The sequence below is a fragment of the Miniopterus schreibersii genome (assembly GCF_964146895.1).
Source record: "Miniopterus schreibersii genome assembly, chromosome: 2".
Taxonomy (NCBI): Eukaryota; Metazoa; Chordata; class Mammalia; order Chiroptera; family Miniopteridae; genus Miniopterus; species Miniopterus schreibersii.
Genome location: NC_138102.1, coordinates 66,380,094 through 66,452,182, shown reverse-complemented (window position 1 = coordinate 66,452,182; position 72,089 = coordinate 66,380,094).

Genomic DNA, 72,089 nt, shown 5'->3' with positions numbered 1-72,089 from the left:
ATACAAGTATTCACATTCATGAATATCATGTAGAAAAATCTAAAACCCATCAAATTCTTCAAGAATTCTCAAATATGCTGTCTGACTTTAACCAAAAAAGAAACTGACCACCTGCCTCTCCTATAATAAAGCAGCTGGGTTCTGCCACCTTCAGACAAACAGCTTACCCTTTAAAGGTATAGTTCTGCATCTTGCCTTTAGATCTAATACTCAAGTAACATCACAAAAGATAAAACTCACCTTAAAGGTGTTTTGCAGTAGTTTATAAAAATAAAGTAATATTTAATGATTCCTGGATAGAAAAGAATATGCACAGTTGAGTGCTTATTTCTTCTTCTCATACTTTTAATGAGTCATAAAATATAATACTGCCTGGGTTATATGAGCCAAGGAGCCCATCCCCCACACCCCTCATTAATGGCTTCTGCATTTCAGTTTCCACAGGCAGTATGGCAAACTTCACCAGGTTCACAAAGGTTGCCAAAAAGGAAAAGCCCTTAGCATTTTATGTCTATAAAACATACTTTACGAATAGGTTCAAAGTGCTTTAATAATCCATCTTGAGGAGTTTGTTCCTGCCCTTAAGTGATTACACCATATCATACCAGACATCACCGTAAGACTATGCATTATTTACACGGCAGAACTGTAAAGCCAAGGAAAGGCAAATATATTTCAACTCTATTACACTCTAAAAAAACTGGAATTCTGTATATATATCTTCCCTTCTTTTCTGCTTTAAAAATACCACCTTTTTCATGAATGCAGCAACCTCTCCTAATTCACTTTCTCTTGACACATGTTTTATGTATTCTCAATTTCATGAATAATGTAGACTCTAATGTTTAACATACTATTTCATTTCAAAATCAAGTTTATATTCTTGGGTTTGTTCTCATACCTCAGTTAAGTGGAAAGTTAATTATTACATTCAAATTTTTAAAAATGTTGCCTCATAGTGAAGGCTTCTTATTACTAAATTGAAATTTTCTTAAATATACCTTTCCCCTAGTTAATACAACATTTCTCTTTGAAACATTTTCTGTCATTTACATCATAATTAGTGTTAATAATGATGGTGTCAGTGGTGATGGTGTTATTGCCAATAGTAAGAATTATAAAGGCGATGCCTGAAGTAGTTTGCAGACATTGACAAACAACCCTAAAAGGTTTGCATCATTATTCCTACTTTCCCATCACACCACCACTCCAATTCCTGATTTCTGTTTTCTAAATTTCTCAATTAAAATTTTTTGTTTCTAATTTTTAAATACCTCTACTAATTGTACTTTGTATGCTATAATAGTTTTTCAAATCTAAAATGTGTGAGCAATATGCAATCTAGCAAACTTCATTTGACAACCCACATGTATTTCTTCCTAGGATCACATAAGTTAACTGTATGTTTCAGTTATTGACTGCGTGACTACAAATATATTATGTATCTTGAAAGCAAAAGAGCAAAATTAAGAAATTATGAAAATTTAAAAATGTAAGCAAAAACATAATTAAAAGAGATTGAGACATATTTATTTATTTATTGAAGAATGTTAATATAGTTCTAATTTTTCTTCTTTTATCCATCCAGAATAATAAAGTTAAATAGCTGATTTAAAGAACATATTTTCAAAATAAATTTTTAATTTAAATATTTACAATAAAGTTGAATAAAAAGTGGAAATATAGCAAACTTATTTTTAAAATTTTAGGTTCTTGCCCCATGGGCATGACTCAGTGGCTGAGCATCAACCTAGGATCCAGGAGATCCTGGTTCGATTCCTGGTCAGGGCACCGGCCCGGGGTTGTGGGCTCGATCCCCAGTTGGGAGCCTGCAGGAGGCAGCCGATCAATGACTCTCTCATCAGTGATGTTTCTCTCTCTCTCTCCCTCTCCCTTCCTCTCTCTGATATCAATAAAGACATATTTTTTAAAAATTAGGTTCTTGATAGAATAAAAAATATCATTGTCCTATTGATAACATTTAAACATTCTATTAGATTTAGGTAACAAAATGGGACTTATGTCTCACTATTTTAAAAAATAGCTCCAATTCCATACTATTAAATTGCTTTGCAAATCGTTTTTCCATTGGCAATGCAAGTAGAAAACCTGAGCCAAATGTGTATATTACTCTATCAATTAATGATGTTTTATTGGCCCTCTTATACCTGGATACAGTTTAAAGCAAAGTCTAATCAAGATAATTCCTGAAAATGCAATAATTTGCTACTGATTGTGATGCCAACTGCATTACAACAGCAACCTTCCCCCTCCTTCCTCTCTATGGGCTTGTATACATGACAACTGACAGATGTTTAGGGAAAGAATTAAATAGTTTATATTGGCATGAGCATTAACTTACAACATAAAGAACTGTTTCTATTCTAGAAATAAAGTAGCTATATAAATTTCCTAATTCTGTGGAGACATTTTTAAAACCTCATATTTGATGTCAGCTCATAGATTGCTTTACCTTTAACTCCATGCCTATCCTGTTAAGAATAAGAGAAAAATAAATGGTTGTTGGATTAAAAAAATGAAATAAAGGTATTTAAGAATACATGTATTAGGTTCATAAATTTGGAAATCCTGATACCTGAACAAATAAAATGCCCCATTCTGCTCTAAAAACTTTGGAGACTTCACAAATGTAAAGGGAAAAATACCCTGAAATCATATAAAATGGTCAAAAATTATTAATACTGTGATTTTTAAAATATGCATAAATAAATGGGTCATGTTAAAAAATAATTATTGTAGATAATATATAATTGGAGATACATTCCAACTTTGGGAACATCAGTAGAAACTACCTTAGCTCCACTATGTGTTAAGCACTTTACTGAGTAAAAGACACAAAGAATAGATATTTTAGAAAATTAGAAGTTAAGTCAGATACAGATTCTGTAGCTAAGTCTTTAAAATATATCGGGTTTTAACTTTTAGACTAAAGAGATAAACACATCTATAATATAGATAACTACACCAGGTAGAATAATATAAGTACCTTTTTTAAAATCACAGTAACAATAAGAACTACAAATTATATAGTCCTTACTATGTGTCAATCTTTGTTTCATAAACTTTATACCTATTTTGTTATTTAATCTTCATTACAACCTTGTGTCAGTTCTGGAAGGCTAAGCTACAATAGCAAATGAACTCCCAATATTAAGTGACTTAAAAGTATAAGAAGCTAATTTCTTTTTCAGGTAAATTTTCAGGTCAATCAAGGCTCTACTTCACACAATTACTCAGGGACTTATGCTGATGAAGACTCTACAATCTTCAACTGATGGTTTGTGATAATTGTTATTTTCATTCCATTCAGACAGAAGGCAGAATGAAATGAAGAAGCATTGGGAAGTGTTACTGGATAGGCCTAGAAATGGCAAAAATCACTTTCACTTACATCCCAATGAGGAAAGAACGCAACTAGAAAGTGAGGAACTGAAGAAGAGGGAAGCAGGGTCATGGTGTGCAGAAAGGTGTGAGTGGTTCAACAGGTTGCACAGAGTGATCAGAACTATATTATTCAGGGTGTTTTTAACCATATAGAAGATATTGCAAATCATATTAATGGACTTTTGATTTTAAACATAGTAACAGGAAGGATTAAGAATGATATCAAACTTTTTACATTTTAAAATATTGCTCTTTCTTTAAAAGAAATGCTTTATGTTAGAAGTTTTAGATTTACAGAAAAAAATGAAAATATGAGAGTTCCCATATTTCTCACACTCAATCTTCCTTATTATTAATGTATTACATTAGGATAGTATATTTGTCACAATTAATAAAGTCCAATTTATCAATTTTTTCATGGATAGTGCTTTTGGTGTTTAAACACTCATTAAAAAAACCTGTGGTTACATAGATTTTCTCCTATGTTTTCCTTTTAGATATAGGATTGCAAGGGTGAAAGGGATATTGCAGGTTGGATGAATATTATGATGGTTTGCAATAGCTCTGTAATATTAAAAAAGAGAAAAGGGGACATATATTCATTTTCTGATTAACTGTTATTATGTATCTGTTCATTACCCAGGATAATTAAGTGCCAATATAAGCAGGCATTTAATTACTTATGAACACAGAACTAAGAGTGACTGAAGATGAATATATGAAACTTATCAGAGCTTCCCAAATTACACTGTTAATGTTGCCTTTCATTGGATAAAATGCAGGCTCCTTGAGGGGTAAAAGCAAAACAATTGTATCTTGGAGAACAGGGAATTCATACTCCCAGAACAGATGGAAGAATCCAGCTGATCATTTTTAATTACCTGTAAAAAAAATTTTATTTTACTTGAGGAATTACTAGAACTGTAGTTCTTTTTTTTTTTTTTTTAAATCCTTTTATTAATTTCAGAGAGAGGAAGAGAAAGGGAAAGAGAGAGACAGAAACATCAATGATGAGAGAGTCCTCATTGATCAGCTGCCTCCTGCACGCCCCCGACTGGCCTGTGCCCTGACCGGGAATCGAACCCAGATCTCCTGGATCCTAGGTTGATGCTCAACCGCTGAGCCACCCCTGGCCGGGCAGTAGTTATTTTATTATCCCTTTATAGAATTGCTCCCTTGTTAATGTCCTTACTACTAACAAACATGTTACATTTGTGACTTTCACATTGTAAAGATCGGAAACCAGGAAGATAAAACCAGAGTGGAAAGATGAGAAAAAATAGTAGGACAGTAGGAGAGTGAAAATTCAAAATTACTAGATATACGTGCACGGTTCACATTCCAGTTGAACATATTACAAGATAAGTATCTAAAGTACTCAAATTTGACATTTTTATGTCTATTGGACAGATATTTATCATTTCTTCAGTTGCTATTCATTAAGTATATGGTGCCCATTGGTTTAACAAGTATACACTGAGAAATAATATTGAGCATTCAATTATAAATACTGACGTGAAAATAAGCACAAATATGATGATATCAAAATTACTCAGGAGGAAAATTAATATGGCTAACTACTGAAGGGGATAAGTTATGGGCAGGGAGATGATTAAGCATCAGCTTGAATATTTATTACAGAGAAATGTCCTCCAATTTTCTATAGCAAGAGATTGTCAGGAAATTTATCTAAGTGAGGGAGGTGTTATTATCTATTGCTTGTGTTAATTCCACTCCCACAATACCTTGCTCTCTTTCTCTCACCCCACTCTGCCTACACACACACATACACACATACATGTAGAAAATAATATTTGATATTTATTTAGAATAAACAGAAACAATTAAAAAATAAAATTACACTAATTTACCCTCATAAGTAGTGAATTAAAATATTTTCTCACCCCCATTTACATTGAGCAGTGTTTATTTCCAACAATTTTCAACTAGACAGGAAAAACGTTTAAAGTTTTCTCCCTGAGCTTTCATTCAAAGTGTTCATGATCAAGGATTTAATTTCAAATCTTAATAGCAAAGTATCTTTCTGTTCTTATTTCCACAAACCTATACGTAAAAATGAAAGTAAAGTGTTTAGTATGGGGTATGACTTTGATTAAACATAAAATAAATGGTACTTTTCCAGGAAATATATATATATATTCTTATAGGAACATAAAATACATCCTTATATTTTTCCACTCACTACAGGATGTTGAGTATAAAAGTAGAAGTAGGTAAGAGGAAACTTATACACAGATATATGTATTTATATCTTGTTTATAAATTGAGAAAACTAATGTTTTATTTTTATTTTTGTCTCTAATATTTGCATAAATTTTTATTTTGTAAAATTTATCATCAATTTCCTATCTGTTTTTTCCATTGGTTTCATGCTTAGAAATTCTTCACTTAATTATAGGTAAATGTTTACTATTATTTTCCTCTAGTAGATTGTTCTTAATATTAACATTTTATTTTGTTATTTTTTATATTGTGTATGATGAAATTATTTTAAATTCTAGTTAATTTCCCTAATATTAGCATTAAAGTATCCCTTCATCATTTGCTTTTTGGTGTTTTTTTGTTTGTTTTTAATTTATCTTTATTGTTGAAAGTATTACAGATGTTCCCATTTCCCCCCCATTGACACCCTCCACCCCAAACCCCCCACCCATGCCTACCACACTGTTTGTGTCTATGGGTTATGCATATATGCATATAAATTCTCTGGTTAATCTCTTTATCATTCATTTGCGATATTGTCTCTATTACTTATTAAATGATTGTTATTTCTTAGATCAAGTTTTTAAGAGACTGTTTTGTACCATTCAGTCAACCCCTGGACTAGTGCTATTGCCATCTGTATTTATATACTTGTTCTGCCATCTCCATAAATGTTATCTTCTCAGATCTTTAATCTTGGTTTTGTCCCTTGATGATTTTTATTGATTGATTCATCCAATCATTTTTAAGCACCTACTTTATATCACTCCCTGTGTTAGGCAGTAGGAAAGACAGATGAAGACTTCAAGTACTAGGTTTATAAAATGTACAACTAGAGGAAGAATTTGTATGGCTTCCCAGGAGTTTTTTTATATTGCTGATATGTGTCAGTTTTTATTGTGACCTTTCCTTTTCCAAGCATATTTCTTACTACTTATTAATATCTCATTATATTAGTTAACTATCATTTTTACAAGTAAAATAACATTAACATGTTTTTTAAAAGCATATAAAATAAATGGTCATATATTGTCTTAAACTTAACTGAATATACATTTGCCAGCTCCATCTTAAGTAATAGCTTCATTACTCACTTGGTTAACCAAATATGATATCTGAAACATTAATGAGCACTGTATTTTGGCCTAATCCTTTTATTATATCAATTATCAGTTTTTACTAATTCCTAAAATAAAAATATTCCCTGTTTTTCCCCATCACCATTGTTACCCACTGCAGTTTCCTGTTGCTTCTTAGCTGGACAAATGAATGATATCATACTGAAAACTCTGGAACTCCCCTCTCTCTGACCCTGTCCATTCTTCATGTAAAAATCTATTAAATTAATAAAATACAAATATGGTAAATTTATTATATTCAGCAAGAATTTAAAAACATACATATACCATTTCTTGCACATATTTGGAATTTGTTAATTGAATCTATTGGGGTAGATATTTCAAGTGTACAACTCAATAAAACATCATTGGCACCCTGTGCCCATGGCCTCAAGCAAAGTCTCTTTTCATCCTGATTTCCCCCCACTTGCCCATTTCCTGCCCACCTCCAAAGACCCCTAAACACCTTTTCCTCTGGCTATGACCTTATCACTACACTGTTGTCTGTGTGTATGTGTGTCACATATATATATGACACACATATATATACGCATATATGTGTGTGTGTGTGTATTGCTAAATCAACTTTGACTTTTTCTTTATTTCTCACTACTTTTGACTGAAGTTCTCAATGTTTTCCAAAAATGCTGGAGACCCACAGGACACTTTTAAGGCACCTGTGAGGTCAAAAATATCATTATAATAATATTAAAAGTTATCCTCCCTTTTCACTGCATTGACATTTGCACTACTGGTGCAAAAATAATGTTGGGTAAAATTGCATGCATCTTGGCATGAATCAAGACAATAGCACCGACGTGTTCTAGAAATCATTATATTCTTCACTGCTACGCACTGTGATTTGGTTTTTAAAGTGACTGCTGCATAGATTCATTTAAGAATGTTCTTCAAAAAGCAGTACAAAGTATTAATAATATTAAATCTTGACCTTGAACACTATCTTTCATTATACTGTGTGAAAAAAATGGAAGTAAACATAAAGAATTTCTGCTGCATACCATACAACGGTTGTCTTGAGAAAAGCACATGAGTGATTATTTCCTGTTTGAACTGAACTACTTGCATTTTTATTGAACAGAACTTTTCTTTAAAAGAACAACAGAAAGCTAAGCTATGCAGGCTTTGGGATTTGGTAGACGTTCTCTCACTGCTGGAGAACAAATCTCAGGATCCGATATCGATGTTAAAATGCATGTTTTTAAATGAAAATTAGAGTTTTGGAAAACTTGTATCTGTCACAGCTTCTAAATACTTAAACTTTACAAAAATGATTGGTAATGATATAAATGAATGTTATTTCTTGCTCTAAACTGAAATGTGTTAAGATCTGCAGGACTCAAATAATATTAAATATGTATTTTAAACATTTTACAGTTTTAATTTCTACTATGGAGACTGTCCACCTAAATTATCCAACTAGACTAAAGCTGTTTGGAGTTATTATTTATTTTAAGAATGTAAACAGTTCTTGAGGTCAAAAGTTCCAGGATTACTTGTCTACAGGATAAAACCCAAACTCTTTAGATAGTCATATATCAATCCCAGCCCAGGTTCCCTTCCCAGAAGTGTCATGTGTGACTCCTTCATGAACCACACACACTAAATAAAACAAGCTATTGAAATGCCTATCCCTGCACACCTCTGCGCAATCTTTCACAATATTCCTCCATTATGCAATACTCTCTCCCTTTCTTCACTTGACATATTTTCATTTACATTACAAAAAAATGTATTTAAATGTCACTTGTTCATATTATTTCCTCTACCCACTCAGATACAGAATAACTCACTACCTCACCTTTGTTGCTGCAATAACACATATACTACACTTACTATTATATATTTTAAGTTGCACCATAGTTTTCAGTGCCTTTCTGTCTTGATAAATATTAGTAGATTGTGAGACATTTGAAAATCAAAGTTGCTGTATTTTACTCAGGTTTGCTTTTTTTATCTAACGTTAGGGTGGCTGATGCATAATGACTAAAAAATAAACTACTGCCCGGCCAGTGTGGCTCAGTGGTTGAGTGTCAACCTATGAACCAAAAGGTCAGGGTTCGATTCCTGGTCAGGGCACATGCTCGAGGTTGCCAGCTTGATCCCCAGTAGGGGGCGTGCATGAGGCAGCTGATCAATTAGTCTCTCATCACTGATGTTTCTCTCTCCCTCTCCCTTCCTCTCTCTGAAATCAATAAAAACATATTTTTTTAATTAAAAAATAAATAAAATAAACTACTGGGTTTTATTAGTAAATCCCTCCTTAAGCTTAGATTGAGCATCAATATTTATTTAAAAAATAAAAATATTATTTTTAAATTAGGATATAAGAATATAATTGAAAGTTGATTAATAAGAGTAGATGTTAAGTTGTAACATTGCTTTACATTTAAAAATGCTGGCACCTTTTTTCCTGCCTTTCAAAGATTATAGTAGCCATAACTGTTGTTGTGATAGGTAATAATAGCATCAGTTATTTTGTAGCTGAAGAACAGCCTCTGTATGTTGATTTCTTAAAAAGTATGCTGCTGAGTGTTCATGTGCAATATGCTGACTTCCTCATTATTTGATGCACTATTAATCCTAGCGTGTTTTTGATCTTTATTTCCATTTATTATAGAAATCAAAATATTATACAAATCTTTAACATGGACGGCCTCTAGTCTACCTGCAACACAGAGAATTCAAATAGCTGACTCCAGCTACACAGAATGCTTCTTTTCTATGATGCAAATATAGCTCACATTGTGCCTGAGATATATTTCTGTAGAAAAGCACATTGCTTATAAAAGTTACTTTTCAATGAGTCTGTGTACAACTTAACTTACAATGTCACCAGTGTCTAGTGGCTAATGTACATTACAGAGGCTGTTCTTCAGCTGCAAAATAATTGATGCTATTATTAACTTATGTGGACATGACTGTTTTTAGGCTGTTTAACAATTATCCACCTTTCTTCTAGTGTGCTTTCCATGATATTCCTCTGGTGAATGTTCCTTCTTCGCTCTCAGTTGATGGGTACTCTGAAGATTAGACTCACATCCTAATTCCTAGAGCACATGATGCAGGCCCGGTTCATCAAAGCAACAAGTGACTGTCTACAGTGACTAATTCAGGGATAAGCATGACTCGACCAAGCCAAAGAGAACCTTATATTACATGAAATATTTGGAAAGAAGTTAACTTTTCGCAATTAAGTTGACAAAATATCAAGATGGAATTTGGAAGCTGCTGATGACTATATTTAACAAGAATATTTGAAAAGTGTCTGCTTGGGAATCATGCCACAGATAGGTAAGCAGAGACATGAGATGTAGAAAGATTGATTTCTAATGAAATTATCTCAGTTCATGGATCCAACTGTTCCTGAAGCCAAAGCAACCCTGGACTCTGTGGTTGTACAAGACAATAAATGATTTTACTTCTTAAAAGCAAGTTGAATTGGGTTTCTATGATTTAGCATTGAAAAGTCATAACTGATAGAATAAAATTAACTGTGCTTTCAGGCCAGTCTTGACAGAAATGTATCACAAAACAGACAGGTAAGTTCACAGTATGCATAATGACCTTGCTAAGAATATCACTGAATTCACACCATGGCAGAGGGAAATGTAGCCAGTTCCTAAAACATAGAACATGCTAAATTTCTTAACTTACCTTCCCCAATAACCTAATGTGCAATTCAGGGACAAAAATAAATGTCAATTAAGTTGAAATACATATTACAACTAAATTACAATGTGATGCTAATTATTTGTACTGTGTCCATTTATGAGGAAAAGAGGAAAGCAATTCTAGTATAATGTATCATTAGTTTCTAAGCCTTTTAAATAATTAATTAAAAAATAATCTTTAAAAGAAATGATACAATAGCCATATACTGTATATCTTGATTATCTCCTTTGCCAAACTCTAAAGTTTAGCAATAATAGCGATTCTAGAATTTATCTTAACTTAAACTGAAATATGCAGTAAATGAATGGAACTCTAAGTGGTTTTTTACTATTCTACATTAACTTTATGTATAAAATTTAATATTCTTTTATTAAATATGTTTTATTATTAAATATATTTTATGGTAATAATTATTAAAATGTTATTTTAATCACTAACACCATGCTTGAGTAACATTCATGTCACACAAAATATATTGAAACATTGTATGACATTTTGCAAGGCAATGCATAGTGTTTTATTTATAATTGATTCTTACTAGTTTAGTATTTTACATATGTACTATAATTTGTTTAGTGAAGGTTGTCCCCTTCTTCATAAATTAATAAAATAACATCCCACACTGAAAAACTTAGCTACATTATATCATTAATGACTAAAATGCTAGATGCTTCAATTCTGAAAAAGAAAAATTATATGAAAGGTAAAACAGAAATATTATACTCTGGATTGGAAAACATAATAAACTTTTGGAAATTTAAGCATGTTTTACAGTTATTTATCACACTGACAAAGAAAAATATGATAATTACACATTTCTTAAAGTTGAGGCAATCCTCAAATAGTTTACAATTAATCATTTTAAAGTATACAATTCATTGGTATTTAGTGTATTCACAATGTTGTGCAACCACTAGCCCTCTCTAGTTTCAAAAGTCTTTCATTACACCATAAAAATACTATATATTCTTTAGATAATCATTTGCATCCCTACCCTTTCCCCTCTGTATTCTGGTAACCTTTAATCTGCTTTCCCATCTCTATGGATTTTCCTTATGGACATATAATATATATCGTACAATATGCAACTTTTTGTGTCTGGCTTCTCTCTCACACATTGGTAGTTTGCAAGGTTCATCCAAGTTGTATCTTACATCAGTACTCTGTTCCTTTTAAAGCTAAATTATATATACATGTATATGCAATATATGTAATATATGTATAATATAAATTTACATAATATATATTATGTACAATATCTCTAATATGTTATGACCATTTGTTTATCCGTTAATCCATTAGAGGACATTTGGGGTGCTTCTACTTTTTGGCTATTATAAATAACGCTGCTATAAACATTCATGTACAAGTTCTTGTGTGAACATGATTTCATTTCTCTTGGGTAAATTCTTAATAAGAGGATTATATGGTAATTCCATGCTTAACTTTTTGAGAAACCACTGAAATATTTTCCACGGTGGTTATATTATTTTATACTGTTACTAGCATCTATTTCTCTGTTTTTCTGTCATCATTATTTTCTATTTTCTTGATTAAAGTCATCCTAATGTGCATTATAAATTTCCAAGAGAGGCTAAGTATGCAATAATTCCATGCTTATTTTATTAAAATGTTTTTTACCTGAATCTTTATGGAATTCCATAGGAACACTCTTTATCTTATGGAATTCCACAGGAACACTCCATAGGAACAGAAAAAACTGTCCTAGAATATTCTCTTTATTCCTTTAAAGAATTGAGAACACTTCTTTTTTTCTCATGATTCAGTACAGATATAAAATATAAATATAATACATACATAAAATAAATAAAATCAAGATAGTTTAAATTTAAATCTTAGTTTTATTTGTTTTAAACATTTGGCCCAAATTGTCAAACAAAATATATTCACTCTTTATGTGCACTATTTTCAAAATATACAAAAATAAATACAAATATTGAGCAGAATGAGCTAGCCATATTTAATGCTTAAAATTTTAAGCATTAACATTATTTCTATGAACAGACCAACAAATATTTACTCAGTATTTCCATCTAATATTATTTTTATTCTTGTTTATGTTGTATTTAGATTTTTTTCCATCTGTGCAGTTCAAAGGCCATTTCATGGAATAATCAGTATGATTGTCAACAAAGGCTCCATATAATTAAGCTGAATATTGTGTTTTTACAGTTCCCTGATATATCATTTAAGTTCAAGAGAAGAAAGGTTCAGACATAAATAATTTAATTCCTTAATAAAATTGAAGTATTCTGGTATCTTCCATATTTCCACCATGTTTTAATAGCTAAATAAATAAAATTAGAACAAGCTTTTTTGACGTAACTCGGAAGTTTTTTTCCTCTATAGAACTAACGAAAATAACACATGTAATTATAGTGATCATTTAGGAACAAAAAAAAATCACAAGTTCAGAAAATGGTTTCAGACACATGGGTTTCCATCTGCTACCTGCTCTACTTTTAAAGTGCAAAACCCGTATCATGGTCGACTCAGTAAGCTGCATTCAGAACCTGAAAACCCGTTACTGCCAGCTCTGCAGCACGTACAAAGATTCCTCTATAGCACGGGATCATTTGTCTTAACCACTTTCCCCTTCCACGCCCACACTAAAATCTGCTTTTTTTTTCTTTTTTGCCACAATCTTAAAAATTATACTTACGGTATACTCATTACCTGAAATATTCACTTCAAACCTCATCTGTCACCACTCAGTGTTTCAGGCTGTCTAGCATGCTGAATCTCAAGTTTTTGGCCTCCTGCCTTTGTACTCTTATTATGATTGCCCCACAGCCACAACCATCAGGACACTTTGAAAAAACAAGGTTTATTAAGGGCACATGATATGCCCAGGCCACACAGCGAGAAGGCCGCAGGTAGACAGAGAGATCTGCCTTTACCGGGGTAAGGGATAGGGGCCTAGGGTTTCACTGGTTCACCTCTTATGGTGAATTTAAAACATGAGTGAGAATTAAAGCTCAGGAAGAGAAAAGCAGGGTCACTCAACTGGTCAGTTTTCTAGGTTATCCCAGGTTTCGTAAAAGGAAAAGTTCATGGATGGGGACTACTAGCTCGGTATCTAGTTGTGTAGCTAGAAATTTGCTTATCAGAGAGAGGATATCTTAGAAATAGATGCCCCCTGGGCAACCATAACCTTAATGTAAGTCACTTACATTACAATAAAAAAAGCTAACTGCAAGGCATCGGCACTATAAACCTATATTTTCCAAAACAAAAATATAATGAGAAGAGTGTCATTTTTTACATTTTTGTAAAGTTCTTTAATGTCTGGATTAATGAAAGACAACAGGATTATCATATCATCACTGCGTTCAACCTATTGTAATAATATGTCATGTATCCTTTGGAAAACTCCACCAATCTGAGTCTTGTAAAATAGTTTTGATTTGATATACACCCTGAAAGTATTGTCTGAAAGTGACTCTAGTATCTCCTACACAATTCCAGCATCCACATCAAGTCAAAACTCTGATCTAGCAGACATCGCCATTCCTGAAAAACAACAAGGGAAATAGAGTGCTGTAAATCCTGGGAAGCAGGGTCTGAAGATGTGAGTGGACAGCTAGGAAGATGTATTAGAGTAATGGAGGTTATGGGGAGCCCCCAAACCAAGCTTCATTAACTTGACAAATTTTCCCTGAGCTAGCTCTGTCACATATATTATTAATTATTGAGATAAAATGCTTTCCATGACTGTTTTATTTAGTTTTATTTTCTTATGTTGAAGTTAGTTACTATACTCAAATCATTGAGATACACTTTGATCAGTCTTTCCTACATTACAATATTGGTGCAAGAAAACAATACTGACTGCAAAAGGACTGCCATGACTTATGATTTATTTCCCTTTTTATTCAATTATGTACTGCCGGAGCCTGCCGGCAGAGTCGAACGGTCCTAAGGAAGGGGTGAGGATGGAGAAAAGACAGACACAAAAAAGATGGGATCGGGAGGACGGCAGCTCATTCCTGTTGCCAGCTGCCAGCCCCGAGTTTATTTCTCCAGCTCCATATATACAGGCACTGTTGATTTTGCTGAATAGCACCCCTCCCCACATTCCTACAAGGCCGTTTGGATGCTCTTTCAGAGTAAACACCCTGCCTCCTGCAGGAGCTCAGACCTTGGTAACTATCTTTATCTCGGCTTCTAATGGGAACTTTTGGGGAGGATTGAGTCCTTGGCTTGGTATGTAGCTTAACTATCCTTTAACCCTTCAGGCTGGGGCCAGCTTCCTAATTAGCCTTTCTAGAATTTAGTATTGCTTTGGTGCCTCAAGGTCTGGGTCAGGGAGCAGGAGAGCACCTCTGCAGCTCACCCAGGCAGCTCCTCCGTGCCTGGGGCCACAGCAGCTCACCCACATCTCCCTGGGAGCAGGGGAGCACATCTGCAGCTCACCCAGGCAGCTCCTCCGTGCCTGGGGCCACAGCAGCTCACCCACATCTCCCTGGGAGCAGGGGAGCACTTCTGCAGCTCACCCAGGCAGCTCCTCCGTGCCTGGGGCCACAGCAGCTCACCCACATCTCCTTGGGAGCAGGGGAGCACATCAGCAGCTCACCCAGGCAGCTCCTCCGTGCCTGGGGCCACAGCAGCTCATCCACATCTCCCCGGGAGCAGGGGAGCACATCTGCAGCTCACCCAGGCAGCTCCTCTGTGCCTGGGGCCACAGCAGCTCCCCACATCTCCCTGGGAGCAGGGGAGCACTTCTGCAGCTCACCCAGGCAGCTCCTCCGTGCCTAGGGCCACAGCGGCTCCCCACAATGTACCGGTCCTGAACCCTACAAACAAAGTAGTGCTATAAAGGTACTGAGTCAACCATGAGTAACTGTTTTCCTCCAAGTTAAAAATAATCCACTCCTAACTTCGGAGTATAAAGGCTGACACTAAATAATCCAGCCACTAAAATCCAGAGATCATATACTTCAACATTGTTATCAGTTGCCTTTATATTTACTTAAATTACCAGTTGTTCATATGAAAATAAAACATAAATTTAATAATATACTTTGTTAGGATACACAAAAGATACAATATAAACAACAACCTGAATTCTATATTGAAACATTCTTTGTTTTTTGCACACAATTGTCTTTGGTTCTATCAAAAGTTATTATTATAAACAGGACTCCTAAAAGGGACATCTGTAATATTTTAAACAATAATAAAATTTTTTTAAAAAATAAAAAAATAAAAAATAAATAAATAAACAGGACTCCTGATTTTTGAAATAAAAAATCTGAAAACTAGACTAATATTTTCATCATACAAAAAAATATATAATAGTGACATCATAAGTTCACAAATGTAAACAAAATCATAAACATATCGTGGCACTAAAGCAGGAGTTAGATATAATATTGTGAAATAACTTCAAGTCTTATACACAAACCATAGACTTTTTCTTAAGAAAGGGAATATTTCTAACTGTGATATGTCAGAGTGAGAAGTAGTTTTTAGGTCTGGAATTCACATGCAACTTAAATTGTCCTATTGGCATATACAATTTAATATGAAAAGCATAAGACGACTTTCACATAAAAATGCTAAGAACATATAATATATTAAAATGTATAAAATCAGGAAAGGTTTTTTATGGAGATGGCTAGCTATTGAATTCAGAATTTCTTCAATGGAAGCAACTGAAAGAATTGCTTTATGGTCAAATATGCCATAAAGTTATTGCACAAAGTTACTAAGAGAAATAGGACTTAAGAGGGTACTCAGAGCTCATTGCTGAATTTGCTCTTCCAAGATAAATGTAGCCTCTGTCTTGTATCTATCACCCACTCTGTGTAGTCTCTGAGGTCAGGAAGGACCAGAAGAGAGACATTGTTTCCATCTATTGTAGGACCCTTGAAAAGAAGCCACAACTTCAGAGAAAGGTGTGTACTTTTGGAAGAGAAAATATGATTTTATAGGTCTCCATCATCAAAGAATGTATATATATAGTACAGTTGGGTGGGTCATTGCAAAGCAAGCTTCTGGAGGATCAGTGCTCTCTGGCTGACAGCCCATGCGTTCGACAGGCTCACTGAACCTGCAGCAGCAGATTAGGTGCATGATGTTATCTGAACTTTACAATGAGGTAAGACAACATTTAATAAGGACATCAAAATTTGGGTTTTGATTGAGAATAGGAGGAGATTCTTTATTTTTTTTAAAAAAATTTTTTGGTAAAAACTCACCATGAATCAAAACTGAAGGTAAAGCAATAACTCAAAAAAAATGTATGTTTGTAAGAAAATACTAAACATTTAAGAAATGGATTTTAGTGCTGACTTTCAATATAATTTTTTACTGTTCTCAGTTTAACTCAGAAGGGTAATCATTTCTACTGCCCCTACATTATGTTCGCACTACGATTTGGGGCCACACATGGTTTGGTGTATTATCAAAACTGAATATCTTTTTCCTTCCTAAGCTGGAAAATTTAGAAGAAACTGCAGGGGAAAATACCACCATTTTGATGTTCCCATTTGTTCTCCAATCTTTTATTCCTTCCCATATACTTCACATACGGCATTCTATATTTTTAGCAGCAACAGTGCAGGTAACATATATTAACAACAGGTGTTCTTGAATAAAATGAAATAAAAAGCATCAGATCTTAGATTTTGTAGCAGAACGGTTCCCACTGCTGAGTTTTTGAAGCAGCCACGTAGTTTGCTCCCCACAGTAATTACACAGCACAAACACAGGTAACCCAAATAACAAGGGAAAGCATAGCTGCCCATCAGGCTCTGGATATTCTCAGCAATGTATTCACTAATATACATTCAATAATCATATTATTTAATCCTCATATTTAATATAGTGACACTAATTATTGTCCCTGTTTCCATAAGAAATGAAACTGTCAGAAGTGAAAAATCTGATAAAAATATTGCTGACAAAAGTCTTTTAACTGGCACTATTAAAAAAGTTTATTCACCTAATTTTCTGACTAGGTTTGTGTTAATTATTAAAGAATTATGTTGCAACTTGTAAACACAAGATATTCCTCATTAGAAAGAGTTTCTGATTTTCAAAAGAGCTGTAAATAGCAGTAAAAAAAAGACATTATCAATTTTTTTCTTCCCAAAATATTTACTTTGATTTTATGTTTTCATTGTTTTTTAAAAGTGACATATAATCTATAGCACATGACTAACTTCATAATTCAACATACTGTTTTTTACACTGATTCATGTTTATGGGCCATGCATATCCAATAAAGTGTTAAGTTCCTAGAGGGTATATGTTTTTCATTATTTCCCCAAAGCCCTTTGCTTATTGTTACATATGTAGGAGCACCTTGATAAAGATTTCTTTCTATCCAAATAATTCAAAATTTAAAGAATAAACTGAAAAATGGCATGTTCACTGTAATTTATTAAAATGTTAGTGTTTCATCACTAGGGCAAGATTAATAAATGAGAGTATTTGGCAAAACTCTTTCACATTGATTTATAAGAACCATTGTTATTCTTTCCTAAAAAACAAAACAAAACAAACAACAACAAAAACTGACTAGTTTAGTTCAATCTAACCTTGAGCAGAAGTTATAAGGAGGTATTGCTATCTTAGCGCATTAAAACAACAATTGGATTTTCATTAAATATAATGGATTCAGCAAATGTGAATAAAAACTCCTTGAATTATGCTGAATATATGACCTAAAAGAAATCCTAATAAGAAACTTTCAGGATCATAAACAATATTAATTGAAAGTCTGCACACTACATATCTCAAAACTAAATGTTAAAGTGACTTAGCTAAATAATTTAACATTCTCCAGCTAGAAATCAATTATCTCACAAGCTTGTAAGAGGAAATATATATATATATATATATATATATATATATATATATATATATAACATATTTCTTAATTTTTCTTTTAAATAATCAACATGTAGATTCCTTTGATCATTTTTCTTTACCTGAAATTATTTTCATATTTTTTTAATGCAAATTATTCTCCAACCCTGTTTTCAAGGGCTTTCCTCCCCTCTCAGACTTCCTATTATACTCTGAGAGATTGTATTTATATGATTAACACGCTTTCTCTCTCCTACACTCCATTTTTTGACAGTCTTATGACTTTATTGACAATCAGTTGTTGGCTTTCATTCACATTAATGTCTATTTTTTTAAATGATGACATATACATAGGTAAAGAATGTATACACCTTGGTTAGTGAATCTTCATGTTAATGTCTGGAGAACCACACACAGATACAGCAGGAGACATTCCCTTGGCCCAGGCAGCTCTGCTGAGCCCGGTGTCAGTGTGCATCTCCTTTTTTGGATTTTTTTTGAGTGTCCAAGGGCCATGCTTCTTAAATGCACTCAACAAATGTACTTGTGAATATCAATGGCACATTTTCTGGTCACTATCTCGTTGATGGCAGAAAGACCCTTCTTGCCACATTTTTTGCAAGAGCCATTTTGCCAGGCCCAGGTTGGAAAAAACTCTCTGCTGTACTCAAACGTTTTATTAAAACTTACCTTCACCCTTTGAACTTAATTGAAACCTGTCACTTTCTATGGAATCTCTCCTTTCTCCATCAACTCATCATAATTATGTGTGAAGTGTTAACATTAGACCTTTTTGATACTAAAATTACTACAACGTATGTTTACAAAAATACATACAAAAAACACACCTCTGCTTTTTACGCTACGCTGCAAGATCCAGCTCCTATCTTTGGTAGTTTCTGTTGATTTTCAACTGACTAGTTAGCTCCTCCACTTCATTCCTTGAAGAATTGTCATCAGGCTCAGTCTTCCTTTGCACATCAAGAAAAGTTTTACCATCTCTTTAATATTCTGGTCCCCCTACTTCATAATCCTTACATCTCTCTCCCTGCCCCATACTCTGTTCAGCACTCTTTTCCACCCACTTTGCTATGATCTGAAAATTTTCTATCTTTGAAATCACTCAATCAGATAATCTGATCTTTTCCACTTTAATCACTCAGGTGCTTTTACCATACCTCTCATATCATTAAAATCTCCATCTGAGAAACCTCTCTCTCAGCCAGCCCTCCACTTCCTTACCTTGGTCCTTAAATTCAGCATCTTGTCAATGTCTTCAAGTTCCTTGTTCATTTTCCATCTATCCTAGTCATCAGGATACCCTCTACCTGATTGATCTGGATCAGTCAGTAGTCTCCTAAGGGTGTCCTCCTGCCTTCAAACTCTCTTCTAACTCAGACTATGTTCTGCATTCATTACTATGAAATGCAAATCTAATCCCATTCTTTCCTAGTTAGAACTCACCTAGTTTATCACTTTTAGCATAAAGTTAGAATTCTATGTGGTCTTAAATACCTTTGTGACCTGAACTCCATCAAATTTACAGATTCATCTTTGCCACTGACTTTTGTTCATTCCTTTCTTTCTCTTCAAGGTCTTTTTGTCTCCTCCTCCCCATACCTATTACTCTATTTTGATTTCTCTTTCCTTCCCTAGATCAGAATTGCCATTCAGATCTTGGCTTAAACATCAAATCCTGTTACCCCAGACATCATTCCATAGTTACCTCTGCTATATAACTACATAACACCAAGTATGTCGCCTCTCACGGCACAACAAATGTTCTTGTCAAATGTTTCTTCTCCCCACTGGAGGGTAAGTTCCTTGAAGACAAAGTCCTGTTCATCTTGATCACCACGGTATCTTTATCACACAGAACCATTTGGAAAGAATTACTATCAATATATTTTAGCACATTTATCTGTTTATCAATTCATTTTTAAGTTTATAACATATACAGGGTATAGCAAAAGTAGGTTTACAGTTGTAAGTATGTGAAACAGAGTTTATTCTGGTATTATTTATTAATTATAGTAATATTTTCCATACAAACTGTAAACCTACTTTTGCTCCATCCTATGGTTCTTAATTATTGATAAATATTAGATTCTCTCAGTACTATAATGTTAGGCCCTTTAAAGGAAAGTACCATGGCTCATTTCTCCCTGATACTATGGTAGATCTTAAAATGATTCCATGTGAACCTTCCTAAAACCTGCCTGTTATCCCCAAAGTAGCAGAAATATAGGTACCTTCCAAAATCCTCCATCCCTTCTTTCTTGGAAACAGAATATTGATTTTATTCAGTAAAGCTTTGTTCCTGGTCAAAATAATGCATTTCCTCCTTTGCAGCTACATAAGGTCATGTGGCTAAACTGTGGTCAGTGAGATTAAAAGCGAGGTATTTGGTAGAGGGCTGCTTAGTCAATTAGGTAGTGTACATTTCAGCTATTTCCTGCTTTCCCCTTTCTTTCCCTTTTATAAATGATCACATGTTGATGGTGGCTCTACCTACCATCCTGGATTATGAATTGAGATTGAGGATAGAAATAATATTTTACAAACAGAAAGCAGATGATAGAAGTTTAAATCCCTTCAAATTGGGCTAGCTTGCAAGGTTAAAAAGGAATACCATTATTATGTTGAATATTATTGTCATTTGCAATTAATTGCCACCTCCTCAGAATTTTTTTTTTTTCTATTGCAAAGCTTGGAAACTGATAACTGTATTTCCCAGATATCATTACAGGCAGAATTATGTATTAAAATGTAAGTTTCAAAGTTAAGTGTATTTGTGCGAGATCTGGAAAATGCTAACCATGAATCCATCAAATTTCTTAACATAAAACTGGCTATGCTCTGACATTACTGCTTCCTTAGTACCTGTTTGTTTGTAAATTCCAAATTAGTATCACTAGGCTTAGTATGGTTGGGTTTCTCATTGGTACTTCAAGATATTCTCGCATACAGTCCTCTAAAAGTCCCAGCTTTGATAGTCATTTAGTTCAGGTGTTATAACCCTGTTTACTCCCCAACTCATAACAATTCATTCCATTTCTGGAATGGTGATACTAATTTAGACAGCCAAAGCAATCTTTCTAATCCTTTGGCTTTTCCATTCTATCCACAGTTCTCCTATGATGGTGTCAAACCTATCCCAAACACTCACAAACCCATGGTCATATAAGAAAGCAGACCTTGGCGTTACTAGTAAGAGCAATATTGTCTTACTCTGTTACACAATTTCCTCTTTCCATTTCTTACCTTGCAATAGGTATCACTCTAAAACGTAAGCCAAATGACTTCTTTGTCCACACTTTCCCAGTCACATTGACTGCTACGCTATTTTCCAAATACGCTAGGATCATTCTGCTTTAGGGCATTTATAGCTGTGTTGTGTGTGTGTGTGTGTGTGTGTGTGTGTGTGTGTGTGTGTATAGCTGTGTTGTGTGTGTGTGTGTGTGTGTGTGTGTGTGTTGCCCATCCTCCAGATATTCACTTAAATCACTCACCTCTTCATTTCTTCAATTTTTTGCTCATCTCAATCTTTTTTTTATTAGATTTACTTAACCAAACTATTTAATAAATCTTTCTGCCTGTATTCCAATTCCACCTTATCCTACTCTTTTTTCCATTCCACTTTTTCTTTTTCATATTGATTCTACAAACATAATGGCTGAAAATAACAGGAATTGATCACCTTACAATTCTATAGATAGGATTTCAACACAGGTCTTCTTAGGCAAAATCAAAGTGTTGGCAGGTCTATTTTCCTTTCTGGAGGCTCTAGAGTGGAATTTATTGCCTCGCCTTTTCCAGCTTCTATGGATCACCCACATTTCTTGGTTCGTGACCACTTTCATTCATCCTCAAAGCCAGCAACGGTGCAGCATCACTCTGATTTTCTTCCATTGTCACATTTCCCTCTGAAGTTCTTCTGTTTCCTTCTTCCATTTTTAAAGCCTGGTGAATACATTGAACCCATCCTGATAACCCAGGATAATCTCCTACTGAAATATCATTTGATTAACAATCTCAATTCTACCTGCAACCTAAATTTCCCTTTGGCACATACCATGATATTTTCACAGGTTTGGGAATTAGAATGTGGACATCTTTTGGGAGGGCATTATTCAACATACCATATAATGTATATGTAAATCTATTTCTTAACTATTTTGTTGGACTGATCTATTTACTTATTTTCACACCATTACTGCAGTCTCAGTACCTGAAGTTAAAAATAAACTTTGACATCAGGTAGATGAGTCCTTAACACAGACAGTTTCATAAGATTTTTTTTGGTCTATTCTAGGTCTAATATTTTTTCCATATAAAGTAGAGAATTTCATTGACTCTATAAATCAATATGAAGAGAATTAAAAATGAATAAGAATAAAAATAACTTAAAAAGACAAAAACTAAGTTTTTAAATAAATTTACATAATACATTTCTTCATTTATATAGGTACTGTTCAGTTTCTCTTGGCAATATTTTATATATCTGTGTAACAATGTTAAATATCATTCATTAGATTTGTTCCTAAGTATTTTATTTTTTTATACTAATGCAAATTGCACATTTTTAAAATATTTCTTTTCAATTATGATTCTACTAGTATATAAAGACAATTGATTTTTTTATATGGGACCTATATCCTGCAAGAAAGGTAAGTTTACTTATTGCTTTAATCGTTTTATGCTAAATTTCTTAGGATTTTCTACATAAACATGTATGTCATCTGTGAGTAGTGATATTACTTATTGCCTTTTTTCTTTACACAGTTTAAGACTTCTGGTGTTATGTTGAATAGAAGATGTAAGAATGAAAAACTTACTATTTACTAATCTCACAGTAAAAGCATTCAATATTTCACAATTAATTTAAGGATACTACAGGAGCTTCATTGCACCATTTGTCAGATGCAGGAAGCTTTCACCATTTCCTAGTTGTCTGAATGATTTTTATATCAAACGGTCATTTCTCTTGTAATAAATCTGAGAAGAAGGAAAATATTATATTGTATATTTATCCCACCTTTTAGTATTTTGTGACATTAATTTATTATACATCTGATGTTTCATTTTATGTAATTTCCCATCATACTGAAGACATTTTAACATTTCTTATAGTGTAAGTCTGATGGTAAAGAATTCTTTAAGCCTTCATTTATTTTATAGTATCAAAATTTTTTTAAAAAGAAAATGGAAAATTTTTGGAAAAAATAAAGAAATGATGCTTATAGGCTATTGTCCAGTTTAAGCACATAGTATGGCAATGTAAAAAATATTTTTAATTAAAATAATAAGTTTGCACGCTCAAACCAACTTTTAAAAATCAGAGATAAAAATAAAATTAAAATTAAAAGAAATCATCATAAACACATGCTGTTGAAAATATCTTTCTTTTTCTATCCCTGACATAAACAGCAGTCCCTGTTTTATTGTTTTACCCCAGGGTTCAAATAAAACACCACAATGTGCCATACATACACATACATATGTACATACATACATACATAGTGTGTGTGTGTGTCCTTATGATTTAAAACATATTGGTACATGCAGAATTCTGAACTGATGGATTTTTTTAAAAGAATGTTAAGATTGTTATAACATTATAACATTTTCTTGTCCCCATTGTTTTGCTGAGAAATCAGTCCTCTTTCATATCATTGTTCTCCTGTGTATAATGTGTCTTATACGTATCCAACTTGCATTGAAACACTGGAAGCAAATAAAAGCTGAACTCATTATTGGCCATTCTTCTCCATCGTTTCCTATTTTTAAACATATTTACCTCAATTTACCCAGTCACCCAGGTCAATGGTTTGGTGATCCTTCTAAATATATTTTCTTTCTCATTACTAGACCACTAATCATTTACCAAGACCTGCCAATTCTAACCCCTATTCTTATTCCTCATTGTTGTGAGGGCCAAAATACGAATTGAATATCCTCCCTCCGCATTTTAAACCATTAAATATTCCTCCATAATCTACAAGATACTATCTAAGGTCTTCGGTCTGGAGAGCTTGCTCAGATGTGCTTTCTAACAGGCCCCTGCACATCTCTCCACTTCCAGCTCTTAATGCTCTTAGCATCACCCGAACATGCTCCACTATTCTTTCCCGTCTGCCTAGAATCGGTTTTTTGAGTGGTTTACCCAGCGGCCTCCCAGCCCTTCTCCTCCAAAGGACTATCGCAGGTCACCTACCCCATGAAGCCTCTTTGAACAAAGTTATCCACTCTCTTTCCTATTTTGTTTCACATTTGTACGGAACAGCTTATTTGCATTTACCAACCTGATAACAGTAGTTAATATCTGTCTCCTTTTCTATATTTTCTTTCTTTCATATTGTGTCAAGCCCTCGGTATATAATGAAAACTTAAATTGCTTTTTCTTTCTTTGAGCATTTAGTCCTTTCCTTTTTTACTTTTCCTTGCTCTTCTCTTTTAAAAAAAAAAAAAATTTTTTTTCTATGCTTTGCTTCCCCTTGCATAATAATAACCTGATGGCAATAAATAATAAATAATAAATAAATAAATAAATAAAGATGTATTTACCTATATATGAAAGTTACACATTGGAACTAAGTGTTGATTTTTTTTCTTATTTCTTAAAATAGTAATTTGGTCTATTTCGTTCATTAGATTCCACATATGAGTGAGACCATGTGATAACTTGTCTTTATCTGTCTGGCTTATTTCGCTTAGCATAGTAGATCCAGAGAGAGAGAAGCATGGAACAGACTTACGAGTCTGAGGGAAGGCGGGTGGGAGAGGGGGTGGGAGACATTAATCAAAGAATTTATGTGCATATATGCATAATCCCTGGGCACAGGGAAGGCCTGAGGGTGGGGTGCATGTGGGTAGAGGAGATCAATGGGGGAAAAAAAAGGGACATCTTTAATACTTTCAATAATAAAGATAATTTTTTTTAAAAATAGTAATTTGTCCAAGTTAAAATACCTATGATTGATGGACTAAATATTTCTAAACAAAGACATTATTAGATATATGATATCATTTAATGCACTGTGATTCAAGTGTCATCTAATTTAATCTTGAGAATTTAATAAGAATGATATTTTTTTATTTTTACTCATTTTCAAAAGTATTTTTTAAAAATTATGTTGAAAAACTGTCCATTTTAAAGCTTATTGGTTTTAGGTTATTCAACATTGTAAAAAAGTATCCAAGATTGTAAAAAATATCTAAGACAACCAAAACTCAGTGATTTTTGACAATATCACAAAATTATTCAGTTCTAAATATATTAATTTAGTGCTCCTTATAAAATTGAAGAAAGGAATTAAAATCTGATTGTGAACATCTTTTCTCCATTGCCATCATTCAATATAAAGAATGGCTGAAATTCTATTTATTTAGATGATGTTGAGTTTAAAAAGATATACCAAGATTAACAGAAACACCTATATCTTTGCACATTAATTAAGGGTCAAGTTCTCACAAAGAAAACTAATTTTTCCTTTGAAATGGAACTATACATTTTCCTCTATATTTTTGCTACTAAAATATTTAAGCTTTATATTTATAATGTGAAATAATATATTCAAATGTGAATAATATGAAATAAAATATTGTGGTGTTTTTTTTCATATCCACTTCCATAAATAAAGACATAAATACAAGGGTGAGCAAAGATAGGTTTACAGTTGTGACTACACAAAACAGAGTTTATTCATGTATTATTATTTATTATTGTATTATTTATTTGTATTATAACTGTAAATCTACTGCCCACACCGGTACAGTCAATAAAATTTCAAAAATACCATGTACACTTTCTCTGGTTAATAATTTTCCTTTCTATGACATTTGCATAAAAATATAGTTTTTTACAAAGTCCCTTCAAATAATAAAAGTCTTATAGTGATGATACATTTTTTTGGCCTGTTTCAGGGCGTTGTTATTGAGATTTTCCTCCTTTGGACATATACCTGAGTTAGTGACAAATATTTGTTTAATGAAGTAAAATATTTCAGATGGAAAAATGTAACAAAATATATTTTTTAAAAATGAATAAAAAAATCCTTGTCAAAAAATACTGCAACATATAAGGTTTACGGTTTCCTCCAATGTTTATTTCAGATAGATGATTTATAATTAAGAAGTTTACTATTAATATTGTTTCAAACTCAATGACTAGGAAAGATAAATTACAAACCTACATATGCATTTCACTTGAAATTTACTGTCAGGTTTGCAATAGAAATTTCTGAAAAGTAAACACTTAAAACTTCTCTCTAAATTTCCTGACAGGTAACTTCTCTCCCTAAAACTGTCTTCCAATGTTCTGTGCTTCAGACCAAATTGAGGGAAGAATGCAAGTATTTATTTGCATCTTTCCTGATATAAAGTTGACTTTTATCTGTCCTATAGTGAAAAAGAATAACCGCTCTTTAACCAAATTCTAATTCTCGGTGTGTATTAGAAAAGTTAAAAGTGAAATCAATAGGTAATTATATTCCCAATAATTCTCTCTAAATAGAGAAAGGTATGTTTAATTTGGGGGTTTGTTTGTTTGTTTCACCTATTAAGGTCCTCTGTTTTATATTGCATCCCATCATTTTTCCAGATAAAGTGCTTAGATAACATGCTGCAAAAAGCCTGACTGTGTTGCATTAAATGCACGTTGAATCTTTGTAAGTACTTTTACAAATGGTAATAATCCCAAAAATGTCTCCTTAAAATGAAAAGAACAAAATCCACAATGAGAAATGATATAATCAACTGTATAGTATACACTAGCACATAAATCACCTATTCACACAGGATAGAATGGCCACCACATGGTTTATGGGTGACTTTTCAAAATCCCCTTTATGCAGTGTTGCTGAAATTACTGTAGCACCCAGATTCTCACCAGCTCTTTTCCTGGCTTTCTGCGTCTGTCATCTGTGTGCCTCTATTCTAAACTTGCCCAAGCCCTGTGTGCACTGGTGAGTCTTCAATCATTCTGTCCATAATTTTTAAAATTCACAGGCTGTTTTCCAAGTTCCTAACGCTATTGTTCATTCTATTTTCCATCTCTTCTTAGTCTATTTGGGCTGCCATAACAAAATACCACAAGACTGGGTGGCTTATAAACAACAGAAATTTATTTCTCACAGTTCTGGGAGCTGGAAGTCTGACATCAGGGTGCCAGGAGAGTAGGTGAGGACCCTCCTCTAGGTTACCTACTTCTCTTTGTATTCTCACTGGTGGAAAGGCTAGAGTGCTCTGTGGGGTCTCTTTTATTAGAGTATTGATCCAATTTTCAAGGGTTCCAGTCTTATTACCTAAGTACCTCCCAAAGACCCCCACTTACTAATATTATCAACTATAGGGGTTAAGATTTCAACATAAGAATTTGGGGCAATGGGACTCAAACATTCAGACCATAGCAAATAAAATAGGATAATTTTTGCAGGTTTCCTGTTTAATGGTGTAATAAGAACACTGGTTGAAGTCTTGTTTTCAGTATCTACTAGTTATACAAACTTGAACACTTTCATAACCTCTCTAGTTCAATACTTTCCTCTCTAATATGGGCTTAGAGATACCAAACTAATGGAGTGGTAAACAATACATTTGAACCCTTTAAAAAGCTCTCTGTAAATAAAGACTCTATTAATATATTCAGTATTTTTATTTATCTGGTATAGTGATCTTTGAGATGCCAACCTATTTCAATTCACTTTTTTCAATTTCTTTTTTTCTTTACCTCGTAAAACATCCCCAATCTTTAGCAGTTAGTCCTAAAAACTGTCTATTTGCAACAAAATTCTATTTCATTTGGATTTTACTGCTTGCTATGTTATGCATACTATATAATTACATGAGCCTAAGGTATATGTGCATTTTTACAAAAATTGCTGAGATTTTTTGTGAAATGGATTTTTATAAAGCCTATCATTTTCTATATTATTACAGTAAAAAGAAAACACGCTAATTTATATGTATATTATTTGTATTTTAAAATCATTTTCCCAGATCTCCATTAATTCTGTTTGTGCTAATTATCAAGTTTTGTCAGCCAAGCAACAGAGATTTGCAGAGGATAACAAACAATAAAGAGTCCAGTCCATTTACGTCGGTAATATTTATGGATGTCTATAACCTGTGGGTTTGAGGAAATTTCGGTCATTTAAGGCTTGCTGTGAGGCAAAAACTGGTGAAATCTGCAGGGCCCAGGCTGCTGGGGTCCTGCGCAGAGCCGGTCACTCTGTACTGCAGGAGGGAAGCAGGGCTGACACTGAGAGCCCAGCCACCCTCCTTGTTCCTACCTGCCTCTCTATATATCTCAGCTTTGCTAGTCTCTGGGTGGCGTGAAACCAAAGCAGGACTTTTGTGTGATAGCACCCCAAAAGGCTAAGGAGGCTTGTGACTCACACCACCCCCCTTTATCCCTGTAAGGGGAACTCTTTCTAACTGGATAGTTAGTTCCCTCTTGGTGCTGAGCAATGCTGCCTTAACGGATGGGGTGATGCAGGCCCAGTGAAGCTGTTCTTCCTTTCCCTGTGCATGTATTCTCAAGGTTTTTTGTTTGTGTGGCTCAAGTTTCTTATGTGGACCCCAGGGCTCTCCCACAGTTGTTTTTGTTCATGAATCACTGTCTAATTATTGACATTTTTGAGGGGGCAAATGCTAGGATCTCCCACTTCGTGATCTTGTTGACATCACTCTGAAAATCTCAAATGCATATTTATTTAGACAAAAAGGCATATGTTTTTGGTGGTATTGTCTACAGATTTAAATTGTGTAGTTAGCATTCATACCTGATTGAATCTTAATGTAAACCTGCTGTCCAGTGAGTTCAAGCTAATTTTAACATATGTGACCATGTAAATAACTCTTCTAATGCCATGTCTGTGGAGAAAGCATTCAATCTTGACCTGCAGAGACAAACTGAGGGCCCCCAAGATAAAACTCTCATAAATTTAATGCATATAATTTGAAGGCTCTACTGAATATTAGACAATTATATAAAGACTAAAATGTTGCCTCTTTCAGATATTTCAAATCAGCTTTTTTCTCCTGCATAGCAAAATAAAAAAAATATTGTCTGGACTATAGGCAAAATTACACACAAATGTAATTTTCCCACCATAGAAATTTTTACAAGTTAAATAAATTAAATGATCTTAATTTGCTAGTGGTCTCATTTTTAAGATATTTTTTACTGCTTGGTATCTACTTACAATCAACATAAGTGTCTTGAAAATTGTTCATCTGTCCCCTTCCCATGGTTATGATAACAAAATAGCTTTTGATCTAAAATAACAGTGAGTTCATATATCTTAACAGCTCCTAAACTAAACCGATTGACTCAATTACTCAGTAATTAGCAATTTTCCACCTGATTTTTCCCTTTTGCCATATTCAGGACCAAAAATAAAAAATGAAAACATAACTTACCTACAGGTACAGAGCAAAACCTGTTGTGCATATCTCCTTTCTTAGGAAGCATTAGCCTGGGCTGAGGGTTGCTAGTCCACTAAAAAATTTATATCAATTGTATAGTGTATTTTTGAAGACTGAATAAAATAGCATATGTGAAAATATTTAGCACATGACCAAGAATGAATTACATTCATGAACTCTTATCTCTTTATTTCCCATTTTTTCATCTCTACATCATCTATTCTCATTTCTTATTGGCAAAGAGAGTTTTCTTACTGACACGCCTATTTCACACTTTTCTTCATACATTTGCTATTCTGTTTAGATTATTTCCATCAAATTAGAAAATTGGTGAATTCTGCTGAGATAATTTGCTATGTTATAATATACAGTGTAATTTTATAACAATTTTTACTTTTGTTAAAGAAACAACTGTGTTAAATAATGCACTTTTTCCAGCCTGGTGTATTCACTCTCCATAATTTGTTATTGCAGTCAATTGCCAAGGAAACAAAGACAGTGAACTGACATATGTCACCTGCTTGAGTTTCCACTGCGTACTGGTGACAGAGAGATTAAAATTCACAACCTCAAAAATTCAGTGTGGAGTTTAGCACATTTTGTTACAATTGCACCAGAAAATAGGACCAAAAATATCTCTGTTGGTTGTTGGCCGAGATCTAAATCATAGCATTGCAGGCTTCTGGGGTAAGCTGCCCGCTGTCAATCAGGGTGATGGAAGTGACCCTCTCAGAGCGGTTGCTCAGCCTCTTGGGAGAGCCTCTTCCTTATTCAATCAGTGAGCTCTACAGATGCCAAGGAAACATATTCCAGGGGCATATCCTCACCCTGAGAGGCAATTGAGCCTTTTTTACTTTAACTCAAAACCTACTCTGATACTGCCTCTGGGTGGGTTTCTGCCTTGTGGCAGAAGACTTGTAGAAAACAAACAACAAAAAAATAGCTTCTCAGTTACTTGCCCACTGCCCAGAAGACTGTATGGTTAACATTAAGAAAACCTAAGCAGTGCATTAAAGAAAAACTGAGGGAAGGGAAAAATAAACCAAAGAGAAATCAGAAAACATTAGTAGTAATTTTCTATAGTTTAGATGGAAGGGACATTTTAATTAACATATTAGTAAAGTAATAATATCACTAATATTAACAATAGCTGCTCTGTGCTAGCAAGAAAATAGGTGTCTCAAATTATCATTAAAATGTAACTGTTTGTTTATAAAGTGTAAATTTTACAATTGAAAAGACAAAGAAGAGGGTGTGAAAAATTATCATGAGTTGTGAGGTATATTGTACGTTCTTAGAAAATATTGACATATTACCAATCATAAGAAAAATAGCTCAAAATAGAATTCAATTAACAAAAGCAAACAAACAAAGTCTTCTACAAGAACCAGCATATGTTAATATAAACATTCAAACTCTTTTCAGGTAGGCTGAAGTTGTCACAATGTTTCCTAGGAAACAGATAAGGAAAGGGGAAGGAAAATATTAAGTTTTTGAGAAATGGTAAGTTTCAGGATGGAAGCACCAGAGAGAAGTCTAAAAGATATTCATGTGAAGGTATTTCTTTGTGACCAAAGAAATCTAATTAGAAGTTAGGAAGAATTCTCACTCGATTACTCAGCTGGAGTCAACACGACTCATATCATGAGCCTCCAAGATATTAACTGAAAAGCAATAACCAGTAAAAACAAGTGGTATGTCCTTTAAGAGCTACAAAGCCACTGTTAGCTTCTCTGTGATGGAGAAATTATTTTAACTTGGATCCAAAGAAAATCACTGTTCAAATCCATACTGTAGGACAGGAACAAACACAGAAGCCAAAAATTAAAAGTTCTCAAAGAGAATGGAAGTAAAAATCCCTTTACAGAAATGCGATTTTAAGTAACTATAAAGAGGCATTTGAAAAATAACATGAGTGGAAAACAATCTGCTGTAGGAACTGGTTAATTACATACTCGGTCGGTTATATCTGAGTGAGGGCACGTGAGTATCGAGATAATCCTGGCAAGAAGCTCCTAACACAGGGCACTGACAACGTTTCCATAGACCCTGCAATGCAAGAATCGTTTGGAACCCAGGCTAGAGTATCAGAGGAAAAGAAAGCAAAATCTAAGTGCAATCTAGACCCAAACTGCAACAATTTCCTAAGATAAATTTGGCCAAAAGTGATGAGGTCTTGTTAGTCCCTAACAGAAACCTACCTGTGAGTTTTTATTGTTTGTTTGATATATCTTTCCATAACTTTGTCTCTTATTTATTTTTATTATTTTTAATATAATCCCCCCATTATCTTAAAATCTTCAGTCAATCGCTCAGAGAATGAATGAATGAATGAATGAGTGCATAAGCAAATAGCTGTTTCTCAGCCAGTGCTACACTGACACTCTTCCTATTAATTCAGTAGGACCTGGTGGCGCAGCAGACACCCGGGAGCTGACAGCATTTGACCCAGACACTGGCACATGTAGAGCTTTGTGCTTTTCCTCCCTTTGGATATGGAACAGGTTTTTTTTTCATCAAGAAAAACTTTTTCTTAACACCTCAAAAGAGAATAAGCGATCCCTTTCTTTCCATCACACCACATACTCAATCTATCACAGTATCCAAAAGTTTCTCCTTCATTCTCAAACGATTCATTTTCTATTTTTAGTATTACCACTAGTCTCAAGTTAATCAAAGTCCTTGTCTTTTTACTTCTAACCAATTCTAATGGTCACCAAAATGATATCTTTATGTGCAAACAGTTTTGCCTTTCTAAGTTCTGCTTTCCCACCTCTTCACTGTCCCAAAGCCTGATTTAATCAGCCCATTTCTTATAGAGTGAAGGAAAAATGCATTGGAGCATCACTTAAGGTTTCATTGCCTTATCTCCAAAATTATTTTACAAATGTCCCCTTTATTTAAGATAAAAATTCACATTTGGTAATTAACATATGCTATGTGGAATTGTTTCCTCTCTCAGTAATTTAACCAGTTTTTACATTTCATTTTTAGAGATCATTCTAACTGCAATCTGGGAAATATGATAGACAAATAATATTAAATTAGGAAAACTATTAGAATTCAACAGCAGGGAAGAGAGATGAACTAAGCAGTGATGGTAGTGAAAGTAAGAGCTAAAGTAATACAATATACAGATGATGTCTTATAGGATGGTACACCTGAAACCTATATAGTTTTATTAACCAATATCACCCCAATAAACTCAATAAAAATTAAAAGGAACTAAGGTAATAAGGCTTGTAAGCCCCAAATGTAACATTATCTTTATTGTTCAACATTTTTTCTTCTGAACCTGTTTGCTGTTGCTGTTGTTTTAATTTGCTTGATTTTCTAGTTGCTAATTGGTATTTTTCATTAAATTCTTCAAAGAAATTGTAAAACCCTGGTTAGACACAGAGGCACACGCATGACGTAACAGATTGTATCTTTTGTTTTTTGTGGTGGGAGTAGGGAGACCTACCTCCTCCGAAGCCCCATTATCTAGCTCCAAGCTGTACTGACTGATGTCCAGGTTCATTACACTGGAGATTTTCTACCATTTATAGAGTATATTGTTTCTTCTTGTTTTATCTGTTTGTTTGCTTTTAGTGCTGCATAACTCCAGTAGCATTTTTAAAAAGAGAGCAGAAGCAGCAACATTTTTCAGAGCTGCACTTATGAAAATGCTTTATTCTATGCTCATACTTGATGGATAATATTAAAAGTTTGTAAGCTATTATGTTGGGAATAAATGTCCTTTATATTTTAAAAAATTTTCTTTACCTTTCAACTTTCAGGGCTGCTTTGATAAATTAACACCGTTATTTATTTAATATAATTATCTTGGCATGAACTGTCTCCCTCCCTCCTCCCCCCCCCCTTCTCAGTCTCTCTTAGCTTTTGGGATCATTAATTTTCCCAGATGTTTCAAAATTTTGTGTCAATTATAACTAAATATGGGTAATTTTGAAATTCTTTGTCCAGGTAGCGAGCTCTTAGAACTGGCCATTCCATGTTCCTCAATTCTGGGAAGTTTTTGGAGTCATTTCTCTTATAATTTCCTCCCCAGTGAGTTTTCAATTTCCCTGGAATGCTTATTAGTAGGATTTTTAGATTCCCAATATTGATCCTCAAGTTTCTTACAATTTCTTATTTTTACCTCACCATCTACTTAATTCTGCTTTCTCACTAGTGTCCCCAAATGTCTCTTCCACTATTTACATTTATACAATTTATATTTCAGCTAATGAATTTCAAATTTCAAAAACACACTTTCTCATGCCAATTTATCACGACTCTTGTTTTAAGACATAAAGAGATTTCTTCTGTTCTCTGTATTATCTCAGTTCCTTTTGGGTGCATTTTGTTTGATGTAGATTTCCTCAGATATGCAGCCATTCTTGGCTATAATTTCATAATATACTATGCGGCAATAAGCTATCTGGAAGCTCCGTGAGCCCGCATGGGCAGTAAGAGTGAGTGGGGTTCAGTGCAGAAGGACTGGGTGGGCACCTCTCAATGTCAGTGTTTATCAGTCTTTCTCTCGGCCTGTCATCACCTCCAGAGAAGAAACCAGCATTCTCCTGACCAGAGATACAAGCCTGCATATACTTGTGTCCTGGGAGTTGAATATGTAACAACTGCCTGCCCACATTTTTAATATATACAATTTGACTTAACCTCACTGCCTTTTCTGCATCCACCCTACGGTGCGTTCAGTGGGTCCCGCGGGCTCCGATGTCTCTCAGATGTAATGTCTCAAGGGTATAAGGTCTCCTTCCTGCAGGGTGACTGAGGCAGGACGGGTTGGTTTTCCAGATTCTTTCTCTTGGGGCGCCTCTGCTCGCTCCCACTCTGAAGTCCTTTGCGTCTCATTCTGTGCACACGTGCAGGCTCTGAGCCAGACACAGACTGTCCTCATGGGCACCCTCCCTGCCAAAACTCAGGGTTCAGTTTAATTGGCTCCAATGCATCGGTTTCCAACTCTCTCTGTTTTCCTTTTTTCATAATTTATTAACATGTGTGTTTTAACATGTCTTCAGTTCTTCCTGCTCTTCTTTATCCTCGTGTATTTACACTATTTTAAAATCGAGTTCAGTCATTTTAGTGTTTTTATTTGTTTGTATGTAGGAAACTGAGCTTAATCTCCTACGTTTATCCAAAAATCCTGGTGATGTATTTTAAATGGAAGAATGTTCCAAGAAAATAAGATGTAAAAGGTTGTGAAGGAGATCAGCAATGAATGGGAAGATGGAACACAAAGCAGTGTGGCAATGATGGTGAGAAGGACACTTAAAGAGCTTTTTTGGTGTCTTAGATAAAAGACATGATTGAACCAAATACCTCATAAGTACAGGTCATCTCGAGAATTCCCACTATCAAAAGACTGGTGCTAATGGTAGAGTTCAAGCTTTGAGCAGTATTCAAATACTACCCTATTGAGAACATTTTTTGATGCTTTTTATGATAACACTCCCCAGACACATCAAGGTGACTAGAATGCTCAGGCCTGGTATGGTGTAATTCAAAAACCCTGGAATGGTGTCGGAAAAGTAAATTTGGGGGTTTATGGCCTCATTGTTGCAAAGCAATACACTAGGGCTTAGGTATCGACCTTTTAAAATCCAAGTCTTCATCAGAGCTAATGAGATAATTACCAACCTGGATGAACGTGACAGCCTCGGAACTGGTCTTTGTATTCAATCTTTCTCATTTTAAATTATCCTATCCTCCATGGTCAGAGCATCGCATAGAGCAATAGTCTTCAAATATTTAGAAAAATATGTGAACAAGCATTCTCAATAAATGTATACACTATTTTTTGTAAAATGAGGGGATAATTATAGGCCTTATAGCTTCATGTGCATATGACTTAAGCAGTTACACAGGGACCTGCACTTAGAGGATCTTAATTCAATGTTCATCTTTTGCCATCTTGAAATTATTAAGAGTTTTTGGATTAAAGAAACCCACATTTTCATTTTATATTTAGCCTTGCAAATTATATAACTGGTCCTGTCCTTACCACATATGCAGGAAATAAATGAAGCAGCACAGTGCCCCGTCCATAGTAATCCTTCAGTAATGCCAAATGCCAGCCTTATTTGAATAATTGTTAGTGTGAGGAGGAGGAGTAATAGTAGTACTAGCAACAGCACTAGATTCAGAATAGTACTTTATTCAGTAGCACTCAATTGCACATTGCTCCTTACTTGTTCATTCTTTAACATAGCTGCATTTATTATTTATGTGTTAGACACTGTGCTGGAAAATATGTTAAAATCACCTCTTTACCCATTTTCTCAATTTGACCATAACATCCTTTTAAAATAGAGCTTATTGTGTTCATTTTAATAGCCCTGTGCCTACCAAATATAGTTGGTCCACAATTATTTGTTGGAACATAAATGACTAAATATTTTGAAAGCACATTATATTCTATGAAAGCATAGATTAAAATTATTTTTTATCCACTCATTTTAACAATTATGTATCGGGTACCTTTGCATTTAACTTATAATTTCAGTCTTCCCACCCTCTCACTCCCTTTTCAAATATTGCTAAAAGCATGGTCCCCTTTTAAATATTATAAGGCATCATAAACACTATGTCCATTAGGAACAAGACAAAATTACTGAATATGGCACACTTAAAATTCACAGATTTTAATGGAATACATCACTGATGCGACTGCATTATCTTCCAAAATTGAAATCCCTTAATTGTCATACTACAAACATATCACTTCTACTAATAGCAAGATGGTATGATATCCAATGTTACATAGAAGTTAAGTTATTATAAAACTTTAGATTTCTTTTGCTACAATGTACAAATATCAAATCATAATTGTGTTCAGTCTTTTAAGAAGCTATTTCCTGTCACAGCAAACAAACTGTAGTGGGTTGTATTACTTAAAGGCATTTTATATTCACAAGTTCAACATTTAACTCCAAATGTCTCCACTTAAAAAAAAAGTGTCCAATTAAATAAGAGTTGTTTAAAAAATCAGACTATTACAGGTATTGGAAGATTATTGTTAAGAAAGCAGATTTTTTACCTCCAGTTTTTATAGACTCCATAGGCTCAATAAGTTGGTTATACATTGCTCACATGTTTATACGGTGTTCAAATTCTCTGAATTGTGTAAAATATTGTAGCTTAACTGTATGGACTTTGCCATTTAAGCAATTCTAATATTGTTGTAGATATTAATCACGTGTTGCTATACATGAACTGGTGTGCCTGAAATGCTTGTTTTCTGCACAATTATGCTATAGTGTTAACGATAATGTCATAATAACATTATCATAATGCTATTATTTAAGTTCTACTTCTGAGAAAAGGCACTGAAAGTTTTGAAACTAAGAAAACAAAGAGTACATGCAAAGAATTGAACTGGTTTGTACCTACTTAAGACATTTAGAGATACAGAAGTTAGAGATTTCTTGCTGATCTGCTGGCATTAAGTGTCAGACTGACTGAGGTAAATAATAATAGTAATAATAATAACAATAGCTACTATTTACTGTTACACAGTGCACTAGGAGTTATATTCACTGTCAAATTTCACAATAGCTTTATGAAATAACATGAATATGTTTATAAAGAAAAGAAAGTTATAAGACAGTTCAGACTTACAGGCCATTTTGAGAAATTCTAGAATGAATGGAAGATATAGTCAAGTTAACAATCAGGTGAAATTGAATTGAAACTCAAATAAAGTGTGGTACATCTGCGATCATAATTTATTGGCAAATCATGCAGGGGTAGATTTAGAAGAATAATTCATTTTTATGTACCTGAAGTTATAATGCAATGATAATACAATGACATAGAAGCATGGAACAGACTGATGAATCTCAGAGGGAAGGTGGGGGTGGAGGTGGAGAGCGATTAACCAAAGAACTTATATACATATATGCATAACCCATGGACACAGACAATAGTGTGGTCAAGGCCTGGGGCTGGGGGTGGGCAAGGGGTAGAAGGGGTCAACGGGGGGAGAAAGGGACATCTGTAATACTTTCAACAATAAAGATATATTTAAAAATAAATTAATTAAATCATTATAAGTATAATCAAATGGTCAAGAAATATAGAATAAAATAGAACTAAAAATGCTAAATTGCTATTAATTCAGATATTTAATTATTAAATAAGGCATATTTTTACTCATTTAAGATAAATAAGATAATCGAATACCATAAACTGCTTATAAAAGGTACATGTAAATTGTAAGTGTACTGGTCATACCATCAAAGAATACTCGTAGCTAGTTTTGTTGTGTGATTTAGGGTGGCAGCACCTAATAGTAGTGGCAGGTAATTAATTTGGAGTTTGAGTTACCTGTAACAGTCAGCACTGACATCAAATGATTGTATTATAAATGTATTAACATTCATGTACTTATGTACTTATATATGTGTGTAAAAACCATTTAATTCAAAATATATTTTAAATCATTTTTCCAATACCGACTGTTTTCATAATACAAGTTTCCCCATTTCCTCCTCATATTCAGAAGTCAGCAACCCTATTGTAACGTCATGCAAAGAACATGAGATGCTGAATTTCCACAGAAAAACAGCAATACTTTTTTCAATAACAATGAAGTTTATTTCCTTGCCAAAAAAATAGGTGCATATATAAGTTCATAAAGAAACTCCATGGATATCTCTATATAGGCAAAGCCATGTAGTGTGTATTCAGGGAAGTCTGTGTGCACACAGACTTCTTAATAGTCCTGGTTGATAATATATAAATGCTGTACTTTTAAAGTTAGTTTTGCTTTGAGTTACTATTTCAAAGATAAACACAAAATTATTTCATTACTATATAGTTTGAGCAATGCTAAATATACTTGAACCAAAATATTGTTATCTTTTGTCTGACCATGTGGGCAACAAAGAAATAGCTGTTACAACTAGTCTCAGAGATAGATAAAAATTCTATTTCATCTCCTCCTAAAGCAAAGGAACATCCAATCAGCAAAAAGTACTAGTGGTAGCTTTCCATCTACCAAAAAAAAAAGGAATAATAACTTTCCATAATAATATTTTTTTCAAACTTTCCAAATTACCAAAGTAGTGTAAAACAGCAATGATGTTTTAGTTCAGTAACTATTTTAGTCACTGTAAATTCATTCCTAGAAAGGTTTTCATTTGAAAACAACTATGTATTTGTTGTAAAACAATTTCTAATTTCTTAGCCCAGTTTAAAAATTTTTTTTATTGCTCAAAATATTACAGATGTCCCTTTTTCTCTCCATTGATGCATTCCACCCCATCCCATCCCCCTCCCCAGTCCCCCACCACACTATTGTCTGTGTCCATGGGTTATATATATATGCATATAAATTCTTTGGTTAAACTCTCCCCTCCCATCCACCCACCCCTCTCCTTCCTTCTGAGATTCAACAGTCTCATCTATGCTTCCATGTCATTGAATGTATTCTGTTCATCAGTTTATTAAGTTCTTTAGATTCCACATATGAGATCATGTGATACTTGCCTTTTTCTGACAAGCTCATCTTGCTTAGCATAATATTCTACAGGTCTATCCATACTGTCCCAAATAGTACGAGGTCCTTTTTTATAGCTGTATAGTATTCCATTGTGTATATGTAAAACAACTTTTTTATCCACTCATCTACTGATGAGCACTTGAGCTGTTTCCAGATCTTAGCTATTGTAAATTGTGCTGCTATGAACATAGGGGTGCATAGATTCTTTCTGATTGGTGTTTTGGGTTTCTTAGGATATATTCCTAGAAGTGGGATCACTGGGTCAAATGGCAGTTCCATGTTTAATTTTTTGAGGAGCCTCCATACTGTTTTCCATAGTGGCCGCAAGAGTCTGCATTCCCACCAGCAGGGTTCCCCTTTCTCCACATCCTGGCCAGTACTTGTCATTTGTTCATTTGTTGATGGTAACCAGTCTGGCAGGTATGAGGTCCCTCGTAGCAATATGTTTGCCAATATATCTCCTAGGACAAGGGAAACAAAGGAAAAAATAAATGGGATTACATAAAATAGAAATATTCTGCACAGCGAAAGAAATAATTAACAAAATGAAAAGGGACCCCACTGTATGGGAGAGCATATTTACCAATGATACATATGATAAGGGGTTAATTTCCAAAATATATAAAGAACTCATACAACTTAACAAAAGGAAGACAAACAATTCTATTTAAAAATGGACAAAGGACCCAAATAGACATTTCTTCAAAGAGAAAAGAAAGATGACTAAGAGACATGAAAAGATACTCAAAGTCACAAATCATCAGAAAGATGATAATTAAAATGACAATGAAGTATCACCTCACACCTGACATCAACAAATCAACAAATGACAATTGCTGGTGAGGGTGTGGAGAAAAGGGAGCCCTAGTACACTGCTGGTGGGAATGCACACTGGTGCAGCCACTATGGAAAATATTATGGAGTTTCTTCAAAAAAATTAAAAATGGGCCTGGCAGTGTGACTCAGTGGTTGAGCTTCTACCTAGGAACCAGGTCACAGTTGGTTTTCAAACAGCACATGCCCGGGATGCAGGCTCAATGACCACTAGGGATGTGCAGGGGGAAGCAGATCAATCATCTTTCTCTCTCATTGATGTTTCTATCTCTCTAGCCTTTTCCCTTCCTCCCTAAAAATCAATAAAAACATATTTTTAAAAAAAATTAAAAATAGAACTGTAATTTGACCCAGTGACCCAGTGATCCCACTTCTAGGAATATTTCCTTAGAATCCCAAAACACCAGCCAGAAAGAATACATGCACCCCTCTGTTCATAGCAGCACAGTTTACAATAGCTAAGATCTGGAAACAGCCCAAGTGCCCATCAGTAGATAAGTGGATGAAAAGCTGTGGGGCATTTACACAGTGGAATACTACATAGCTGTAAAAAAGAAGGATCTCGTCCCTTTTGAGACAGCATGGAGGTACCTGGACAGTGTTATGCTAAATGAAGTAAGAAGGTCAGAGAAAGACCAGTATCACATGATTTCAATTATATGTGGAAAATAATAAACAAAATAGATCCAGAGACATGGAACCATGCAACAGACTTAAGAATCTCAGAAGGGGGGAGGAGAGGAGATGAGATTAGCCAAACCAACTATAGGCATATATGAATGACCCATACATGGACGCAGGCAATAGTGTGGTGAAGGCCTGGGGAAGGGGGTGGGAGTGGGGGAGTGATAATGAGGGAATACAAGGGGACATCAGTAATACTTTCAACAATAAAAATAAATTTTAAAACAATGGGCACAGGACCTAAATAGACATTTCTCCTAAAGGACATACAGATGACCAAAGGACATGAAAAAATGCTCCAAGTCACTAATCATCAGAGAGATGCAAATTAAAATGAAGGAAAAATCTTTCTAAAAAAATGTTTAACAGAAGCAAAGTATAAATGGCAAAATTATCTATTTGGTATGCTTACTTAGGAAGCCATCTTTTCTAAAATTATAAATGTATCTATAACCGTCTATAGTTCCATGTGTTGGTATTATGTAGAAATTTTAAAGGAACGACTAGCAGGCACCTGCTATGAGGAAATACAAACTGGTTACTAAAAATCATAAACACTGGAAGTCATGTTTACTCTTAGGTTTGTAGGGAACATGTAAAAATAATGAAAATCTGATTGTCCTTCTATATAATAATAGTATTTTAATGGCCATGGATTACTACTTCCTTTTTCCACAAGAAATAATAATAAACATCCATTTTTCCCTTAGCACATTAAAAATGCATTTCACTTTGGAATATGGTGTGCAATTTAAGTGAATTTTAAAACTGGAATTAGTACCTGATGCAGTTCTTAAATATTGTAATTAAATGAGTAGCTTGCATGTTAATTCTGTTGAAAAATAAATAAATCTCCCTCTATAGGTATAACTTTGATAACAGGAGATAGTTAAGTAGTGAATATGTTAACTATTACCTAACGTCTAAAGTTATAAGCTTGAAATGTTATTTAGCCTGAGGACAATTACTGGTATAATCATTAAAATAGCTTTACATTATGCATTTCAGTATACTCAATTTTTCAGTGCAGATTAAAAATCAAAACTTGACAATATACTCAACTTCTCAAAAGTCCAAGTAGAGTAGTAATGTATGTTTATTCAGAATAAATAGAATTTCTGACTACCGATGTATTTCCTAAATTTTAGAAAATGCAAGACCTTGGCATTTACATTTTGGCCCATGAATACCAACAACATAATCTTGTCGTTATTGGGATTTTATTTCAGTGACTTACTCAGTGTTTCCTATGTTAAAATTTAATAACAATCATTTACAAAGTATTCATTATAAAGTATCCTTATTCTTCAGGGGTATTTGCCCACTATCAAAGCATGACTGTGGGCTAAAGTATGGAGATTTAATAAAAGAAATAATGATATTCTCTGCATTTACGAGCCCCAACATGACAATAGAAGCACAAATTAATTCAACAGAATTAATACACAAACAGAATCACAAAGAATTACAGAAACAATACTCTTTTCTTTAATTTGTTAAAAATAATACTTGAAACAGTTAGTGGCCTAATTCCTATGGTTTCCTTATATTGTTGGCATCCTGACTGCATTAAGCATTTTCATCCTGTCTTTCTATTTACAAATTCCTCAAAGTGAATGGAAGTCACTTAAAAACATCTTTCTTCATAAATTTAACTTTGCGTGCATTTTTCCAGCTTGCTTAGCTACCATCCTTAGCTAATAGTCTGAATAATTCTATTCACTGCCATGTACTTTGTTTATACTTCATAAAAGGACACAAATGCTAAAAGATAACATTATACTTATTAATACTAGAAATCTAATCATGCTACAAATATAAAATCAATTATAAAAAACAAACTTTGTAGTAAAGAATTTATAAATAGTGAGGAACTAAAATCTGGTCATTACAAAAAACAAAAAGAACAAATTTATACATGTTCTGTATACTGATATATTTCCAAATGAATAATTTATAAATTTCATTGTCATGTTTACATTTACCTTTCTCATCTTTTATTTTTCCTATCTCCACTTCCTCACTGCCATTAACATTAGAGAAATATCTATTTGTCTCAAATGATATTTGAAAAAGTCCAATTCTCAGCCCAAAGTTTCTCTTTTAAAAAAATAAAACAAACAAAAACAGATTCGGAAGAAGCTGTTGAATAGATTTTGTTTCTTTCAGAACTTCAGCCTGAGTCTTATTAATTTTGACTCTTCTAAGAGTACCTCAGCTATCCACTGAAAAGATCTGGCTGATGCTTCAATAAAATGCATAAAAGTTCACTGTGACTTTGATCTTTAGGCAAAGCATCATGACATCCCGGGACACATGGGTGATAGCATTCCTTATGTACTTCTGATGAGCTGCATCAAAGTGGAATTCAGTTTTGGTTGCCTCAGTAGCAGAGAAATGTAGACATATTGGAAGTAGTTCAGAGAAAAAAGCTCAAAATGACTAAGGGAATCAAGTGGAATTATAAGTAGAGATTAAAAAGGGGGGAAAAAAGATGAAGAGTTTGGTCCAGAATTAACTAAAAAGTTACATGAAAATATCCAGAAACTTGATTTAAATAGTATGAAAGAAAAGAACTGGCTAATTTGGTACCGGAGGAAATAGTATAAATAGAAAAATATCTAAAATTTTAACAGGGTATTTTAGATTTTAATAGCCAGTCTTAAAAAGATAAGTTACTCAGCCTTACAAATACATTCAAAAGAACAAGCACACATTTTACTTAACAGCAACTTACTGATTCAAGAAACACTATGTTGAAATGCATTCTACAATCAATAGTTATTGCACAATTTTTTAACAGTAGAAAGTAAATGATGGGATTTAAATGATTTACATAAAGATATTAAGTTGAGTAAAATAGGAATACTTATAATAATTTCTGTAACATACCAGGAACTGTACTAAAAACTTTACATACACTGACTAACTACTCTGTATGATTCTTGCTACTATTCCAACTTTATGGTTGACGAAACTGAGCAAATAGGAGGAAAGATACATGCCAAGGTCATATAGCTTGTTAATAGGAGACTCGGGACTCAGCTACTGCAGGCTCCAGGGTTTATGCTTTGCATACAGTAGCTCTGCCTTTGTGGAAGCCAGCAACCCACACATTATAACAAATATATCACATTATAACCTTCTTCCACATCAACTTACTTTAAAATAAATATGCTCACATCTGAAGATCAAGGTGGTGGGGTACTGTATATCTACGCCATCAGACATGGCAGACAACAGAAACAGGTGACTATTGAGTGCTTGAGCTGTTTATTCCAAATTAAAATGTGCTATAAATGTAAAATACATAATGATTTTCAAAAACTTAGAAAAAATATCTCATTAGTATTTGATATTAATTACAGGTTGAAATGAAAATATTTTTAATATATTAGGTTCAACAAAATATTATTAAAATGATTTGCATGTTTTCTTTACCTTTTTAATGTAGCTATAGGAAATTTTGAATAATATATATCCTTCACCTTTGTGTCTCATATTACATTTCTATTTGACAGCACTCTTTAGATGAATTCCATGGTCTTTTCTATTTTAAGTATCTATAATTCTGTGGAAATGCTGTAAAATGAGGTTTTTGAAAACTTTTCAAAGCAGGATTTTAATTATTATGATCGATTCTGTTGATAAATCTGAAGAAAGTATCAGTTATTAATATTTTTTCTATTCTAATTATTAGTGCATTTCTTGTTTTAGGGCTCAGTACATCTCTACCATAATTAAGTAAATTTTCTTCTAACTTTGAAATGTTTTGAGCTTTTTTCCCATATGAATGGTCTCTCTTGTCTCATGCTTCAGACTTTCATAAAAGCTCTCAAACAAGCAGCATCTGGTCTCGGTGTACCCTGTACTTCTTGCTAAGTAACCCCAGGCCATATAATAGTGGTAGCTGGCCTTGGTTAGCAGCGTGCCCTTTCCTGGACACCTCCAAGCCCAACACGAGGAGCAGTAATCTGCATATTGCTCTGTAGCTGGAACCAGGTGGCCCAGGGCAGGACACAGGCACAGGTTAACCCTGAACCTCCTGAGAGGTCCCAGAGCCAGTGTACCCAGTAGAAACCTTCAGACCACATGGAATTACAAAACTACCACCTCCACAAGTGACACACACTCAAGGGGCAGATTAGGCAGGCACCAAAGCTCCACTGAAGCAAGTCTTGCTCCATAGGATCAACTCCTGTACAGCAACTCCTCCTCTAGAGTTGCATCCAGTCCTTGCAGCTAACTGGCCTGGGAGTCAATCCTTCCCACTGATGTGCAAAAAGCAATCAAGGCTCAACTACAACAGGACAGTGCACACAGCCCACACAGGGGGTGCACCTGGAGCACCCTGCTCAGGTAAATGGGGAAGGTCTGCCACTGGACCCTACAGGACACCTACTACATAAGGCCACTCTACCAAGTCTTGGAGATATACCTAACACATAGAAACAAACACAGGGAAGTAGTCAAAATGAAGACACAAATAAACAGGCCCCAAATGAAAGAACAGGAAAAATCTCTAGGAAAAGAACTAAATGACATGAACGCAAGCAAACAGATACAGAGTTCCAAACAGTAGTTATAAGGCTGGTCAAGAGGCTTAGTGAGAATTTTAACAACATAAAAAAGAACAAGTTAGCCCTGGCCAGTTTGGCTCAGTTGGTTAGAGTATCATCTTGTACACCAAAAGGTAGCTGGTTCAATACTCATCAGGGGACATACCCAAGTTGCAGATTAGATCCCTGGTTGGGGCCAGTGCAGGAGGTAGTCAACTGATGTTTCTCTCTCTATCTAAAATCAGTTAAGTTATTTAAATAAAAATAAAATAAAATAAATTAAATTAAATTAAAGGACATGGAAACCATAAAAAAGAACCAGTCAGAAATAAAAGGAACAGTAACTGAAATGAAGAATAAATTACAGGGAATCAACAAGAGTAGTGAAATAGAGATCACATCAGTGATTTGGAATATAAAGAATCAGAATACACTCAATCAGATAAACAAAAAGAAAAAAAGAATTAAAAAAAAAAATGAGGGTAGTGTAAGGAACCTCTGGGACAACTTCAAGTGTTCCAACATTTGCATCATGAGGATACCAGAAGGAGAAGAGAGAGAGAGAGAATTGATGACCAATTAAAAAACTAATGTTGGAATACTTCCCTAACCTGGTAAAGGAAATAAACATAAAAGTCCAGGAACAGCAGAGAGTCCCAAACAAGATAACCAAAAAGGCCCACACCAAGACACATCATAATTAAAATACCAAAGGTTAAAGACAAAAAGATAATCTTAAAAGCTGCAAAAGAAAAGCAGTTAGTTTCCCACAAGGGAGCTCTGATAAAGACTGTCAGGTGTTTTCTCCACAAAAACTTTGCAGGCCAGAAGGAATTGGCAAGAAATGTTCAAAGTGATGAAAACCAAGAACCTATAACCAATATTACTCTACCAGCAAAGCTATTATATAGGATCAAAGGACATATAAAGAGCTTCCCAGAGAAGAAAAAGCTAAAGGAGTTCATCAACACCAAACCAGTATTATATGAAATGTTAAAGGGTCTTCTTTAAGAAGAAAAAAAAAGATAAAAAATGTGAATAATAAAGGTCCATAAAAAAACATGAAATCTTACTATTTATAACAGCATGGATAGACCTACAGGGTATTATGTTACGTGAAATAACTCAGTCAGAGAAAGGCAAATACCATGTGATTTCATTTATATGTAGAATCTAAAGAACAATATGAAAGAACAAACTAAACAGAAAGAGACTCAGATACATCTGAGAACAAACTGATGGTTGTCAGACAAAAGAGGAGTTGGGTCACAGGGTGAAAAAAGTGAAGAGATTGAGAAGTATAGGTTGGTAGTTACAAAATAAACATGGGGAGGTAAAGTACAGCATAGGAAATATAGTCATTAATATTGTCATAACTATGTATGGTGCCAGTTGGATATTCGAAAAAGCATGGGAACACTTTGTGAAGTATTTGATTGTCTAACCACTATGCCATACACCTGAAACTAAAACAAAATAATACTGAATGTAAACTGCAATTTTTAAAAAAATTAATGAAAAATAAAATGTGAAAAAATAAAGTTTAAAAAAAAACCAACAGGTGACTGGATAAAAAATTGATGTTTGAAATTGCATGTTCTAATAGTAACAAAAGTTTATTTTCTATACTAATTTTTAAGCTAGCAATTAAAAGAAAATGCAAAATGAGTGTAATTCAAGATAACAACTTATATATAAAGTTAAAAGAGCAGAACAAAACCCTGGTTAGGAAAGAATATATATGCATATATACATAACCCATAGACACAGACAATAGTGTGGTGAAGGCCTGGGGAAAAGAGTGGGTGTGGGTGGAAGGGGTCAAGGGAAAAAAAGGGGGACATCTGTAATATTTTGAACAATAACAAAAACAAAAATCCCTGGTTAAGATCTTCATGTTGCCTTGGATTCATTCCACATAATTTTTGTACTTATATTTACCATCAGAAAATGCCTCAAACTTTAAATGTGCAGTATTTTAATATAATAATCTTACTGTGCAATGGTCAGCTTGTGAATTACCAACAAATAAAAGGAAATTAAAGTTGCAATCCTAAAACCAGATCTGAACTTCAGTTAATCCTGGAAAACTGAAGATCAAGTTGATTTGTAAATGTCTGATTTACAAAGTCTAAGGTGCTGAATTCCCAATGTATTATTCTCTTTTACTATTCAACATATTACTGTAGTTACCTTTAACTCTAAAAATGTATGATAATATATCCTTAAAAAACCCTAGAATGCATAAGTATTATGCTCATGTTTACAAGTAAATCTCAACTTGAATTGGTATTTATGAGCCTTGAGCAATGCAATTGTTGACTTATTGTTTAATTTTTTTAAATCATAATTTTTTATTAAGTATTTTCTCATACAGGGCTATTTTAATCATGAAAACTAAAACAATTATTTTTTATTACAATTTTAAATGAAAATATGAACCCAACTTTAAACATAATGAAAATAAATACCATTAATAAATTATGTAGTGTGTTCTTTTTACTCATTTCACATATTAAATCAAAATTTATTCTTGTCTAGCTGTTCACCTTACAGAAGAAAATAAATCAAACATCACCAAGTAACATAATGTTTCCATGAATGACAGATGACATCAGATTCATTGTTTATATCTAACAAGGGCACCCTACCTGTCAATTATCTTTCATTCATGAGATATAATAATTTTCCATGGTTGCAATGTGAAAAAAGACAAGGGAATATTTATTTATTAGCAAAATAATGTTAGAGGTTTTATTTAAATTTGGCTAGATTTAAATTCAGCCAATACTTGAAATATGTATTTTATTTGTTTGCCTATATAAGTGAAATATCAATAAAATTTTGGATTATTTTCAGAGATAATATTTCTTATCCTTTTTAAACCTAAACCAAAAACTAGAAATACCCTCGAGATCCACATTGCTATATATCCTACATTATCTAAATGCCAATATATTTGGAAGACTTTTAAAAGTAAAAGCATTAGCATTTCAAATCAGTAATATATTTCAAGGGTGATAAATTCTAAACTACCTTTACAACTGTTATACCCTCGGGTTCAGTCCTTAAGAAGTCTGAGTAAACCGGAAGCATGCATGAACAATTTTAACACATTAAATATTACCTTAAACCTCAATAAGATTGGTTGATAGGTTTTTTTAACATATAGGTTCTCCTTCTACCTCTTTTTTTTCTCCTCTTCATCACAATTTATTTGTTGGTGAAGTTGGGTCAGTTTCCCACAGCATATTCTAAAGGTTAGAATTTTGTTGAAGGTATCATCATGGTGCTCTTATTCGTTTGTTTTGTATTTCCTAAAAAAAAAAAGAAAAAAAAGAATGCTAATTGGATCTAGATATTTGATAAGATTCAAGTTTGATACTTGAGACAAGAATGTTTCATATGTGTTGTTTTGTTACAAAAGTTTATCTTAAACTTACCTCCTGTAATATGTTTAAAAATTAACCTAGATATCCAAAAAAGGAAAGGCCTTTATAAAAATGTAGCCATACTAAATATTATTGTTATCCATTTATTAAACTATATGCCACAAGAATCCTAGTAACAGGTGTACTTTTTACTTTTGTAAGATATGAAAGCTATTGGTTACCTCAAACAAAATTATTATGATATTTTTTGTGATATAGTTTCTGATAAAAGTTTGGACTATAGTTCCTGAAAGAGGTCAAAGAAGGAAAAATGTGTAAGAATAGACTGCATGTGGTATTTGATTAAAATAGTTAGGGGCCAAACATATTTATTTATGTATTTTCTGAATTATTACAAGGTTTTCCTAATATAACAAATATCTATTAAATCTCCACAATGTCCTAGAGACAGTTTTGTGTGCATGGGATAGAGCAGTGAGCAAAAAAAAGATAAAAATCCCTAACCCCCTTGATTTATTTTATATATATAATCGATTTAATCAGCAGATTATTCTATTTAGATTATGTACCCTTCATCTCTGGCTATGATTTTATTTCTAACAATATGGGAAATACTCATATCTTAATTAAGGCTTTTCTTCCTTTATTTTCCTCTACTCTAAAAGATACACCAAGATGTTCATCTGGAAGAAAGTGGACCAATGGGGCAAAAATACTTTTTTGTCCCTTTGGTCAGAAAAAAGAAACCAAAAACAGCTCTTAGTAATTGGAAATTTTACTCCCATAGTATTGGTCTCTCAATTAGAGGATTTTCTAATTTTAAGTAATTATTCAAATCAAATCTTCAAAGTGATTTAGTGAGGCAAAACTTAAGCATACTGTGATTTCTAAAAAAATCTTGATGAGGTTTATATGAGTGAAATGCAATAGGATCTATTGGAGGGTGCCCATGATGAATATATTGAAATTGAACATGTTATGAACTTTCTTGTTTAGTGAATTATTTATATTTCATTTTTTAAGAGATTTTTTAATGGCTCGGAACCATCTGGCAGGAGGCTTCATAATATATTGATTTAATATATTTGACTTTCACCTTTAGAGGCTTGGGTTTTATCTGGCTCTGATCTCAAATTGAATGAATTTAATAGCTTCAATTTAGCCCATTTGTCCACATCATTGGACTACAAATTTTTAGTAATAATACAAACTTGGAAGTCTTTGCTCAGGAGAAGCCTGGGAATTGCTCAGGGCTGCTAAACAGCAGGCAAATATTTGGTCTAATTTCTTAACTCTTAAGAGTACTATTAATTTTTAAATTTCATAATCATAATTTCCTACAGAATTTATTATAAAAAAATAAGAAAATTTGTTTCAGTGAAAAATATTATTCATGAAATAAATTGAATGAAAAACTAGGTTTATCCTGTCCATGTAGAGTAAAAAAATTACAGTTTTACAAATAATTCAGATTAAATGTGCCCAGAGGAAATTTACACGTAACTGAGATACCTGGATTTTGCTTATATTATCTGGATGATTTGTTTTTCACTTTAAATAATTATTTTCATGGCCAGCTGATCTTTAGAATGCTTTCGGATACCTGATCACAACCACAGATGTATTCCTCAAAATTCCATCACATCCTTATTTCCTGTGTAACAGCTCACTACAAATGAAAACAAAGAATATAAACCTCACATGCAAAATATTCCTCCATGTAAAGAAGCAAAATCTGATCTTTATGTTTGTAAAATATGTTTGGCATATTTTTTCAAACTCTGGCCTTTATGAAGAAAGCTTATTAATGACCAAAGTTTTATCTAGATTCATAAGAAGAAAACCAAAAGAAAAACTCTCCAGAAGGTAACAAAATGGAAATTTCTATGTGGCTTAGTTACAATGCTGTTGGGGGAAAAAATCACTTTGAATAATAATTTAGTATATTTTAACTTGCCCATTTAATAATCAATTTTATCTTTAAAATTAATTATGAATGCATTTAAGATTTTTTTGGTGCCAAGATTGTGCACCCTATGGACATTTTATAAAAAATGAGCTGACCATATTAAAATGACCATGTTATTATAAACAGCTTGCTCCAAGATGTTAAAATATACCAAGTCTGAATATCAATAACAGATCTTGAATACAAGGTTATGTGATGTTTAAATAATACTTAAGTAAAATTTAAAATAAAATATTTTTCTTAATCTTTTTTGATTCTATAGTTTGAGGAAAATGAACAGGATATCTCACAGCAACTTTAAGCTTTGGCTTATGATAGTATTCAAAAATGTCATCATTGCCCTAGCCAGTTACCTCAGTGGCTAGAGCGTCAGCCAGCAGACCGAAGGGTCCCAGGTTCAATTCTGGCCAAAAAAGTACCTTCATTTCAGGCCTGGCCCCAGCAGTGGCTCGAGTGGGAGGCAACCACTCAGTGTCTCTCTCTCACATTGATCTTTCTCTTTCTTTCCCTTCCACTCTCTCTGAAACAATAGTAAAATCTTTAAAAAAAAAAAAAATGTCACTATGTACAAAGTGAGTACTTTGTATATAGATTGAGGCTGTCATTTTATGGGATCTATATAAAATGTAATTTCAGTGACTGTGTGTGTGTGTGTGTGTGTGTGTGTGTGTGTGTGTGTTTGCACATGGACACACTCACGGACATGCATCTAGTTACTGGAAAAGATTCCAGTCTGGTGTAATTCTTTCACCCATCCTCTGCAGAAAGACCGGAGTAGTGATAAACAATAAAATCATGTTGTCAATATGCATTTAATTCTATCATTTCTATTATAGATCTTGCCATTAAAATAATTATATCTGCTTTTAAAATAATTGAATCAACTCACTTCTTAAAATCTTTAAAACTGTTATAGTCATTAACAAATAGTCTATTCACTTAATAATCATAAGTGCTAGAAGTATATGTGTAATATGATACTTTTCTTGTCATCTTTGAGAAATAAATTAGTTAACAGAAAGTTGTCACTGCCTAAGACCAAGGCCCATAAGTTTAGTGTCTATGTTTTCTTCTATGGATTTTATCGTTTAAGGTCTTATATTTAGTTCTTTGATTCATTTTTAAGTTAATTTTTGTGCATGATGACAAATAGCAATCTAGTTTTATTCTTTTGAACGTGGCTTTCCAATTTTCCTAGCACCATTCATTGAAGAGGCTTCATATTCTCCACTGTGTCTGTTTTTATGCCAATAACATGCTGTTTTGATTATTGTTGTTTTGTAGTATAATTTGAAGTCAGGGAGTGTGATACCTCCAGCTTTGTTCTTTTTCTCGGGATTGCTTTGGCTCTTTGGGGTCTTTTGTGTTTCCATACAAACCTGGTGGTTTTATTTTTATTTTTTGTTCTCTTTCTTTAAAAAAATGACATTAGGGTTTTGATGGGGATTGTATTAATCTGTAGGTTGCTTTGGGTAATATGGACGTTTTAACTATGTTGATTCTTCTAACCTGTGAACACAGAATTTCTTTCCATTTTTTTGTGTTTTCTTCAATTTATTTTAATAATGTCTTATGGGTTTCAGTGTTTTGATACTTCACAGCCTTTAAGTTTGTAATTAGAAATTTTACTCTTTTTGTTGCAACTGCAAAAGGAAATTTTTAAATTTATTTTTCTGAAATTTCATTGTTAATATATAGGAATGCAATGGATTTTTGTATATTAATTTTGTATCCTCCAACTTTACTGTGTTTGTTTATGGTGAAGTCCTTAGGTTTTATTTATAAAGAATCGTGTCATCTGCAAAAAGGGCAACTTTACTTCTTCATTCTCAATTTGGATGCCTTTTATGAACCTGACCTCAAAGGCAAAGGAAGTAAAAGCAAAAATAGATGAAACTATATCAAACTAAAAAGCTTTTGTACAACAAAAGAAACCATCAACAAAAAGGCAAGCAGCTGAATGGGAGAAAGTATCTGCAAAAACACCTCCAATAAGGGATTAATATCCAAAATATATAAAGAACTCACACAAATCAAAAACAAACAAAAATCCAATTAAAAAATGGGCAGAGGACCTGAACAGACACTTCTCCCAAGAAGACATACAAATAGCCAACAGATATATGAAAAGATGCTCAACTGCACTACACTATTTGGGAAATACAAATTCAAACCACAGTGAGACACCACCTCACACCTGTTAGAATGACTATAATCAACAAAACAAGTAATAACAAGTGTTAGAGAGGGTGTGGAGAATATGGAATCTGCATGCACTGCTGGTGGGAATATAAATTGGTAGAGCCACTATGGAAAACAGTATGGAGGTTCCTCAAAAAATTAAGGATATAGTAACCACGTCACTCAGTATTCCCTCTTCTGGGTATCTACCCGAAAATTTTGAAAACATTTATTCACAAAGATATATGCACCCCGATGTTCACTGCAGCATTATTCAAGGTGGCCAAGACATTGAAACAACCAGAGTGTCCTTTGATAGATGACTGGCTAAAGAAGATGTGGTCAATATATACAATAGACTACTACTCAGCTATAAAAAAAGATGAAATACTGCCATTTGCGACATGAATATATCTTGAGAATATCATGCTAAGTGAAATAAGTCAGACAGGAAAAGTAAAAAAACGTATGATTTCACTCATATGTGGGATATAAAATTGAAAGCAACAAACAAACAAGACAAACAATAAATAAAAACTGTTATACACAGAAAACAGTATGGTGGTTACCCAGTGGAAAAGGAGGGCGTGGGGAGGTAGAAAAGGGTACAGGGGGTTAAACATACAGTGACAAAAGGGAATTTGACTTTGCGAGGTGAACACATAATGCAATATACAGATAATGTATCATAAAAGTGCACACTTGAAACCTACATAATTTTATTAACCAACGTTACCCCAATAAATTTAATAAAACTAAAAAAAGAAAGTAGTCACTACCAAAGTGTTGTTATAAGAAATTATTATTAAAGTAGTAATAAGGAGTTTCTTATGAACATTAAGCTCATTAACAACTTCAGAAGTGCCCTTATGTTTTTTAAGCACCACCTGAAAAAGCATACCACAGCAGAGACTGTGTGCCCTACAGGTAGCAGGCATTATTTAATTAATGATGCTGAACTAAAACCAAGTAAAATAGCCAGGCATTATTCCAGAAGTTATTAGGTTTCAGTGTAAGACTGGCATAAGTAGCAGCTAGGTGATAGTTAATGAATGCAGACCTAAGAGAAAGCTCAAATATATCTGAACCTTTTACCAAAAGAAAATGGAACAAATACATCAAAAGGTTAATACAATTTAGTCTTTTGCATAGCAAATCAATTTATCAAAAATCCATAAATATATACTTGCTATATTAAATAATATTTGTGTGTGAGTTAAACTATAGCCTGTGCATGCCCAATTGTTCTCTGTACATGTGAGTCTTTATAAGGTTTTCAATTTAAGTTACTAGAATAGATTTCTTGTGTCAGTTTTTCAGAGAAAGAAAAAAATGAGATAAAAAAGGGGAAGGTAGTATTTTAAAAGTAAGCATATAAACACTTCTTGCACAATCCTTGAATGTGCCAGCAAACATCAGTCCATATTTAATGAATAATATAGTTAATCTAAATAATTTAATTAAATTATGCAAGCAATTTTTATTTTCTTGGACAAAAATATAAACAATTACTTGAAATAAACAGCTTCCCTTTCTTACAGTAGAAATGTTGCAAATCCAGAGTATTCTCATCAACTTTTACTATGCCCTAAATATATGTAGAAACACATGTACTTCCTAAAGTGAGGAATTCATCTCTAATATATCTTACCATAAAGACATTTTAATGAAGTTGCTTTCATTTCCCACAAAGATGAACCACAGTATCTAAGAATCAGAGTTGCAAATACTAACTGCATTTAATTCGCATACAAAAACAATAATTTCCAGAAACTCATTTTGTGAATAAAAGATAGGAAACATAAATATCTATGACTGAGGAAAGAAGAAAAAGTTCACACTTAAATCTCATTATTCTAAATACAGATTTTCAACTGTAATTTCAAACAACACCATGAAGAAGACAGAAATAAAACAAGAAAACTGATACTTTTACAAAATGGTATTTATTTGTTATAGGTATATGAGGCTACATTTAAGATTTTACAATTCTCTGTAACTTATTTCTTAAGTCCTAAATTTGTGGAACTCTTTTAAAAATACTTTTTAATCCTAAAAAATTTTAAGGAAAGACAATATTTTACTATTGTTAATATCCATGTATGTGCATATATTGGAATTTAAAATGTCTAATAATATTTAGAGGTCAATAAATTCTATACTTTTCAATTAAAATGCACCCTAAGGTATAGATAAACTAATACTAAATAGTAAATATTGTAATTTTCAGCTAGTATATGATCAAAATATATTTGTTACATAAATGATTCCAGAAAAAATAAGATTTATTTGCAATATAGTGAATGCTCAAACATTGGACTTACATGAAAGGACAACTTAATTAGCCTTCATTATCAAGGACAGCCTAATCAGCCTGGGATTTGGACATTTGCCCAGTGCTCTGTTGAACTCAGGTGCATAACCCCAGTTGAGGGATCATGTCACAGCACCATCTGTTTTTGATTCTGTCTAGATTTTTCAGCCCCTTATGCTCAACTTGCTCAAATATTTCTGCTTGGTTTATGAACGTAAGATCATCTTAGACAAAACTGTGGAGCAGAAGATGTCTCTCCTTGGTATCCTCACATTTCCCCTTCAACCTCCCTGCAACTTCCTAGAAGTCCTATGACCCGTCCACAGGTGCTCATATGCTGGCCAAAGTCCTAAGGCACAGCAAACCATCTAAAGTTTGCCACATTTAGCAGCTTCCCAACCTCAAAATTACTGTGTTAGCAGCTGGCAGTTTCAGTCAGCATTCTCAGTTGTTAGCAATAGACACCAAACACAACTATTCTAAGTAGAAAGATATTTTATTGGGAAGATACAAAGAGTAGTATTTTTAAGCCTCTAAGCCAGTCACTACTTCTAAGAATGAAAGGCAATTTTTTTATTGTGTTTCTGCAAAACACCTCACTATTTTTAAATAAATTCATTTTTTCCTGTGCTATGGGACTCAGATCAGATTTCTATCATTGCAGCCAAGAGTCCAACCCGATATGTGGTTATAGCTGGATAGAGAGATTATGTGTGACTTTGATTTCCTCATTATACCTCATTTTCAAAAACTCTATAATAAACATTTTATCTTTTGTAAACAGACAAAATAATTGTATCTGATAAAATGAGCAACAGAAAAATTCTTATATTAATCATTTTGTAAATTATGCAATTTTCAATAATATCAATTGTGACTGAAATGTGTACACTACATTACTTAGTTTAAAATCTCCACGATTTGCAATGTCTACATTACCACCCTTTGTGACATTTTTTGTTCCCCCCAAGTTTCTCAGGAATCAGTTGCCTGTGGCTCTCTCTCACTAAGAGAACTATGAAATGCAAATGCATCTCTAATACTATCTTACATGTTGTAGAAAAAGAAGCTTTTGGATGCTTTTACATAGTAGGAAGATTTTCCCCATTCTTTCACAGCCCTCCTCCTTAAATCTTCCTCCTCCTTCCCTTCCTTCTCTTAACTCCATGTACTATGTGTTTCATTGGTCCAAAGGAATCTCATAATTTTTAAAAGATATATTCACTTGTCTACAGTATGAATTGCAAATAATCTGCCATTAGAAGATTCAAATTTGCCATCTAAAAGGCATTGATATTTAAAAACTGTTCATACCAATAAGTAAAATATGTGACCCAAAAACATTTAAATAGTTCATTCATTCATTCATTCATTCATTCATTCATTCATTCATTCATTTTCATTTTTTAATCCAAGTATGAAAGGAATTTTACCCAAGATTAAAGTTAGCATTCCCATTTTAACCTTCACTTAAAGATGAAGCTTAATTAAAGCCAAATTATATCTCCCATTATCTACAAAGATAAAGTGCGACTTTAATTAAGCTTCATGCTTAAGTGAAGGTCAAAATAGGGTAAATGTTAACTTTAATCTTGGGTAAAATTCCTTTCATACGCTGATGAAGTGCAGACGTTAATGACATTTCTAGTGTCAACATTAATGTCTGAACACAGGATCTAATAAAATAATTAAGGGTTTTTAACTGAAGACTTGGTTTTTATAGTTTAAAGACATTTGTAATGTACATCTTCATATTATACCTATTTACATAGTTCTGATATTTTACCTATTGTTTTATAAATCATTTGACGGCAAAATCTGGATCATCTCCATATTTATATATGGTTCAGTGTTTTTGCCCATTGTTTATGTTAAAAAGAAATCTGTGGAAAGAGATTAACCAAAGAACTTATATGCATATATGCACAGCCCTTGGACACAGACAACAGTGCTGTGAAGGCCTGGGGGGTGGGGGGGGAGCTGGGAAATCAATAGGGCGAAAAAGAGGGAACATCTGCAATAATTTCAACAATAATTTTTTAAAAACGTGTGGGATCAAGGGGATTTGAAGTTATTACCTGGAAGAGGTCTACTAATTCATATCACCAATGCAGTATGCGAAAACATTAAATTTTTTAGTTATTCTCCACTCTTCTACTCTTCCTCTTTCCCCTTCCTTTACCTCTTTATTCCACATACTGGCTCAGTGAAACAGTCACCTGGCCAGCAATATGAATGACCATTTTCTGGAGAAGAATTTGCATATTCAGATGGTCAGTAAGCATTTGTTTTAGCAAGTATATCCTCATAAAAGATACTTTGAACAAGAGACTAAAATGGAAGGTAAAACATTAAAGGAAAAAAGAAAGAAAAAAAATGAGGAAAGCTTTGCTCACTTATTAACTTAAAACTAGTCATGAGGTTGGCTCTACTGCCAACATTTTCCTAAACTGAAGCAATGCTTTTACCCTTCATACGTAGCATGTAATTTAGCACAAAGTAGGTGCTTAATGACAAATACTGCAAACAAATATTTTACAGACATTTGCTAATAATTTCTTACTATCAACAATGACATGGACTGATTTGCCTTTTGCTGAAAAATGAGATTTGTGTAGTACAGAAACATTCCTACCTATACACAAGCCTGGATGTGCAAACAAATTTTTTTTAAAGTCATTGAGCTCATTCAGATAACAAAGTGTTTTAGCAAATATCTGCAGCTAAATCCATTTTCAAAATGTTAATTTCATTTCTTACAATACTAAGTATTTAATGTTGTTAACTGCATGTAACTATAGAAATACAGAAGTGTGGGGTCTGTTACAACTGAGGTATACAAACTAGAAATTATAAAATTAGTCAAAAGGTCAATTTCTTTGTGCTAAAGATTGACATATGAAAGACTGAAAATGTAACCATGTTAAGTTGGTCATGTGCAGAAGGATGGAGTCAATTGCATTCATCTTAAGGCATCTGAAAAACTGATGAGAAGGTAATGAACACTGTGCAGTTTAAAGCTTTATGAAGTTATAACATGTTGTAAGAATCTTCTCTTTCATTTAAAATGATACATTCCTTGAATACAAAACAAAAATCTTAATCCTCTTTTAGCTGTTGTGATCTTAGTGAAATAAATGTTCAGTTTTTTCTCTTTACCACTCAAGTTTTCATAGCTTTCCAAAATCTTTAACAGTTTTCCTGGTGAACTAAAAAAATTAAATTATAAAATAATAATAAATTTTAAAAAGAAAGAGCTGCACAAGGCAAGTGAGATGTTGTAATTTACAATTATTTCCTAATTAAGAGGAAGGTGTATACTTATGTGTCTATACGAAGACAGATGGGGTCATGAATAGAGTTGTTTTTTTAACTTTTCTGAAACTTTCTGCTTGTAAGTTTTTACAAGTTGGAAAATGATCGTTGTCTGTTACGGCTTCCATAGTCAATGTAGAGTAACAAAAAAAGGCATCATGCTGTCTTAAAACAAGGTATTGATGCAAAAATCCCAAACGTGTGTAAATGCATACCTTCAAGTTATTGATTCAGGACCAGCCAATTGTGAAAGAAGGGAAAAAAGCATAAAACTTATAGAGGAAGAGATGCACAAAAAACAAATATAATAAAAGAACAGGGATGCTTTGCTTCATTTATCATTTAATCTAGTAATAACACTTACTAATAATGTGTTATTTTAAAAGAAGTAGCAACTAGGATTACTGGTGCAGTTTTAAGTTTATGATTTTAAAAAACTCATCACTGTAAAAATCTGTGGTTTGCAGCTTACTTTATAATATATCCTTGGAAAGATGGTTTTACTGCTAAAATTGTGTGCAGAATCCAATGTAAAGGCAAAAAATAATATTGTTCAAAACTTTGCCCAGATTTACTAAATCTGGGGAACAGAAACATGAGTATTATTGATTTTATTCTTTTAAAAAAGAATAGCATTTAAGACACTTTTTAAAGCAAACTTCAACTGTAGCAACCTTACCCTCAGTTTCAGTGCATTCCTGCTGATCCAATTAAGAAGTGAAGTTACACAGGTGCATTATGTAGTTCACTTTAAAAGGAAAAGCAACAGACTTGATCAAAACATGTCTCCCCATGGCTGCACTGTCAGACAGGACCACTTTTAGGATACTAACACGAAATGTGAATGAGAATTGCTACTTCCCAGAATTGTTAAATGACTATCTAATAATGGGTATCAGATGTTCTTTCCATTTTCTTCCTAGTCTAACTCTGTTTGTAAGATTCAATAAAAGGATCTGTAATTTTGACTGCAAATATATCTGGCTTCCTGCTACCACCTACCTAAGTTAATTCTGTGTATATCTTATATGGTGTGTAGAAGCACTGAGTGTTCTTTTCCTAATGGTGCATTATGAAAAAGATTTAAAAGTATGACTTAAATAACATCTTCATTGTACCATACAATAACTTTGATACTCTCTGAGTTGCTGAATAAAACTATTTTTCCAATAAAGAGAACATCACATGATATTAGCAAAATTTGCTAAAGAAACGTTAGTCGTATTCATTTATTCAACTATTATCTGTTGAGGACCTAAGATGGACCCATCCATACCCTGTGTGATTGGATTTAGTAATAAACAAAGGACAAAAAATCGTCTACCCTCATTGCAGTCATTCTTAGCAGCAGTAGAAAAGCAATAATTAAATATATAAGTGAAATGTGAGTGTGGGAGGGTTAATGGTTTTGTGCAGGAAAAATATAGAGCACAAGAGCTGCAGCATCTAGGAGGGGGAAAGTGGCATTTACAAATATGGTTGTAAGAAAAGGCCTCATTTATGTGGTATTTGATTAAAGACCTGAAAGAAGTGAAAGAGCTGCCCATGCTGACTTTTGTGGGAAGAGTATTCCAGGCAGCAGCAGGTGCAAAACCACATAGTGTGCCTCAGTTTCAGGAACCACAGACAGGTGAGGGGATGAGAGACAGGGAGTGAGTTCTGAGAGGTAACAGAGCAAAAGACTGCGTGGAGCCTGGTAGAGTGTTGTAAGGGTTTAACTTCCCTTTGAATGAGATGGGAAGTTATTTCAGGGTTTAAAGTGGCATTGTGGACAATTTCTCATCCTAGGTGCTGTGATGAGAAGAGGTTGCTGGCGAACAGGGTGGGACCTAGCAGACCAGTTGCAGCTCTAACAAGACTACAGGTGAGATATGATTAGGGCTGAAATAGTAAGTGCCATATTTTTAACATACGCTGAACACAAACCCACAGGATTTGCTGGAGGACTGGAGGGTTGGTATAATAAAAATAAATGTGAGAAGGGTGATACCAAGGTTTTTCCTGGAAAGTGGAAATTGCATTTTCTGAAATAAGGATTATGGAAAGTTTTCAAAGGAAATCAGGAGTCCAGTCAGGAATACTTAAGTTGATTTGCCTGGGAACTTCTACATGGTGAATTTGAGTATACAGTTGCACATACAGCTCCATAGTTCACAGAGAGGTGAATTCCTCTTTGAGCATTATGACTTCATAGATAGTTTATAATGCCAAGAGAACAGACAAGATCACAAAAAGAATGAGTGCAAAGAAAAAAGTGGATGGCTCAGAGGACTGAGTTTGGGGAGTCCAGTATTTAGTGATTGAAAAGATAAGAAGGCATCAGAGGGAAAAACTTAAAGATCTGATCAATAGAGAAGGAATAAAATCACATTTTCATACTTCTGAATTTCATATATATCTTATATTTTATAAATTATTTATAATGTTATGAATACATAATTGTTTAATAATTTAATGTAAAAATTGTTATATCAAATATGATATTTTGTAATATAATAATGTATACATTATATATTGTATATACTATATACTAAAATATCTATTATGCTGGATTTCATATATAAAAATATAAAGACAGAATAAAGTTGATGCTATTTCTAAAATATATATATATTTATTGATTTTAGAAAGAGGAAGGGAGAGAGAGAGAGCTAGAAACATCAGTGATGAGAGTCATTGATTAGCTGCCTCCTGCTCACCCTCCTTGGGAATCGAGCCCACAACCCAGGCATGTGCCCTGACCAGGAATCGAACCTCAATCTCCTGAATCATAGGTCAATGTTCAACCATTGAGCCATGCCAGCTGGGCTGATGCTATTTTTTAAAATACGTTTTTTATTGGTTTTAGAGAGAGGGAGAGAGAAACATCAATCAGTCTGCTGCCTCCTGCACACCCGCCACTGGGGATCAAGCCCACAACCTGGGCATGTGCGCTAACCAGGAATCAAACCTGCTACCTTTTGGTGCATGGTGCAATACTCAACCAACTTAGCCACACCAGCAGAGCAAGTTGATGCTATTTTTTCCCCTTGAGAAGATTTTCCCTTTTCTCTGTTAGGCAGATAGGGAAGAACTTTCATCTTGATGCAACCAGGCACTGACATGCATTAGTGCTGTGCTGCAGTTTTAGTTCAATGCAGCTCACCTCTCTTTTCTAATGTCTCCAGGACAAGATGCATGTGTGTCTATTAGAGGTCATCTCTCTAGAGGGACCGTGTCTCCTTAGTGCCATCAGTCTGAAAGAACTCAGTTTGGCTGTCCAGCCCAAGCCCCCAGCCTTCCACATCATCATCTAAGCACTTAGAAATCCTGTGGGGAACCAGCCATGAGCTTGGAGTTCTTCTAGATGCCAAGTCAGCATATCAGCCATATAGACATTACAAGTTGTGACATTTTCTATCCCCTCAACTGATTAATCTACCCAGACTAAACTACCTTAATCTAACTAGATTAAGTCTGAACCTCACCCTGCACCCAAGTGACCCATCTCAAGTTTACCTAAGAAGGAGTTTTCCACTCTGTTGTTGGTTTACCTTGTGTTCTTCACTTCCACTGTTTTTAAAAACACAAATTTTTAACTCATCTTTTGCTTTTCCTATTGTTGTGGGGGAATTTTTCTCTTGCTAGTGACTAAACAATACTGTAAAAGTAGTCTAATTATTCTTTGTCCTCACATTTTTATAGTATGTGAGCATGTGGAAAAAGCTAATGAAGTTTAAGAACTTCAACACAACTGATGAGGCAGTATGTCTACACTGTGCAACAGTGTATACAGATCATGTTGTGCTAAAGAGCAAGGGGGCTGGACGGGGACAGGGTTCGAGCAGTTGCTAGTGGTGTGACTTTAGGCAAGTTTTTTAAGTTCTCCAAGCATCATGCCCTTATTAACTACTCAATAAAGGGAGCTGTGATGTACATTTTTTTTTACTTCCCTTTCTTTAGTCCCTTCACATTCTGATGAGAGCACTCTGCTTTTCCTTGAGGGAACAACAATTTCTAACTCATTCTCAAGCCAGTTTGTGTATGCTTGATTCCACTGCTGCCTTCAAGAATGGACACATGACCTAAAAAGCTACCCAGAGCATTTTATTCCCCAGCCTGTAACACCCTTAACTAGGGCAAGAGGCTCCTGGCAAGGGTCCCCATGCAGCCTGTTTTGGAAAGCCTTAGTGAATTGTAATAAAAAGAAACATTTCTTAGCTTGTTGCTAGAGAGAAGAGAGTGAAAGCCTGAAGCTATTGGTATTCACATTACTACCTTGGACAACATCCCCCACCTGAATGATGCAGCACATGGGAACAAGAGCCCAGAAACTGAGACAGCGAGTCATGATGACTTCACATTAGCGTCTAGTCCAGACGAACTTGATCTAATAGAAACTTTACAGTGCACTATTCTCTTAAACCTGTGTAGTTGAGTAATTCACTGCAGGGGTGATAAATAGTGACAGAAGGGGATTTGACTTGGGGTGGTAAACACACAATACAATATACAAATGATGTATAGTAGAACTGTTAAAACCTGAAACCTTAATAATTTTATTAATCAATGTCACCCCAATAAATTCAATTAAAAAATTAAAAAAAGAGCCTAACTTATATAAGATCTTGACAGTAGTAACAAAAAATGAACAAATATAAGTGCGGAAAAAGAAAAATTCTAATTTCTACAGAGATCTCTGAATTCTAAGATGATAGAACTTTTTTTTAACTGAAAAGCCGAACTCCTTTAGCAAGTTCATGCTTTCTTGTATAGCATAAACTGCAATTTTACTATCAGTGTACTGAAGGAAATGGGAAAATTCCCAGCTCAATCAAATAAAGAGGATTCCTCTCCATCAGCCAGTTTTCTCACCCCAGTATTACTGATGTATTTGATTTCAAAAACTATCAATGATACTCCTTTGCAGTAAATATCAATAATAAGTAATACGTGCAATGTGCTATTATAGAGCAAAATGCATACATTATAGATTTTTGCATATTATGAAACACTACCTTTCAAATAAAATTTATATATTGAGTTCTTAAAATTTCTACTTGAAATATTATCAATGAAGCCAAATTAGACATCAACAGAAACAATGTGACTTGTTTTCTTTGGCTTCAGGAATCAGAAGTTGGATCCATGGATGAAAATCAGAGAGGTTTTGACTTAATATTCTAATGATTACCACTGTCTTAAGATGAAGTAAGCCAAGATAAATAATTATTGGTTTTACTTTTGCCTAAGGCCCTGAAATTCTTTAAGTCTATGATTTGTGATTGGTAAATGGTGGAAGTCTAAAGAATTGCTCTTAGAAATATAAACTGTATGAAAAAGAATTGATATTTTAATTGGTTAAACCATGACCAGTTTTAAATATCTTCTCTTACTGAGAAAATAAATGGAAAATAATTGTTGTTAATCCCACTTTTACTGATGAAAAACTGAAGCTTATAAGTGTGAGGTAACTTGCTCAAGACCATAAACTAATAAATCATAGAGTAAGATTACACTGTACAAGTCATGTGTCCTTCTGCTACACAATAGTGTTTATTCAGTATCACACACATGATTTTTCTTTCCAAAGGTGGCAAATGTTGCCTTAACATTGGTAAATTATTCAGACAGATGCTTAGAGAGTATGAGCTTGAAAAATAATACAACACAATCAGCAAAGAGACCAAATTTAGAAATATTTTCAGTAATTACAAAGGAAAAATATAAAAGAAACTATTGCTTTTTCATAAAGTTTATTATTTTAAGGACAACAAATACAAAAAAATAATGATGTATATGCACAGTTCCCCAGCAAAAAGTAGTATGTGACCTTTTACCTGTGACACTGGTTTCACAGGAACCCAGGGCTCAGGGAACAGGTGATATCAGGTGACTTACAAAATGCTATCACAGAACTAATTAGCACTAGTCAGAACCATATTTAACATCTATCCGTGTAACCTGTAACATACTCACCATTATATTCCGATTCTTCAATGTAAATAATATAGACTTCCTCCACACCAAAAAGTTTAAATTAGGATGGAAGACAATATTACTGCCACAAGCACTAGCTACGGTAATGTTGCTTTTATGTTCAAGGTTGGAATTTGTAGAAATGAGTAGCCTGTACTATTTATATACTTATTACAAAAAAATAGATCTAATTATACTTCAGAGGTAAAAAAGCATAATGATTAAAGACTTGGGGCCTAGAGCTTTGCTGCCCGAGTTCAGAGGACTTCTCTTCATTACTAGCTGCGCAATGCCAACAAGCCAATTTATTATCTATGACTCTGTTGTCTCTTCTATGAAGCTAGAACCAACTACTGCTTACCTGTACATACATGTGTTAAAATAAAGTACTTAGAAAATTGTCTGGCACAAAATTAGCCCTGGAAAAATATTAACATTGATTATAATAGCCTCTATTTAATTTGTTTCATAGTTTTTATTTTTATTTTTTAATTTAATTTTTTCCATCATCTTTTATCCCCACTATGCCCCCTACTACTTCCACACATCCTCCCACCCCTGCAATCACCACAATGTGGTCCATGTTCATGAGTTCTCTTTTTTTTTCTGTTTTACTCATTCCCTCCAATTCTCATCCAGCCTTCCCACCCCCAGAGCTGTCTGCCTGCTCTCTATCTATGAGTCTGTCTCTATTTTGCTTGTTAGTTCATTTTGTTGATTAGATTCCACTTATAAGTGAAACTCTTATGGTACTTGTCTTTCTCTGACTGGGTTATTTCACTTAGCATAATGTTCTCCAGGTCTATCCATATCGGTATAGCATAGTTTGTTTCTCATATATAATTATTTAATATAATTTTCATCCCATGTAGTAAGTTTTATTTTTAAATGTATTTCTTCTTTTGGGAATTCTATGATTTAATGAATAATTTCTACAAAAATTTATATATCTACTATGAAGTAACTCAACATTTTTGCTAAGGCATAAAACCAAAACTTAGGAAAAGATAGTCTAAAAATTAAGATAGTGTAAAGAATGATATGCCTTAATTAAGGGAGATCATATTGTTTGATTGAGGTGTCAGGTTCAAGATGGGTGCACATGGAGTGGTCAGATCAAACAGAGAGATAGTACCTACCAGGTCATTTGGACCAGGATCAACTCCTGAGGGCACAGCAGATGTTGTAGGCAGATTACTCTCCCAGGTAATCTATCTTTTTGGCCTAACATGTTTTGTAAACACTAAGTGATTTTCAAAATTTCACCTATGGTTTTAAAGGTTTTGTAAATCTTTGTTTGACTGTCTCAGAAGCTAAGTACTCCATGCTCCTTCATGACCTCCTAGGACTGTGACCTTGCCACTATCATCATATTTTATTATAACATAATCATGCACTGCAATTTTTATAACAAGATAAATTCTATCACCCTTATGAATAACTAGAATTAGAATACTGGGATCATGTTTTATTCATTATGTATCAATATAAATTCACATAGTTTACAATACATAATATTCAATATATATGTTTGTTGACTTGAATAAAACTTTCACTTTCAATTGTTTTAAATATGTACTTCATGGTTTATCTGTAGAAATACATTTGTGTGAAAAAGGCAGTCAACACTGGAGCTCCTTCAGGTCTCTGCGGGCCTCGTCTCGCTGTGCTTGTGTTCTCGGTCTTACTCTTGCGCACCATGTTGTTCCCAGTGCCCTCATTAGAGAACTAGCCTTCATTAATCTTTTTTATATTATTATTCTTTTCTAAAAGTTTTCCTAGATTTCCCCAGTAGCTCTTTGTCCTGTGTCTTTGTCTAAAGTGTCCCTTTTTTAATTTCAAAATACTTTATTTTTAAAACAGGTCACAACACTAAGCTTCTGGCCCATCCTGCCAATGTGAGTTACAAATCCTGGCTCAGCATAAAGTGCTCTTTAGCTAGCTAATTGATAAAAGATAAAGGTGGTTGCCTGCTACAGGCAAAATAATACATAGCTCTAGTTATTTTGCCTGCACTTTGATGATTAATCATATTTTAAAATTTCTATCACAAAACTTTACCTTATTCCTCTATAAAAAGCATCAGGCTTATGTTATTTTTCAACATAGTGATTACATGTTAGACTACAGAAACAAATTTATTTTCCCATCAGCCTCACTCTCTCACGTCTCCCTTCCATCATTAGGCCTTTGTATAATTCCAGAATGCAATTCTATAAAAGGGTTTGGGGCTTGGTTTCGCAGTCTCAAAAATCTGAAATCATTACTCTGTAGAGAGAGACAGCTCTCTTTCTCAGGGGGTGGACTCGCAGTGACCAAGCATGAGAAGTCTGATTTTTTTATACCATATTTAGTATGTCTGATTTTTATACCATATTTAATATATACAAACTTACAACAAAAAATAATCATGTGGAAAAGAATATACTCTTAGAACCAGCATGTTTATATCCTTACAACACATCGAAGAAGTTTATAGGAAATATGAAACTGCATAATATTCTAAATCGGAATACTTTCCCTTGCCTCTTACCTATCTGCCTACATTAACCCACAAGAATAAAATTTGATTGTTAACTAATCTCCTGGCCCTTGTTTTGTGTTTTTAGTGTTTTAATATGTTCATTTGTAATGTTGTTCAGTGTATTAGTACCTTCAATCAGATCATATCTCTTTGAGGGGGTTTAGAATATGATCCTCTGCTCATTTTATGGTCCAACTTTCAGAACAGGGTTTTTAATGATATGTTTTAATCTTATTATCATGTATAATTTTAATATTCCATTTAAAAAGCATACTATTTCAAATTGTGGAGGATTGTGAGGGGAAGGAAAGAAAACAAGTATGTAATTGTTTATTTGTTCCATATGCTTTCAAATTATTTCAAATCTTCACAAAAACTATTTCACATATATTATCTCACTCTTTTCAAATGAAATAAGGCTCAAAAACATTACATATGTTGCCCAAATTGCATGTAAGGTCAGGATGCAAACGTAGATCTAGCTCCAAAGTGTACTTTCCACTATATACTACATCCCCTAAGCAGAGAGCTCTGCTATGTGACCAAGTTATTGTAAAGAACTGGGGGGGGGGGGGGGGGAAGCTTACTAAATCCACAGAAATTAATCTTATATACCTTCAACAATATGCATAATTTTTGGTGTTTTGCTTGGTAATTAAGATGTAAACACCACACAGTTCAGTAAATAGTTGCAATTAATAATAAAAAGTCAAAATATTTCTGAATCAGAACAAAGAAAAATCTTTAAAAAGGAAGCTGTTCTAATGTTTTATTTAACTAATCTCAGTCCCCTTAATTCTCTATTGAAAAGGTCTCTCTAAGTAAAGAAGCACTTATGAAAATATGATGACTCAACAGGTAGCATGGGAGTGACCTCAAAATATTTTGTTTTAGAAAAATTAAGTTTGCTGCTGCTAAAAATACCTCCCTTGCATTGCCAAAAATCTAAAAATTAATGGTACATATAAATCAACAAAATGAAAAAATGGTCATTTTAGGTGGAAACGGTAAGGGAAAAATTACACAGCAGATTTGAACTTATTAATTGAGAGAAGCAAAAGCTAAAACGATCAAGAAAAATAATAAAAATCAGGCTCTTTCTGGCAGACCAAACTGAATATGTAAAAAACAAAGACAGAAAGACTTAGTGTTTTAGATTGACAATTAATAAATTACTTTGGATTAAATTGTTTTGTATAGGAGACTAATGGTAGTTAAGAAGAGAAAGTTTGGGACCAATACAAGAAAAGCCTTGAAATATGTATATTCTGTGCATAATATTTTTCAGGGTCCTTAGAGTAAAATTTTAAAATGACCCGAAGGTGCCCTCTTCCTGGTATAAAACACCTCCTAACAGACATTGAAACCAAAATTAATCTAGGTTCTGCTGTAAAGGAATTTGTGCAAATGCAACTAGAGTATCAAAACAGTTATTCTTAAGATAGACAACTTTCCTGGATGGGCCTGACTCAATCATGAGAGCTCTTAAAAGAGACTAGAATCTTTTAAAAGTCAGAGATTTGAAGCATAAGAGAGATTTGACACAAGGGACATTCTCGGTAGTTGGCTGGAAGATTGAAGGGACTATATGGCAAGGAATGTGGGCAGCTGAAGGAACTGATAACAGCCCACAACTCACATCCAGCAAGGAAACAGGCACCTCAGTCCTACACGGCAAGGAAGTAAAGGCCACCACATCCACACCTGTGCTTGGAAGAAGACTGGAGCTCTAGATAAGAACACATCCAGTAGCACCCTAATTTCAGCCTTGTAAGACCTAATGCAGAAAAGCCAGTAATGCCATGCCTGGACTACTGACCTAAAGAACTGTGAGATAATAAATGATTATTTAAGCCACTCAGTTTGTGCCAACATGAAACTACTAGAGCCCAATACAAAGCATCTTTGCCTCCATCCTTCTTTTCCATTTTTGTCTTATATATGATTATCATATGTATAATTGATATACAAAGAATTGCACAAGTTAACGTATACAATTGCCTGAGTTAGAGACAGTCTGTTTTCTGGGACCTAGTATGGGCTCTGGTATAAGAAGGAAAAAATGGATAACTTTCTATCAACAACAAAAAAACATTTGAAGCATTCTAAGAAGTTTCCTTTTATAAATTACTATTACATTATCTATAAAATGTGTGTTAAAAACTTATATAACTGTAATCTATAGACTGTAAACTGTGTATCTAATTCCTCATTTAAAAAATTACATGAAGAAGTCTAGAAAGTAGTATTATTACACTGAAAACAGATCAAGAAAGGTTAAGTGACTTGTTCAGCACCACAGTGTAATTAAGAGTTAATGTGGGTCTTTTTATACTCATTTACGTGTCCCTTCATCACACTGTGTTGACAACACAAGCAAGCTCAGCTGCTTCAGTTTTGTCTCCACATGCTCTCCAGCTGATTGACTCTACATACAGAAGCTTCATTTCCTCTTTGCTCTTGAAGTACTCACAGTTTCAGTTCTGGTTGTCTTTCTGTTTATTTAAAACTCTCTTATAGTTAGGATTTCGTTTGGCTGGATATTTTGCCATAGACAATGTTCTCTAAAGGGTTGCCTGCAATTTGGGCCTAACTAAAGCTCAAATTTCAGTAAAATTCACAGAAAGCAGGTAGAATTGAGAGCAACCATGACTATCTTTCCTTAAGACAATGATTGTTTTTAATAAGAATGATAGTGTAATGTAATTCTGGCCAATGAAGTGATAGGGAAAATGGGTTTGAAAGGATCCTGAGACATTGTCCTCACGCTTGATAAAGAACAAAAAGACATGCTATGCTCCCTTCCTATCTCTAGATATTACCAGCTACATGTAACATTTGGATCTACAACAACCCATGAGTCATCCAGAAAGAATGGCAGAGAAGCAAGATGGAAGGACTTAATGCCACCATTAATCTGATGAATGAACTAAATCTGGAAGCATTTGATCTCTAGACTTTTTTAGGTGAAATAATAAATACCTTAATTCACCTAGTCAATTTTTGTGAGGTTTCCAATAGCTGCATCCATAGCACCTCAAGTTGATACAGTTAGGAGGAGCCTTATTAGGGTACTGATTCCTTGTCTTGTGCCTTTTATTTTATTATTTTATTTTATTTATTTCTTAAAAGGAGTCTCTGAGTCTCTTTGTCTACCTCTATCTCCATCTCTTCCCCAGCTTCTTACATCTAGGGACATTATTTCACAGGCTGCTACCTTGATCTGTCTCCAAGTCTCTAGCAAGATCAAAACTCTTAACATCTGTTTTGATGCTGAGTCCTAGGCTAGAGAAGACGGGGCAAGGTCCATCCTGAGGCAAGAGGAGGGCTCTGACTTTCCTTCTTCCCAAAACAGAAGAGAGGTTGGATAGGTTGGACCAAAGAAATAACCACATCAATCCCATTTACCATTGCAACTAAAAAAATAAGATATCTAGGAATAAACTTAACCAAAGATGTAAAAGACTTGTATTAGGAAAACTACAGGACACTGAAAAAAGAAATAGAGGAAGATATAAACAAATGGAAAAATATACCACGTTCATGGATTGGAATAATTAACATCATTAAAATGTCCATACTACCCAAAGCAATCTATAAATTCAATCCAATCCCTATTAAAATACCAACAGAATATTTCACAGATTTAGAACAAACATTTCGAAAATGGAACCAAAAAACACCCCAAATAGTCACGGCAATCCTGAGAAAAAAGAACAAAGTTGGAGGGATCACAATACCAGATATCAGGTTATACTACAAAGCCACTGTAATCAAAACAGCCTGGTACTGGTATAAGAACAGACATATAGATCAGTGGAACAGAGCAGAGAACCCAGAAATTGACCCATGACATTATTTGACAGAGGAAGCAAGAACATACAATGGAGTAAAGACAGTCTCTTCAGTAAATGGTGTTGGGAAAATTGAACAGGTACATGCAAAAAACTGAAACTAGACCATCAACTTACACCATACACAAAAGTAAATTCAGCCCGGCCGGGCGTGGCTCAGCGGTTGAGCGTCGACCTAGGATCCAGGTGATCAGGGTTCAATTCCCGGTCAGGGCACATGCCTGGGTTGTGGGCTTGATCAATGACTCTCTCATCATTGATGTTTCTGTCTCTCTCTCCCTCTCCTTTCCTCTCTCTGAAATCAATAAAGATATATTTTAAAAAAAAGAAAAAGTAAATTCAAAATGGATAAAAGACTTAAATGTAAGACGTGAAACCATAAAAATCTTAAAGGAAAACATAGGCAGCAAAATCTCAGACATCTTTTATAGCAATATGTTTGCTGATACATTTCTTAGGGAAAGAGAAAAGAAGGAGAAAATAAACAAATGGGACTGCATCAAAATAAAAAGCTTCTGCACAGCATTAAAAACCATCAACAAAGTGAAAAGGGAGTCCACTGTATAGGATAACATATTTGCCAATGACACATCTGATAAAGGGTTAATATCCAAAATATATAAGGAACTCGTACAACTAAACAAAAGGAAGACAAACAATCCAATTAAAAAATGGGCAAAGGACCTAAATAGACACTTCTCCAAAGAGGACATACAGATGGCAAAGAGACATATGAAAAAATGCTTAATGTCACTAATCATCAGAAAGATGCAAATTGAAACCACAATGAGGTATCACTTCACACTTGTCAGAATGACTACCAGCAACAAATCAACAAATGACGCGTGCTGGCGAGGGTGTGGAGAAAAGGGAACCTTGGTACATTGCTGGTGGGAATGCAGACTGGTGCAGCCACTATGGAAAGCAGTATAGAGTTTCTTCAAAAAATTAAAAATTGATCTGCCATTTGACCCAATGATCCCACTTCTAGGAATATATCTTAAGAAATCTGAAACACCAATCACAAATAATTTATGCACCCCTATATTCATAGCAGCACAGTTTACAATAGCTAAGATCTGGAAACAGCCCAAGTGCCCATCAGTAGATGAGTGGATAAAAAAGCTGTGGGACATTTATACCATGGAATACTATGCAGCTGTTAAAAAGAATGATATTTTATCCTTTGGGACAGCATGGAGGAACTAGAAAGTATTTTGCTAAGTGAAATAAGCCAGTCAGAGAAAGACAAGTACCACATGACTTCATTTATATGTGGAATGTAATAA